At 38.5% G+C, this 58,857-nt stretch overlaps 2 protein-coding genes across 2 annotated transcripts; one reads left to right on the forward strand and one right to left on the reverse strand.

The window, feature by feature from the left end:
* Positions 1–428: 428 nt before the first annotated feature.
* Positions 429–9,673, forward strand: ctsba (cathepsin Ba). Its single transcript, XM_017708823.2, has 10 exons — positions 429–587; positions 2,147–2,270; positions 2,428–2,513; positions 2,998–3,112; positions 3,279–3,394; positions 4,490–4,575; positions 4,651–4,797; positions 5,111–5,227; positions 7,799–7,927; positions 9,456–9,673. The coding sequence occupies exons 2-10, from the start codon at positions 2,148–2,150 to the stop codon at positions 9,527–9,529; spliced, it is 993 nt and encodes a 330-aa protein (XP_017564312.1). The 5' UTR covers positions 429–587; position 2,147; the 3' UTR covers positions 9,530–9,673.
* Positions 9,674–11,568: 1,895 nt separating this feature from the next.
* Positions 11,569–44,639, reverse strand: smyd2a (SET and MYND domain containing 2a). The gene is made up of 12 exons (XM_017708822.2): positions 44,236–44,639; positions 44,032–44,095; positions 38,142–38,252; positions 34,099–34,159; positions 32,009–32,133; positions 23,011–23,078; positions 22,817–22,919; positions 22,390–22,500; positions 15,947–16,070; positions 15,121–15,295; positions 14,899–15,007; positions 11,569–14,182 (listed from the first exon to the last, which is right to left on the reverse strand). The coding sequence occupies exons 1-12, from the start codon at positions 44,406–44,408 to the stop codon at positions 14,099–14,101; spliced, it is 1,308 nt and encodes a 435-aa protein (XP_017564311.1). The 5' UTR covers positions 44,409–44,639; the 3' UTR covers positions 11,569–14,098.
* Between the last annotated feature and the right edge of the window lie 14,218 nt (positions 44,640–58,857).

A 58,857-nucleotide genomic window follows, 5' to 3' on the forward strand; every position in this document is an offset into this window, starting at 1 on the left:
CATGTTTTCCTTCTGTCCCAAAGATCTCCTTAAATTTTCATGTCCTGATTATGACTATTGGTAATAAAGGGACAGTGAAATATGTATTTTCCAGCAACACTAATCTGAGTATAAGATGTACACTACAAATGGGAGAAATCTGTTTCAGCTAAATATCACTTGTGCCAGTAGTCCAAATAAGTGTATTTTTCTTTGAAACGTTTCATTTAAAAGGAACACTTAGGCACTGAGCAAAATATAGAGTTGATCTTAAGCCGTAAAACTAAAAGGCACTACGTTGTTACTGTAAACTGTCCTATTAATACACACATGCAAGCGCAGATGTTCCAGCTATTTGCACTTTACATGCTGACTTTTATTTTGACGGAAAGGTCATATGACTTCAGCCCCCGTTTCGCAATTTCACCGTTCTTAGTCATCCGACAGGAACGCACATGACTGCTCACGTGATATCACTGAGAACAACAGTTGCATATAAAAGGGTATCAAATACTCAGTCTCGTCTTCTGTAGTTAGTTAGGTGTATCACAAAGGTTACGAGAAGGAGGGGTGAGAAGAAGATCACAGAGAGTATCAGCAAACGGCAGGTACAGTAACTTCATTTCATCAGGCTTTTATGTTTTGTTTTTGTGATTTAACTATGTGATCTTGATAAGTTGCTAAATCAGTGACTTTATTTCGCTTTGGATCGGCCATGGCCATGTGTTTTTCTGCCCCCCGCCACCACCCTTCCCAATTCTCGAAACGGAGGGTGGGTGCTTTCCTCACCGCAATCATTTATTTAACATCATTCTTCTCCTCAGTCTTTTGAGATGAGCTCTGATGTACTCCTAAAATTATTAATTGGTTAATTTAAATACTCTGGAATGATTGCTCACGTAGTTTCATTACTGTATTGTATAGTAGTCGTTCCTTTATTTCATCATTGTGATGACTCTTTTTGCCGTTGTTGTGTTGTTGTGGTGTTGTTTTGCTATCCGGTGTTGACCAGAAGCGGAGACGCTGGTTCCGCTGTTGCGTTCGATTCCCACTTGAGTTCACTTTCCCTTCACGAATCGAGTACTGAGTGCGCATATACTGAAGAAATCCGTTCCAAACCACACTGCAACTACGGAAAGCGAAAGGGCTCAAGGAGCGTGTAGATCTGCGCTTTGAGGCTGATTGGATTATTAAATCGAAGCTTAAGACTTTTTGACGGTTTTCGCTTTCCGTTGTTTCAGTGAGTTATGAGGAACGAACATTTGAGGAAGAAATGATTTGGGAACCATCTTGCCTTAAAACATCATTTATGCATCTCGCCACCATGAATGGGTTAAAATACATTTTAGGCCAAAACCTTATCATAAAACTACTGTAAAACAGTCTCATGCATCAGTATTCATAACCATTTTGTGTAATACTTTCTGTGAAGGAGCTTTTACAGGTGGGTGTCTGAGTTTCACACCAAACCACCCTGAATGACTCATGGATTTTGAAAAGTCTGTGGAGTTCCCCTTCAAACATTGGTTTTCAAAGGCTTAACACGCAGACAACAAACTCGTATAGTGAAGAGCAATAGATTTGTAAAAAGACAATTTTATAAATATGGAAAGAGGCTGGATGGCTGGAACCATGTAGTCTCACCTTCTTGACCTGGAGAATTTGTACATTTTGCAGTCCCTAGGTTTTTTCCATAGTCTGCACATTGTCTAATGAATACCAAGAGACTGAATTTTAATATTTATAAAAGATTTAAAAAATGTTGGAATTTAATTACTGTGTAGTCTCCAGGTACCACCCAAAACTTTAGACATAGGGGAGTCTTAGATGTTGATGAGAGGTTTTGATGGGAGGTGTCTGCTGAATTTCTGTTTTAATACATAAGCAAAATATTTAGGAGATGGTAGTTTTTGACCGTATTTGTTGAACTAAATTCCACAGCAATGGCTTGTTCCCCTTTGCTTGAACTCTTGTACGCTGCTGTGAAGTGATGTCCAGAGCCCTTTTATCTCCTTGATTGGTATCTAAGTGGATCACTGACATGTGTTGATTGGTCCTTTCTGGTGTGTTCTTACAACCAGACTATGTCTTGGGTAGTACCTTTGTGAGATGAAGCTATTTATATTCAAATTAATTATGAACTTGCATTGTTATTTTTTTGTTGTAGAATGAGGTGTGTGGCTTTCCTGTGTGTGCTGACAGCTCTGTCTATGAGCTCAGCTCGCCCTCGTCTCACTCCACTCTCTGATGAGATGGTCAACTACATCAACAAGGTTAACACTACTTGGAGAGTAAGTGCTGCTATTGGAATAATTTGTCTGACTTTGTAAAAGGGTGGTAGCTGTCCAGTACTTCCAGGATATCAAGCCAACCTTAACTCTGTCAGCTATATTGGATTGATGACAGTTTGATGATGCTTTATTAATCGTTTTTAAATCTGCTGTAAAGGCTGGACATAACTTCCACAATGTGGACTACAGCTATGTGAAGAAACTCTGTGGAGCCAAACTGAATGGATACAAACTCCCAGTCATGTGAGTTCATTGTTGCTGAAGGAAGCCTGCTGGGTATAGCAAAGGGGTTAAGAAAATATGCTGCAGTTTATTCTTTTGCAGCTTTTAATATGCTATGCATTTGTCTATATGTATATAATACACTTCAGACAAAGTAGTTATGATGAACATCACTTCAATAGATATATGAAGAGTTTGTGTCTTTTGAGTCACAGCTTCTCTGTATATATTACTGTGTGTTTGTGAGTGATGCACTTTGGACATAAAGATAGTTATCAAATGCATGGTGAGTTTGCATCACTTGCGTCTGATGTTAGCAACTCCAACACTAGCTAATTGAAAGATCCAAGTAGTTAATATTACTGCACCTTCAGGATGATTCACATCACATGCCTTTTCTGCTTTTTCAGTTAACTGGGCATCTTTTTTCTGCATTATGTTTATTGCACATACTGTTCTTATTTATTTATTTATAACTAAAAAACCTGTTTCTCCATGCATATAGGGATCAGTATGCTGGAGACATCAAACTTCCCAAAAGTTTTGATCCTAGGGAGCAATGGCCTAACTGTCCCACTTTGAAAGAGATCAGAGACCAGGGCTCATGTGGGTCATGCTGGGTAAGTAAGCGTTCTCTACTTTCAAAACTGAATGATTACCACGTTTTTATTAGTGTGTTTGGTGATGTAGCATTTAGCTTTTGTGTGCTTAATGTAGAAAAAGGCACAGAACACAAGTTTTAGCTGTTTGTCAGTTTAAGGAATGTCTGTTTGATTCCTTGTTCAGGCTTTTGGGGCAGCTGAAGCAATCTCTGACAGAATCTGTATTCATAACAATGGCAAAGTAAGTGTCGAGATCTCTTCTGAGGACCTGTTGACCTGCTGCGATTCCTGTGGGATGGGGTGAGTAGACTTGGAGAACAATTGATATTTGATATTTATAAATATTAAAACACTTATGAACCCTGCATTTTTAAAAATATGACCATATGCTGTAAAAAAAGGAATACATTAAGTTTGATAAGACTAGCTATATAGACAGCAAAACCTGTTTAAAACATGGTTATTTTAAGCATTTTGTGCTATTTGAATATCCAAATTTGTATTTAAATACCCAAATGTGTGGTTTTGTTCCACCCCGCCATCCTGTGTTTAAATTATTAAAATTCTACATTGCACAGGCCTATAGCGGCTCAGAGAGAAATTAATTGACATTTTTATTTCATTGTCCTTGTTTCCTCAAGCCAGATTTTGAGCTTTTAAAATGTATGAAAATGGCCTGTTTGTAATGTGGTTTAGTGCACTTTTTTATCTTTACATGTATTTGTACAATCATCCTATTTTACTATAAATACAGATGAACATCTTTTCTTTTTATAACACTACCAGAGCTCATATGTGTAGTGAAGAAAAAGCTGTATGTGGCAGTTTTTAAGAAATCCATGTCATTTGTACATTGTTCCGAAGTCTGCCAAATGTTAGCCAATATGACACCAATAAATAAAGATATAATCATAAAAAGATAATGCCATAAAATAAGTAATAAATATCCAGACTGAAGTTTGATAAGATTGTTAGCAAGTGATTGCATCATAACTTCTCTTCAGTTATACTGTGCAAGAAGGAACAGCAGGTGCAAACTTTTGGTGGTTACAAGCCATATTTGTCAGCTCATGAATGCCATTTATAAGTCTAAGATGGAACTAAATGGATTATTTGATAAAATGTAGCCTGATGTTTTTCTCATGTAGGACATAAATGATTCAGTAAAGGTTTAGAGCACTAAACTGGGAACGTATCTATCGCCTTGAGGTGAAAGTTAAGTTAATCATGGCAATAAACATTTTAAAATGGTAAAAATCTGTCCATTGACCAGTTTTGATGTTTAGTGTTGAATTTGTTGTTCGATAGCCGTTGCAAATTGCATTCAGAGCCTTGAAAAACAGTATGGCATGTTGTATTGATACACCCTACGTTTTTGGTCTGTTCACTCTTCAGATGTAATGGTGGATATCCTTCTGCTGCTTGGGACTTCTGGACAAATGAGGGCTTGGTGACAGGTGGACTTTACAACTCTCATATAGGTAAGTGGCCATTTTGCATTTTTGTGGATTTCTACATGGCCATTTGCTAAATGGAGGTTTCACTGTGTCTTTCAGGCTGTCGGCCATATTCCATTGAGCCTTGTGAGCATCACGTAAATGGAAGCCGTCCTCCTTGCACAGGGGAAGGTGGAGATACTCCTAGCTGTGAGCAAAAGTGTGAACCTGGCTATGGTGTCTCTTACAAGCAAGACAAACGTTTTGGTATATATTTTTATTTATAGACCTTTTGTGTATTGCTTATCTATGTTAAAGCAACTGCTGAACATTAAACAGCATTTATCAGAGGTTTTGTAGAGTATGTGTATGTAACTTTATATAAAGTATCTGAGTCTATTACACATTATGTCCCTTAAAACTAAGCCAGTCTGCAGTCCTTAAATTTACTGAGACATATGTCTTACAGTGTAATACTGGAATTTAAGTGTTAATACTTAACACTTGGATGAATGTATTTAAATGGAAGTTGAAGTAAAGTACTCTATTTTCTGCATATTAATAATAGTGTTTGTTGCAGGAAAAAAATCCTATGGTGTTCCCTCTGAAGAGAAGCAGATTATGCAAGAGCTCTACAAGAATGGCCCAGTAGAGGGAGCTTTTACTGTATATGAAGACTTTCTTCTGTACAAGTCCGGTGAGCAGTATGGTTTTTATGACCTAACATTTGCCGTATTTACTTTAGCTGGAGTTATTATACATTTGCACAACTTGGTAGAATCAAAGCTGAGCTCACCTGTCTCAGTAATACAGCAAACTCTTGTATGGTACAGCAGGTATGCAGGTAAGCAAAGACCAAGGAAAGTCTGACAATACACTAGCAGACATTTTGGTTAATTTTTAGAATATTTGAGCTAGATTATTGACATGGAGGTAAAATATTAGAATTTACCCCAGCATCCGTTATGAGACTGAAAGACCAGTTGTAATGGGCTCTAGAAAAGTCTGATAAATTGAGCATGTTTAATTCACTGTATTTTTGACCCAGATGAGCTTTCCAAACAAACTTGATCAGTAAAAATACCATGTATAACAGCAAAGATTAGCATGAAAAAAAAAAAAACATGCATTTTACATACATGAAATTGACTATGCTTTGGTTATACAAGAATGTGGCTAGATTTACCATGGTGTACTTAAACCTGTTAACCTCTTATGCTTGTGGGTATATTTGTTTTTCCTTCTGAATTTGCATGCACATTGTAAGACAAATTATTAAAGATATTAGATAACTTATTATTAGATAATAAATCTAAATTTTGGGGTTTTTATAAAAAACTCCCTCTAACAGAATGTTATGATCATAAACATAATGCGGAATGCTTACATTTTGCTGCTGAAAGCCAGAAATCTTGGATGCTCTTTGTATTTAAAAAAATAAAATAAAATAAAAAAATCACTGAAGAGACGCCATCTGAGATGGCTCAGATTTGTGAAAAAATGGGTTGACTTTCAGTAGACAAAAAATATTTCAGCTTTTATTGTAAAGTTTTAAAACTACATTACCCATTGATCTCATGACATCTACTTTCTGAATGAAGCTTATGTAATATGAAAGTTATGAAATGAAGAATATGACCAAGTGTGATTTTAGAACCACTGGTGGTTCCACAGAGTTAAAAAAGTTAAACATAAAATCTGTTGCATTTTACACTCCATCCGGTTGTATGCCATGCTCCCTTACAAAAAACTAACTATTACTTATTGGTAACTATTAAAAACAATAACTGCAACCGTAGACAACAGATGGCACTCAATCTCACAGTAAACTAATTACAAAACCTGGTAATGTACAACTCTTTTGGCAGCTGAGTGGCAAGGTACTTACTGCTTAAAAAAAAGACAAGTCAGTCAATAAAGGTTTCTCAGGCTGTTTCATCAACAGGCATAATCTTAGGTTATACACAAAGGCCATTTACTAGGGTTTTTTCTGATCCTTTCCAAAGGCACTGACCAAGGCATATTTTAATGAATTACGAACTGGCTATGTTAAACCTGAACCACTATCCTTTTGTTTCATGTTTTTGTTTATTTACACCACTGTCAGAGCCCCCCCTTTACCCTGGTCAGAACCCCCACAGGACCACCACCAATGAGCACTTTATAAGGGACCCCTGCTTTATCTACATTCATTTTATTTGCTCCACCTATGCGCAACAAGGAGGGCTCAGAACAAACATGGTGATTAGGACCAGTCACAGTCAGAGGGAGGAGTCAAAGAACAAAGTAGTAATTAGGATCAATCAGTCATTTAGGGGACTTCAAACATGATTTTGGAATTCTGTTCAGCAAGTGCCATTCACCACACCATACTAACTCAAGCCACTAAATCAGTTTGGCCAAAAACACATTGCTTTGCTTTGAAACATTTGCTTTGCTTTTTCTTTTATTGTATACTGCTAAATATAGTCGATCAATAACAATGCTTACAGTACTGACTAGGACAAGAGGAGCTGGTTCTGGTGCAAACAGGAGTTTTGCTATCAGGCTAACAAACCACAGGACGGTTAGATTCTTGCAGTTAGTAGGCTGTAAAAATGTAGTGTGATCTTTGATCCTTTTAAAGTCTTAAGGTCACTTTCAATGGCCGTGTTTGTTGCCTTTCTAGTTTAATTCAATAAGATAAGCTACAGAAGCATCTATGTCATATTTAAATTATACAACGTCTTGTAAACACAACTATGACCCACTTTTACTCCTCATCTGCTGCAGAGGCAGCAGCAATTACGGATAATGAGATCCAACATTATTTCTGTATAATATTAATTTTTATTTTTTATATACATAAATGATACCTAGTAAATTGCATGTATGCGATCATTAGAATTTCCACTGAGCACTTTGTCTAGCAGCATCTGTACAATATATTCTGTCTATCCTCATGCTAACCCTCTGAAAATAAACCCAAAATTATATGGGGTGCTGCGTTCAAGTTGCTTCCAATACAACTGGCTCTATAATCAGTTTTACAGGAAAAAAAAGTAGGACTGTTTTGTCAGTGCATATAGCAGTGTTTGGACTAGAACACTAGTGTACTACAGTGATGGTGTGTGATATGAGTCATGATGTACTAGTTAGTATGGGATTCCACAAGGAATAGGAATGACAGAGCATCGTAATTTTGCTTTGTAGCTGATTGGGGGACCTGTGGTTGTGCTTGATAAGCTATTCAGTATGTATGTACCTTCTATCTTTTTGCATATTCAAGGTGTCTATCAGCATGTCAGTGGCTCTGCAGTAGGAGGCCATGCAATTAAGATCCTGGGCTGGGGCGAGGAAAATGGCACTCCCTACTGGCTAGCTGCTAACTCATGGAACACTGACTGGGGTGACAATGGTAAGACAATTATTTCAGTTTTGGGTGAATCACTTAAGGGTATTGCACACTGTTTGAGAAGTGCTATGCAGCATGGCAGCTGTACCCCACAGGTGTCTAAATCAAGCTTAAACAAGGTTTTCATTTGACACTTCACTTTATTCATACACTATAAAGACAAAAGCACTGGGACAACATATGAAATGTTGATACTGAGAGATTTTTGAAAGATTTTGGCTCATTCTGAGTTTGATGCCAACAACACGTTTAAAGAAAAGATGGTGGAACATCACAACTACGTAGGTTAATTAGCAGTGGGTAACATGATGGGGTACAAACAGATCACCACTTTGTTATAAACAAGATCCAGAAACGTTGCTGCCTTCTCTCATCCTGAGCTCATAAAGATGGACTGAGGCAAAGTGGAAAACTGTCCTCAGGTCTGACAAATCAAAATTTTTATTCTTTGGATGCCATGTCCTCTGGGCTAACAAGGAGAGAGAGGCATCAAGCAAGAATGGCGAAACATTTCACTTTCAAAGCTACAGCAATTAGTCTCCTCAGTTCCCAGTCACTTGGTGATAAAAAGAAAAGATGATATAACACGGTGGTAAGCATGGCCCTGGTCCAACTTTTTTGAAATGTGTTCTTGGCATTAAATTCGAAGTGGACATATTAAATAAATAAATAAATAGGGTTTAAATGATTTTCAACTGATTTTTTGTTTTTATTTAAATTTGGCTCTGTCCCACCTTTTTAGGAAATGGGCGAGCTGTTTTATAAAAGCAAAAAACCACTTGAGGCCATGTGTTAGAATAATTTTACTTGGCTTTGCTTCATGTCTTAATGGAGAATCACCATAACATGGTCTCAAGTAAATCATTTTACATATGATGTTTACATTAAACAAAGACCAAAACGCCCCTTCTTACATTTTGTGGGTGAATCCTCTCACGACTGCAGATGCTATTTCACCTGTCACTTTGTTGGCTTCATTCATTCTCCACAATGTTGTATTGTACAACTGTAGAAATTGCCTTTTTGTACATTGATGGTGTACACAGCAAACAAAATCTGTACAGATTTTTGTTTTACTGTATACAAGTTATGCTCACTCCTTCCACTTGCTCCAATCTTACATCAGCATGTATTCTGGATAGTGATTGGATAGCAGTCTTTTTAAATCAGTAACTGTAGTTATAGCTGCTCCTTTACTACACTTAGTGTTAGAATTTTAGAATTCACCATCTGGCTGCATGACCATGTAATATTGAATGATTTGCATGAAATCCTGGGGCCTGTCTGTGCGCTCGGGTCTCTTGCCCTTTTTCAAAATTTGTTAGGAGTTTAGAAATTGACTAGTGTTCACGCTGCAATGGGGTATTTTGGTTGATATCCAATGATATTGCTACCACCTGACGCTTAGACAAGGATGTGGATATAACAAATTTTCACTTGACTTTTTAACACAAGTTTTTACATGTTAAACTAATTTTAAAGTACCAGCCATTGTGATGCATTATATTGCATTTTCTGTTGCTTCTTTTAGGCTTCTTCAAGATCCTGAGAGGTGTGGATCACTGTGGCATTGAGTCTGAGATTGTGGCTGGTATCCCTCAGTGAGTCCATAGACAAAAAATCAATATACACATTCAGGTTTTACAGCACTAGGGAAAGTTATTATTTTCCTTTTATGATGTAGATTTCAGAATGCCTGATGTTATAGGACTAATCAGTCATCTAGGGTTTTTTTTTTTTTTTTTTTTTTTACAAAATATCCTCCAGTCATTTTACTCCTTTTTTTTTCCTATTTTAAAAAGATGTTTTATTTGATTTTCTTTTTCTTCAATTACTTTCAATTGGTTTTAATTTTTCTTTTGTTTTTACAATGTGATGGGATTTTAAATTGTATGCAATACATTTTAATTATTCTCAGCAAGGTGTAATAAATGATTCTGTGGAAGCTTGAAATAAAAGTATTACCAAAATAAACACCATTATCATTCTTGCAGAGTCCCAGATATGCAAGTGCATGCGTCCTGTTTTCCAGGTCAAGTTAAGCTTTCATTTGTCATAACCAAGTGAGGAATGGGAAACATTGTTTATGAAAACAAGGTTTTCATAAGGTGACAACAAGGGGCTTTTTGAGCTATAGGGTTCTATCTGACCTTTTTGTTGAAATTGAATTATGTTCATAAAGTTAATGTTTCAGTCCTGAAAAAAAATTAAGCACTTAAAATGCTATGGCAACCCGTGCCACGAAACTACCTGCTCTGAAGCAAGCTTACTTGAACTAAACTGGAATTTCTAACCGGAACACTGGCCGATTTTGCAGGATTTGTATACCATTTCGTCCAGACAGCTACAAGCAGGGAGAAGTTTATTCGTTTATATATGAAGTTAATGGCGCAGTGTGACGTGACCAGTGACGTGTAATGTAACTTGTCATTCTTTATTTGATTCTTCATTTCTGGCTGATTTTACATGAAACTGAGTGCCATACAGCGCTATATTGAGGTGAGGGGACGATGTGTGTATGTCTAACCGACACGGAGCTCTTTAGCGCAGCAACACTGCGGTCATTCTGGACGAACTTTACGCGAATAAGCTGAGCGGCGACCAATCGTGTTCATTTGTGGCGCTGTAAACGAGTGTCTGGCGTGGAGACACAGGTTGAGCACTGAAACGCGCAAAGAGCCTGAGAATAAAGGACAAAAGCGTCATTCGTAGTAAATATTGACTTATTGGTGTTAAAAAAAAAAAAAAAAAAATCAGGCCGCCTTTAGTTTCAGACCTGGCCTTCATCTCTGCATCTTTCTCTTGGAACCTCAGCCTCCGCGTGCTTGAGCAAAGCGGCCAGCTGTTTTCAGCCCACTGTAATGAAAATACGCCATTCACGTAAACCGTGCACGACTACAGCTGACGTTTAAAACCAACTCGTGTCTAAAACAAGCACACGCGGCTCTTTGCTATACTCGGGTCATTCTGAACTTCAGAACGCTTTTATTATTTCACAGTTGGAATTCTGAAATCAGCATTCCATGCACTGCAACAAAAGTTTGTTTTTGTTCTTTCCATTCATTGTAACTTTAATACTAACATTTTGGTCAGTACGGGGAGCAATGCACTCACTGCACACCTCAAACTCTACCTGAGCGCAGCCATTCACAAGCTGCTAAATGCTGTCATTTTATTGGTTGTCTACTAAAACATCTGCATTACATAGTGCGTGCTTCATGTAACTGATATATAAATAAAACGCCTTTTCTTTGTAGTAACAGGTTCATGCATTAGATTTTATGCCCTCGGTATGGTCGGCTTCTACGTTTTAAGTGTGTACGGCGTGTTTGACATGGTAGAACATGATAGGATCTGAGAGAACTAATGAAAAGCAGAAGCTCATATTATTCCTTACTTAAACAATACTTTATGATCAATCGGTCACGCTCTGTACTTCATCTCAATGTTTTCCAGTAGTCTATAAACACTTCCGTAGAATATACAGAAACTTTACTGAAAGGTTGATTGGTTCATGATTTCTTGGTGTCATTGCATAGATTTCTAATCCTATACTTAGCCCGTCTATAGGTATAAGTACAGGATGGCAACTGTAAACACTAGAACTCCCCACTGAGATCTTTGTAAAGGACTGCAAACATGCATCATATCAATGTTTGGTTTATTTGTATTTATCATTTTTATGCTTATTGTAATGATGAACACATTACACATCTCATGGCCTAAAACTTTTTCACAGTACTGTAGGTGTTATGTCAACGATACATCGAAGTTGACATAAGCAGCCTTTGACAACTGCAGCTTGTTGGAATAAGTCTTTACCATGTTGGAAAAAGGAATTTGTTTCATGCTTATGATGAGGTGAACGAGAGGAGACACAAAACACAACATCTAGATCACTCATGTAAACACAAGTTAACAACCTTTAGCAGCAATGGCCTCAATCAAACGCTGGAGATGTCTATTACATTGCTGTGAAGGAATTGTGGCCCACTCTTCTTGACGTTCTTCAAGCATGAACTGCCCATTTAAGGTCTTGCTACAGGGGGCAGTGCTTGTTATGTCCACTGAATTAACTCAAATTCATACAAAATTTCACATCAATTAAACGTTACACCAAAACATTTTTTTTTCCAGTTTACTCACCTTTGGCAAGCAATTTGATATTTTTAATGACATTTTTATCTAAAATAAAACACAGCACTTCTTTTAGATGCTCCATAGTAATGTGACATCACAGAACAAGCCACTCTGCACATAGGTTGTGCTCATCTAAATCTCCGTCATGGATAAAGGCCTTTTTTGTGTGATGATTGACATGTGGCACAAGAACAAATACATACTGTCAACAAAATGATAGGGTAGGGTAATTTGTCTAGGCAGCTATAAAAACAATGTAAAAAGGAACAGTAGTAAATTATTAAAATTGATATAAATGTAAGCTGCTTTTAGCCTAGTTAAGAATGACATATTAAAGATATATGAAAAGGTTTTGGCCATAGTCAAACTGTTTTGTTGGCATTCTAAGTAAAAATAAATTTGAGCATTTTAGAATTTTGAACCATTTTTGCCAACTGTGTTTGCACACTGTGGAATTAGACCTCCACATTTAACCCATCCATGCAGTGAAACACCCACATTCGTGCACACTAGTGAACAAATACACATCCTCTACAAATAACACACAACTAAATATTTTAATGCACAATTAGTTTACTGAATGTAACATACTTAAACAAAACAAATAAGGTCTAAAAACTTTATATTGTTTCCAATATGTAAAACTCTGCAAATGAACAGAAATTGTGCACTAAAATTTTCAGAAAATAGGCATTTTTATCTTAGTTTTCTGTGGAGGATGCATTATTTATTAAGACAATCAACAAAAATGTTTTGTATACAATATATGCTGTCCATGTTAATATTTTCAGATGTGCTGCTGACATTAAATTTGGAATATGTGCCATCATTCAAGACAGATCCGTTTTTTTAAAACACTGCTTTTAGTTTTTATAACATTTTCATAATCTTTTTTAAAATATTTTTTTGAGATTTTTGATAACATGATTCTGCTGTTCCCACAATCCGGTATTAGCAGCAAAGGGCTAAACTTTGAACAGCGGTTCATAGATAGCTATGTTCCAATAATTATTGCCCAGCAGTTATATAAAGTAAATAATGTACAGTTGTATAATATTAATAGTCTATATTTAAATTCCAGCCTACCCCCACTAGTACCTTTCCCCATTTTCTCCTGTGTGTCACATTATGGCCTTTTGTCTACAAAACTCAAATCCTGAGTCCTTACTATTTTATTTATTTCTCTTGTGTGCTTGTTCATGCAAAATAAACTTTAGAAGACAGGTTGCCATTAATGGCTGCTTTTCAAGTGGTGCAGTACAGCAAAAACAGTGAAAATCTGAAAACCCTGTGATAATTTCCAGATTCTATATTCAATTAAATTCAATTTTATTCCTACAGAACATTTTGCAGCATCTTCTATATTGTAGTATAGAGCAGGGCTCATCAATTCCAGTCTTGGAGCACCTGCACAGTTTGGTGATTTCCTTGCTCAAACACTGGTAATTAACAGATGAGCCACAACAGGTGTGTTCCAGCAGAGAAATCATCAAATTAAGCTGGATTCTGGCCTTCCAGCAAGGCTAGAACCCATGACATCTGGTATACAGTTTCAGCCTCAAACACAGTACACTATTTCTTGCAAAACATTCATGCAACACCACACAGTAATTTAATATGGAGAATGATGTGTACAAAAAGCATATTACATGGTTTACATTTCGAGAAAGTGAGCTAGTTCAAACTATTTTTGCATTTTAATTTTGGTTTTCCAGAGTCTCAACTTCTGGTTGCTACATGGGAAAGCAAAAATGTCATTTATAAATACTTTTAAGAATTTATCATTTGTAGAATTATATTTGGTTTTTAAATATTAGCCCTTGCTCACACAAAACATTGTTTCCAACCGAAGACAGACAATACCAGCACCTCAAAATCGAGCATTCAGGTCATCAATGACAAGTAAAACAAAACATATCTAAACAACACCAGAAAGAAACATAATTATGACATCACTTTGTATTCAGGCAGAGGTATAAGATCCATGCCATGCAGCCTTTGTTGCATTTACAAAGGTTCTCTACTTTGTCTTTTTCACTTCTGTTCCTCCATCTCCTTCTTAATCTCAGCAATGTAATGGTGGTCCTTACCAAACACCACATTCATGATGGACACAGCCTGAAACGAAATTGATTACCATATAAGTGAAGTCCAGAAAGATTTTTTTGTTAGTAAAAATTTTAGAAAATGAAACTTTTTCAGAACCATGAAGCAGAAAAAAAAAAAACAACGGAAGAGTTTAAGTGTGGGCACAATATAGGAAAACATGAAGATGACAATCGTGTACATCCAATATTATAAAGTCAGTTAATTTGTAGTCTTATGTAGCCAAATTGCTTGGAAAGAGGTTTAATGGCACTTCTACACAAAACCCTTACATACAGTATTACACAGAAGTCTGTCAGTAAATCGGCAATGTGTTGAATTGGACATATTGTGGTTGTATGTGTATCACTTCTAATTTTACGTTCATTCACTGCCAGAATCTCCATGATGTCATGCAACTGCACACTAGCAGAAAAAATGGCTTTTTAAACATCATTCTCTGTTTTTATTGTTGATGCTTGTCTGTTTTGTAAGAAGAGAAAACCAGATCACCAACCCACTGTGTACCTTCCCCACACGATTTGTTTCAAGTCTAACAGCACACTCACCACATCTTGAGCAGACCTTGTTTAGCTGTATCAAGTGTGTTATAATTAGCTTGGAACTGAATTTTGCGGGAAAGTGTATCTCTGAATGTAGACTGGTGACTTCTCATATGGAGTATGCTTAATATTTTCCTGCTTTAATTACAGTTGGAAACAAACAAACAAACAAACAAAAAACAATACCTTCTTTAGAGCTTTAACTCCTTCTGCTTTCTTTTCAAGTCCTAAGTAAAGTCTTCCAAGTTTCAGGTACATAGAGGCCACATTGAGAGAATATGGAGGGTAGTGTACACTGGCAAAGAAACACAAAACTCAAAAGATCAAACACAAACACGTCTTAACATTTAGCAGCATTAAATAAAATAAGACTGGAGAACCATTATTTAAACAATCAGTCAGTCATACCTATATGGTTGCACTATTTTCTCGCCATACTTCATGGCTCCATCCCAATCTTGCATATAGAGACATACACCCATAGCCTGGTACATCATGTGCAACATGTACACATTTGTGTCCTCAAAAATGGATCCCATCTTCTCCAGACTCAACTCGCAAATCTCCAGCAGTTCACTGGGAGGTGCTGTGCGGTCAAGGACCCACAAATTCAAGTTTGGGTCTACAGCTACATTAAAGCTTCAGTCACAAACTACCAAAATGAACAGAAATGTTTCCAGCACTTTAGTGTCTTCCTGTTTTTCACTATTATTCTCTAAAGATGAGCAACAAGAGTTTGCTAAAGCAATAGTTCACTGCAAAACCTAGCAAACAATTTTCCTCTTAAGGAAACCTAAACCGGGTGACTGGCCAAGATGTTTGATGTTTGCTTTTTTAGTTTTGCTATGGAGCTATGAGGCTAAGAGCAAAAAGTAATGGAAAATCTTTTTGAGTGACAGACTTCTATTAGCATCATAGCTTAGTGCAAAACTAAACCAAACTTTTGACACCAAACTAGTTTTGGCAAATCAACTAACTTTTCATTGATCTATTATCCTTTAATATCACAGCAACAAAAACTAATTGAGGAGAACTGTCAATGTTTAGTGATTAAATAGATAAGAGCACAGATGTGAAATTAAAACCAGTTAACTGAATCAAAGAATATCAAAAAAAAAACAAAAAAAAAACTCATTCACAATTGTGACTAAAAGACCAGATACAGCTAGGCCTATGTACAGCCACTTAGACACCAAGGCACAAATGCAGAGGGAAAAAAAATAGGAAAGGATATTCTTGTAGTGCTTGGCTCTCCTGAACTCCTCAATGATATTCTTTCCATATCTCACCATTTCTCGAATTTCCTCTGGCTCTGGTGGTGTGCTCAGCTTTCGGCAGATCTCCATTTTGGCTTTGTCCTGCAAGCATGTCAGTTTCACAAGAGATGCAAAATACTGTTTGACCAAAATGGAAATGTGTAATTGTACATATGTACAGGCTGTGATCACAAAAAGAAAATCTTGGAAGTAAATTTCTATCTGATGCTGAGTGAAAATTTGTTAATTCTTTAGTAACATACAAATACAAATATACCGCTGCTGTCAGAAGAAAACCTTGTATCTCCATTTTTGCCTTTTTTCAGTTTATTAAATAATTTAGAAGTACCAGTTGTCCTTCACATTGTGCGTACATTTCATGATGAATGGACCAAAAGAAACAGCCCAAAATGATGTGGGAAAAAAATCTGGTTCCATTGACTTACATTGAAAGTAAAGTAGGTTTTTTTCCTTCTCCTGTAAAGTTACCATTTTGGAGATATGAGGATTTCTTCCGACAACAGCAATATTATATTTTTTTTATATACACTGCTCAAAAAATAAAGGGAACACTCAAATAACATCCTAGATCTGAATGAATGAAATATTCTCATTGAATACTTTGTTCTGTACAAAGTTGAATGTGCTGACAACAAAATCACACAAAAATCATCAATGGAAATCAAATTTATTAACAAATGGAGGCCTGGAATTGGAGTCACACACAAAATTAAAGTGGAAAAACACACTACAGGCTGATCCAACTTTGATGTAATGTCCTTAAAACAAGTAAAAATGAGGCTCAGTATTGTGTGTGGCCTCCACGTGCCTGTATGACCTCCCTACAATGCCTGGGCATGCTCCTGATGAGGTGGCGGATGGTCTCCTGAGGGATCTGCTGACACACTCCAGCCACATGAGGTCTAGCACTGTCCTGCATTAGGAGGAACCCAGGGCCAACCGTACCAGCATATTGTCTCACAAGGGGTCTGAGGATCTCATCTCGGTACCTAATGGCAGTCAGGCTACCTCTGGCGAGCACATGGAGAGCTGTGCAACCCTCCAAAGAAATGCCACCCCACCCACTGCCAAACCGGTCATGCCGAAGGATGTTGCAGGCAGCAGATCGCTCTCCACGGCATCTCCAGACTCTGTCATGTCTATCACATGTGCTCAGTGTGAACCTGCTTTCATCTGTGAAGAGCACAGGGCACCAGTGGCGAATTTGCCGATCCTGGTGTACACACAACCCCCATCTGTGGACATCGGGCCCTCTTACCATCCTCATGGAGTCGGTTTCTAACCGTTTGTGCAGCCACATGCACATTTGTGGCCTGCTGGAGGTCATTTTGCAGGGCTCTGGCAGTGCTCCTCCTGTTTCGCCTTGCACAAAGGCGGAGGTAGCGGTCCTGCTGCTGGGTTGTTGCCCTCCTACGGCCTCCTCCACGTCTCCTGGTGTACTGGCCTGTCTCCTGGTATTGCCTCCAGCCTCTGGACACTACGCTGACAAAACAAACCTTCTTGCCACAGCTCGCATTGATGTGCCATCCTGGATGAGCTGCACTACCTGAGCCACTTGTGTGGGTTGTAGAGTCCGTCTCATGCTACCACGAGTGTGAAAGCTCCACCAACATTCAAAAGTGACCAAAACATCAGCCAGAAAGCATCAGTACTGAGAAGTGGTCTGTGGTCTCCACCTGCAGAACCACTCCTTTATTGAGTGTGTCTTGCTAATCGCCAATAATTTCCACCTGTTGTCTATTCCATTTGCACAACAGCATGTGAAATTGATTGTCAATCAGTGTTGCTTCCTAAGTAGACAGTTTGATTTCACAGAAGTTTGATTAACTTGGAGTTATATTGTGTTGTTTAAGTGTTCCCTTTATTTTTTTGAGCAGTATATATACACAATATATATATTGTGGATGCAGTGACAAACTGTTTATTGACAATGGTTTGTCAAAGTATTCCCAAGTTGTGATATCCATCACAGCAGCATGCTGGTTTTTAGTGCAGTGTTTGAGGTGTTGAAGGTCACAGGCATCCAGTTCAGTCACTCACAGGCATTCAGCTGTGGCATTTATACACAAAGATTTCTCTGGATTCCCTGAATCTTTTGATGTTATTATGCACTGTGCATGGTAAAATAAAGCAATCGCTCATTTAAAAAGTATATACAGTACTGTGCGATATTCTTAAGTCACCCAAGACACATTTTCAAAATCTAATAAAAAAATCTATTTGTTCAGTATGTGTTTATTTGCTGAGAAAAGTGTTAATATTTGAATAAACTAAATTTATATAATATTAATTGTGATTATATATATATATATATATATATATATATATATATATATATATATATATATATATATATATATATGTATAATAAAAAAAATAAAAAGCAACTCCTGGTTTGACCAATCAGTGCTTCATTAAATTGAGCTCATGATGTAACTGATGATATTAACAAGTCTCTGTGGTGGCTGTGAAGGTGTCAAGGAAAAATATGGACCCAAGAAATTAATTACTTTTTATTGTTTTTATGTTTATTTGAATTATGAATATGACTTTATTGTAATGTATACTGTGATAAACTCACTGCTGAGGTCAATTGTTAAAAATTTTCCTTAGATTCCTAAAAAATATGAACAGTACTGTGCGAAAGTTTTAAACAGTTGAGTTTTTTGCTGATGTATTTTTTTGGCAAAGCGGCAAGCCTTTCAAGAACTACTTATTACTTATAATTCAAAATAGCACTTTTTGGACAATTTAACAATTTCAACAGTCCAATCTGTAACTCTGTCCATTTAAAGGATTATTTGCATTTAAATAATCTGTGTTTTCAGCAACATGCTTATATCTAAAATTTGAAATAATGTTAAATTCATGCCTCTCCATGGATCACCACCTTATCGTGGTGGAGAGGTTTGTGTGCTTGAATGATCCTAGGAGCTATGTTGTCTGGAGCAAAAGCTCCTGGTAGGGACTCCCATGGCAAACCTAGGTGACAGGCCAGACAAAGTGTGATACACAATCACCCCTATGAAACCAAAAAGGAAGGACTTGTGTACCCTGCCCGGATCAGGGTTACCGGGGCCCCACCCTGGAGCCAGGCCTGGGGGAGGGGAGCGTCTGGTGGCCAGGCATTCACTCATGGTGCCCGGCCGGGCCCAGCCCGAAGGAGCTACATGAGTCCCCCCCTCCCATCGACCCACCACCGATGGGAGGGGCAGTAGTAGGGGTGTGGTGCATTGTGGATCAGGCAGTGTCCGAAGGCGTGGGCCTTGGCGTTCTGATCCTTGGTTGCTGAAACTGGCTTTTGGAACTTGGAACGTTACCTCACTGGCGGGGAAGGAGCCTGAGTTGGTGCGCGAGGTTGAGAGATACCGGCTAGATATAGTCGGGCTCACCTCAACACACAGCTTGGGCTCTGGGTCCAATCTCCTTGAGAGGGGCTGGACTTTTTTCTTTTCTGGAGTTGCCCATGGTGAGAGGCAGCGGGCAGGTGTGGGATTTCTCATAGCCCCTCGACTCGGCGCCTGTATGTTGGGGTTTTCCCCGGTGGACGAGAGGGTAGCTTCCCTACGCCTTCGGGTTGGGGAACGGGTCCTGACAGTTGTGCTTATGCACCGAACTGCAGTTCAGAATACCCAGCCTTCATAGAGTCCTTGGGAGGGGTACTTGAAGTGCTCCTCCTGGAGACTCGATTGTCCTACTGGGGGACTTCAATGCTCACGTGGGCAACGACAGTAAGACCTGGAGGGGTGTGATTGGGAGGAATGGCCTCTCTGATCTGAACCCGAGTGGTGTTCAGTTTTTGGACTTCTGTGCAAACCACAGTTTGTCCATAACGAACACCATGTTTGAACACAAGGATGTCCATAAGTGCACATGGCACCAGGACACCCTAGGCCGCAGTTCAATGATTGACTTTGTAGTCGTGTCAGCGGACTTGCGGCCATGTGTATTGGACACTCGGGTAAAGAGAGGAGCTGAGCTGTCAACTGATCACCACCTGGTGGTGAGTTGGATCAGGTGGTGGGGGAAGATGCCGGTCAGACCAGGCAAACCCAAACGTATAGTGACGGTTTGCTGGGAACGTCTGGCAGAAGAACCTGTCAGGTTGATCTTCAACTCACACCTCTGTCAGAACTTTGACCAGATATCGGGGGAGCTGGGGGACATTGACTCAGAATGGGCCATGTTCCGCTCCTCCATTGTTGAAGCGGCTGACTGTAGCTGTGGTCGCAAGGTAGTTGGTGCCTGTCGGGGCGGTAATCCTCGAACCCGGTGGTGGACACCCCAGGTGAGAGATGCCGTCAAGCTGAAGAAGGAGTCCTACCGGACATGGTTGGCCTGTAGGACACCAGAGGCAGCTGGCAGGTATTGACAGGCCAAGCGATCTGCGGCTTCAGTCGTTGCCAAGGCAAAAACCCGGGTGTGGGAAGAGTTCGGTGAGGCCTTGGAAAGTGACTTTAAGTTGGCTCCGAAAAGATTCTGGCAAACCGTCAGGCGACTCAGAAGGGGAAAGCAGTGTGCCAGTAGCACTGTATATAGTGGAGATGGTGTGCTGCTGACTTCGACTGAAGACGTCATTGGGCGGTGGAAGGAATACTTTGAGGACCTTCTCAATCCCAAAAACACGTTCTCCTGTGAGGAGGCAGAGTCTGGGGACACGGAAATAGGCTTGTCCATTACTGAGGCCGAATTCGCTAAGGTAGTTAAAAAGCTCCTTGGCGGCAGGGCTCCAGGGGTGGATGAGATCCGTCCGGAGTTCCTCAAGGCTCTGGATGTTGTGGGGCTGTCTTGGCTGACACGCCTTTTCAACATTGCGTGGACATCGGGGGTGGTGCCACTGGATTGGCAGACTGGGGTGGTGGTGCCTCTTTTTAAAAAGGGGGACCGGAGGGTGTGTTCCAACTATAGGGGAAACACACTCCTCAGCCTCCCTGGCAAGGTCTATGCAGGGGTACTGGAGAAGAGAGTCCGGCTCATAGTCGAACCTCGGATTCAGGAGGAGCAGTGTGGGTTCCGCCCTGGTCGTGGAACACTGGACCAACTCTTTACCCTCTCCAGGATTCTGGAGGGTTCATGGGAGTTTGCCCAACCAGTCCACATGTGCTTTGTGGATTTGGAGAAGGCATTCGACTGTGTTCCCCGGGGTATTCTGTGGGAGGTGCTTCGGGAGTACGGGGTACATGGCTCTTTGCTACGAGCCATTCAGGCCCTGTACAAACAAAGCAGGAGTTTGGTTCGCATGGCCGGCAGTAAGTCAGATTTGTTCCCAGTGAGAGTTGGACTCCGTCAGGGCTGCCTTTTGTCACCGATTCTATTCATAATTTTTATGGATAGAATTTCTAGGCGCAGTCAGGGGATGGAGGGTGTCCGGTTTGGTGACCTCAGGGTCACATCGCTGCTGTTTGCAGATGATGTGGTCCTATTGGGGACATCAGGCCGTGACCTTCAGCTTTCACTGGATCGGTTTGCAGCTGAGTGTGAAGCGGCCGGGATGAGGATCAGTACCTCCAAATCCGTGGCCATGGTTCTCACGCGGGAAAGGGTGGAGAGCCCTCTCTGGGTCGGGGATGAGCTCTTGCCTCAAGTGGAGGAGTTCATGTATCTCGGGGTCTTGTTCACGAGTGATGGTACAAGGCAGCGGGAGATTGACAGGCGGATTGGTGCTGGGTCAGCAGTGATGCGGGCTCTTTACCGGTCTGTTGTGGTAAAGAAAGAGCTGAGCCATAAGGCAAGGCTCTCAATTTACTGGTCGATCTACGTTCCCACCCTCACCTATGGTCATGAGCCTTGGTTAATGACCGAAAGAACGAGATCGCGAATACAAGCGGCCGAAATGAGTTTCCTCCGCAGGGTGGCTGGACTCTCCCTTAGAGATAGGGTGAGAAGTTCGGTCATCCGGGAGGGACTCAAAGTAGAGCCGCTGCTTCTCCACGTCGAGAGGAGCCAGTTGAGGTGGTTCGGGCATTTTGTTAGGATGCCTCCTGGACGCCTCCCTTGGGAGGTGTCACAGGCAAGTCCACCGGGGAGGAGACCCCGGGGAAGACCCAGGACACGCTGGCGTGACTATATCGCCCAGCTGGCCTGGGAGCGCCTCGGAATCCCTCCCAGGGAGCTAGTGGAAGTGGCTGAAGAAAGGGAGGTCTGGGCCTCATTGCTCAGGATGCTGCCCCCGCGACCCGAACCCCGGAGAAGCGGAAGATGATGGATGGATGGATGGATGGTTAAATTCATGATTTCTAACACTCCTACACTGAATTTAATGCTAATGACCAGTGCAATCTTAACATGCTTCTCACTGCATGCTAGTTTTCAATCACAATGTTTTATGCTTATGTATTTTGCCTAATTTATCTGAAAACAACAACAGCAATAACCAAAACAAACTAAATATCAGAATTACCTTAGATTTCGTGGTGCATTCTTTGCAATCGCAGGTAAAGAAGTATGAATCCCTCAGCCTTTCATTCCTGTCCTCTGTTGGATACAGGAGATCGATGTAACTATTGAAAATCTAGTAGAGAAAAGTGAAAGCCATAATTATTCACTGACATTTAACACACAGTTAACTTTGTTATAATACTTTTACTGTAGCTGAAATATATCAGTTGTGATTCTCAGGTACAATAAAGTGCTAAATGTGCTTAAATTTTACAAATGTAACAACAGGCTGACAGAGCCAAATGATTTAATAGAGATAATTCCGTTGTGGTGGTGTGCCTGCATTTCTGATTGGAGATTTCACAGATGTTTGGCCAATCAACTCTTGAAATCTCAGCACTCTCTACTAGACGAAATGGAAGAATTTGAAAAGCAGATCTCAGTCACACCTCTTCTCCAGGGCTGATCTCCTGAACAGCTCGAACCTCAGCCAGTGTGCCTTTATAAGTCACAATCACATTTGGACTACAGCTGTGGTTCATCAAAGCAACGCTGTAAGCGACATCACAGAAGTACAGTCAGCATGAATCAATATTCAAATAACTTCACCTGATTGTGAGGGAAAGCATAATGTCTTGCTTACTCAGGAAAGACTGCAGAGCCCAAATGAGACAACTCCTCATCTTCAATAGTAAAACCATTACAGTTCACCTGTGATGAAGAAGAAAAGTTACTTTGTACATGTTTCTTGAGCCCACTCCTTGTCCCAAACTGCTACACATCTGGACATTTTACGACTATCATCACAAATATGGTCAAATTATAGAGTACTCACACAGCAAAAACACAAAATGTACCTGTGCATACAATGTTTGGCAAAGACACATTTGGCAACAGTAAGCAATAATGTAATCAGCATATCAGCAATACTACACTACAAACAAGAAGTTATTCATGGTGTTTAATTGTTTTGTTTAGGCTAATAAACAACTCTCAGGAAGATCTTATCTATTAATCAGAGGCTTTTACACAAACCTGTGGAGTCCATGCCAGCTCAAGTGCACATTGTCATTAAAGCAAAAGAAGGACCTACCTAATACTAAGAAATTCTAAACTTCAGGTTAAATTAAAAAAACTACTTTTCATTCAAATGATTATGCTGATAATATAATTTGTAATGATTGCATTAAGTTAGAAAAGAATGCAAAAAAGAAGCATTTTTAGGAGTGGTCTCAGACTTTTGGACTCCACCATATATATATTAGTACAGTACATATAGCATAGCATATAGTCTTAACTGCGCAGCAGTGAAGGGTGCTTGGTGACAATAGTTTATTAAAGTATTCCTGAGCCCACGTGGTTATCTTCATCACAAAAGCATTCAGTTTTTACTTCAGTGCCATCTGTGGGACTGAAGGTCACGGCCATTCAGTCTGCGCTTTATGCAGAGATTCCTCTAGACTCACTAAATCTACTGATAATATGCAAAATAAAGGGTGAAATAGATGAAATCCTCTGAATTGCTCATTGAGGAACATGTTCTTACAGCTGGATTATTCACTGACGTTTTTTTGCAAATTGGCGAGTTTTGACCCATCCTTGACCCCATAAAAGACTTTCATGGACTCTTTCATGGAGTCTTACTGATTCACCACATAAGAAACAAAATAATTGTTATTTGCATTGATAATTTCACTATTTAACCTTTTTTCTGAAGTGTTATTGCCATGTCTAAGATTTAGCCATAACATTATACCATTTAAGTCCATCTTGTAAATAACTCAATCTGAGAACATAGTTATATGTCTGAGGATTTGAAATGTTTGATATATGTGTTGGTCTGCTTGTAACAGTCCCCTTCACAATTATTGGCACCTCAGGTAAAAACTGAGTAAAAAGGGCTATAAGAAATTCACCTTTTGTCAAATGGTCTTATTCTCACACAAAAAACATGAGAAAAATCCTATTTTTAATTGAAGTAAATTTATTTTGGGATACACAAAAATCCCACAAAACCTCATGTTTATTATTGGCATTAGAATTAGAAACAAAAAGGAACTAATGCATTTTATCCATTTATATTTTACTTTAGGTTGATCAGAACGTCTAGGAACTTTCAAGCAGTAATCTGTGACAACCTCTTGTTTTACTAAGGTGTGTGTATATATATCACACAGTTGAAATAACGGGCATGTATGCTCATCTCTGTCCATCCATCCATCCATCCATCCATCCATCCATCCATCCATCCATCCATCCATCCATCCATCCATCCATCCATCATCTTCCGCTTCTCCGGGGTTCGGGTCGTGGGGGCAGCATCCTGAGCAATGAGGCCCAGACCTCCCTTTCCCCAGCCACTTCCACTAGCTCCCTGGGAGGGATTCCGAGGCGCTCCCAGGCCAGCTGGGCGATATAGTCACGCCAGCGTGTCCTGGGTCTTCCCCGGGGTCTCCTCCCCGGTGGACTTGCCTGTGACACCTCCCAAGGGAGGTGTCCAGGAGGCATCCTAACAAAATGCCCGAACCACCTCAACTGGCTCCTCTCGACGTGGAGAAGCAGCGGCTCTACTTTGAGTCCCTCCCGGATGACCGAACTTCTCACTCTATCTCTAAGGGAGAGTCCAGACACCCTGCGGAGGAAACTCATTTCGGCCGCTTGTATTCGCGATCTCGTTCTTTCGGTCATTAACCAAAGCTCATGACCATAGGTGAGGGTGGGAACGTAGATCGACCAGTAAATCGAGAGCCTTGCCTTATGGCTCAGCTCTTTCTTTACCACAACAGACCGGTAAAGAGCCCGCATCACTGCTGACCCAGCACCAATCCGCCTGTCAATCTCCCGCTCCCTTGTACCATCACTCATGAACAAGACCCCGAGATACATGAACTCCTCCACTTGAGGCAAGAGCTCATCCACGACCCAGAGCTCCACCCTTTCCCGCGTGAGAACCATGGCCTCAGATTTGGAGGTACTGATCCTCATCCCGGCCGCTTCACACTCAGCTGCAAACCGATCCAGTGAGCTCATCTCTGTAAATCAGGTAACAGCTATTAAAAATTAGCTACCTGCATGAAAATGCCCATATCTACAGGGCATCATGGACATTTTAAATCAAAATCTGCCTCTGCAAAGAAACTAAAAATGGGTCCTCATTGGATCTTTCAGCAGGACAATGATCCAAAACACATGTCCAGATCAACACAAAAATTAAAAGGAAAAGTTCACTAAACATAAAATCAAGCTCCTGCCATATCAAGCTCAGTCCCCAGATCTAAACCTCAAAGAAAACCTGTGGGGTGAGCTAAAGAGGAGAGTGCACAAGAGAGAACCTAGAACCTTGAAAGATCTGGAGACAGGAATGTTTTCAAATTCTTTGCTCTGTATTCTCCAATCTTTATAGCCAAACGGAGGTTGTACAAAAGTATTGAATGCTGAGCACCAACATCTGTGCCACATGTGGTTTTATTGATCTCTCTTTTTTTTTTAACTGTGAGATTAAGGTAATTCAACAAAAGGTGAATTTCTTATAACCCTTTTTACTCATTATGACCACAAGTGCCAATAACTGTGGAAGAGAGTGTATATTGTTTGGAATAAGTGAAGTAAATTACAGAATCTTGTACATTCTTTTTTTATTTTTAACCATAATCAGCATCATATTGGTAGAAATTGTTCTACTGAACTGCAGCCATTATCCAATGGTTTGAAAAAAAAGCATAATTAAATATAATGAATAAGCAAATAAGAAAGGGTTAAAGTACAAGTCATGTATTATACGATTCAACAATTCACCAAGCCGATTTTGATAAAAGGCCGTCTACTCGTGTTGCTATATCTGAGATACGCACAGAGCAGTCTAACTGCTTATAACTGCATATAACTAATATTACTAGAACAGCTTTCCTGCATCTTCGCAATATCGCTAAATTAAGAAATGCATTATCTCTACAGGACGCAGAAAAACTAGTTCATGCATTAATTACTTCAAGACTGGATCACTGTAATGCCCTGCTGTCCTAACAAGCTTCAGCTAGGTCACAACGCTGCAGCCAGTGTCCCCACAAGAACCAGAAAGTTTGACCATATTAGCCCAGTTTTATCAACCCTGCACTGGTTACCAGTTAAATTTCGCATTGATTATAAAATTCTATTACTGACTTATAAAGCTCTAAATGGACTCGCCCCTCAGTACCTGAGTGAACTTCTCTCCTACTATGAACCATCATGCCTACTTAGATCACAAGGTGCTGGTACCTAGAATTAAGAAAGTTACATCAGGGGGAAGAGCTTTCTCATACAAAGCCCCCCAGCTCTAGAATAATCTTCCTGTTAATGTTCGGGAATCAGATACAGCCTCAGTTTTTTAAGTCTAGGCTAAAAAACTTACTTGTATAGTCAAGCCTTTGGTGATTAGTCTTCCCTGTCAGATCTAGACCTGCTGGAGTCTCTGCTGCTCTGTTAACACTGTAATCTGTGGTCAGCCACTCTTTACAGAACTGACTGTGTTTTTCTTTCCTTTCTTTGCAGAGCTGAATAGCTGCCCATCTTGTGCATCTGATGCTGTTGCCTCTTCTGCCTTGTTCGAGTGCCACTGCTTACCAGCCTTCTGGACCGGCTTGACCACCACTGAGCTTCTTGCTTTACAACGCTGTGCAATCCTCACCCTCAGATGCTGCTGCTGCTGCATAATCATAAATTAATCAAGTTAAGTGATACTTTTTTAATCCCACAACTGGGGAAATTCCACCTCCACATTTAACCCATCCGTGAAGTGAAACACCACATACACACTAAGTGAATACACACACACACACATACACACTAGGGGGCAGTGAGCACACTTGCCGAGAGTGGTGGGCAGCCCTATCCACGGCGCCCGGGGAACAATTGGGGGTTAGGTGTCTTGCTCAAGGACACCTCAGTCATGGACTGTCGGTGCTGGGGATCGAACCGGCAACCTTCCGGTCACAAGGCCAGTTCCCTAACCTCCAGCCCACGACTGCAAGTTAATCACTGCTTTTCTTTTCCCCACTTTTACTATAATACTTTATACTTATAATGTTTGCTATCCGGTGTCGACTGTAGGAGGATGGGTTCCCCTTCTGAGTATTGCCACCGTCGCCGCTGGCTTGCTCATGGGGGCTTGGACCTGGATTTTCTTTTCTTTTCTTTCTGTTTATTTTATTTATTTATTTATGGCATTTGGCTGACGCTCTTGTCCAGAGCGACTTACATTTTTTTACACAGGTAGGCCAAGGCAGTGTTAGGAGTCTTGCCCAAGGACTCTTATTGGTATAGTGTAGGGTGTTCGCCTAGGTGGGGATTGAACCCCAGTCTACAGTGTAGAAGGCAGAGGTGTTAACCACTACACTACACCAACCACCACTGTAATACTGATTGTTCTGTAAACCTGCTTTGTGACAACATCTGTTGTAAAAAGTGCTATATAAATAAATTTAGCTTGCTTGCTTGCTTTACTGAACACATGGTCAAGTTAACATGAGTGAAAAAAATTCACATGCAACTTCTCCAATTAGGACTATTGAGCACAGTTACAATGGCAGCATTTCCACAGACATCTCTTTAGAGTTGTTATGGATGTAAGTAAGCTCTTCATGTGTGCAGGCAAACTCACTGGTTAAACTGGTGGCCTGTCGTTTATAGAGTTTATGCAACAGAATGTTCTGTTGCACAGTAATGAGCAAACCCGTATGTTGTAGTGTTCAAAATCCTTTATTACCATCATGAATGCTCAGCTTCCTCCCACTGCGAGTCATTCAGCAGCCACAACTAGACCCCAAAAAATAATTCCCTTTGTGTATACACTGGTTCTCTTCTTACTAGTTCATATCTCTTACTTCACCACCAGCACCTGCCCTCGTCTCTTAGGCATGGCGACACGTGAAAAGTGGGCGGGTCGAGAACAGGTTAGGACTAGAACAGGTTGAGAATCACTGATTTAATAAGTCATAGAACAGACAGAAATGTAATTTAATTAATAAACCAACAAGTGTGGTAAGCATCCAATTACAGAATGTGAAATAATGACACTGTAACAACCTTTTGTACAGGCCTCTGTATTTTTTGTTAAATATGTTTTGAACTTGAAAAAGGAACATCTTGTATTTCCAACATGAAATTACACAAATGAATGGTCTCTTACTTTTGCACAGTACTGTAGATGCTAATTTAAAGAGCATTGTAGAGGTAATTAAGGCTGGCCCGAATAACTGGAACACTCAAGTATTCATTTGTTACGTCAGTGTTCTTTTCCTTATATAGTTTTCAGAAGTGTCATTTGTTAACATTATAGACAGAATTCCAGAAGACCTGTTAATTCCAAAATTTTGAAAATTTTTACGTTTGGAGGCTTTATAAAACCAGAACTACATGGTTATTACTTAACGACAGACATGATATTAGACTCCAAAAAACTGGGACACATCCACGTAACGTTAGCCATGTTAGCTAATTTAGTGTTTGCCAATTCCACCCATTAAGTCTCCCTGAGTTATGTGACGCTGGGATGCCAAGCAGGGAGGGAAAAGTCTAGCACATGCTTCCTCCGAGACATGTGAGGCCAGACACTGCATATTTCAGAATGGCTGCTAACATGTACTTGGATAGCTCAATGTGTTTAGCTGAGAACGTTAACTGCCAATTCTGTCACTTTAGCCAACAGACGCCCATGTTGGCTAGCATCGCACTGAATGATGATGGGGAGAGGGAAGACGAAGAAGGAGTTAGGCCAATTATGCTCTCTTGGACTCCCAGCCATGGATGGTTTGAGGCTTCACTGGAGATTGAACTCTGCATCACCTAATGATGCGGCCAGCACTTAAAGAAGCAAGATAAGTTAGTGAAAGGTATTTCACTGGCAAACAACATTTAAGCTGGGTCATGGGGTGAGTTGGAGCCAATCCCAGCAGTCATCAGCCGGAAGGCAGGATACACCCTGGACAGGATGCCAGTCCATCACAGGGCAGACAGACATATACATTCTCTCTCTCTCTCTCTCTCTCTCTCTCTCTCTCTCTCTCACACACACACTTATGCTTTTTTTCACTTTTTTGAAACAGATACACATCTTCCTGAAAGTAAAAGAACAAAGAAGCAGATTTTCATCCCCTGCAATGTTTAGTGCTCTCGAAGGGTTGTGGTTAATGTAGGCATTATACGTGAGGAAACGTCGCCACCATCATCCTCTGTGCTGCAAAAACTCTCTCTAGCTCTTTCAGTTCAGAACAACTGGTCTGAATATTCTAGCTCCCTACTATAGCAAAAACTGTAGTCATATCTACCAGTGGCCAAATTACTATTACTGCATGGTATATTGTCATACCATCCAACTCCAACTCTAAAGGCTGTGTGCGCATGTGTATCCATAGGATCATACAAAATAGAAAGGAAAGAGACTTTAATAGATGAGTGTAAAAGGTGATTTAAAATAGGTAGGCTTGGTGTCTAAACCTTATTTTTTTCTGACAGTGGCTTTAAGAAAATCTTTAGGCCAAGACAGATCAAGGCAAGAAAATGTACATAAAATGAATAATCATTGCTTTTATTATGTTAGAAGACCATCAGAGCTTCCATGTGTCTCTTTATTCATAACAATTTTACACATTAACAGTACTGGAAATAAGACACTCAACTGCTGTTCTTTTACAAATTTGGATATTCTAATAGCATTAAAATACGCTTTCACTGCCACTGAAAATTACTACTCAAAATTTCTTGTGTTCACTCTCTAAGTGTGCTGCTTGCTCACTTTGTTCTCATTTCTCTTCTGAAACTGAAGTTTGCACTTTTCTTCTATTTTTTGGTTTCATTTGGCCAAAAATAAAATATACCTCAAAATCCAGGTGTTACCAAAGCAGCACATGTTCACACTAACATAATTTACTGAAATTACAAAAAAAAGAAAGCAACACTTATAAGCTATTGTTACTGACTGCAAAAAAGAGATGAACAAACAGAAAGAATGAATGAACTAGAACACAAATTAAGTAAAACCACATTCTTCATAAGAAGAAATTCATAAGAAGAATGTCAGAGCTTGTCAAAGCTGCTAGGTAATCTGTTAGTTATTCACCTACTTTTGCACAGGTACACAAACAGAAACACAAAAAGAAATAATCACCCTTCACTTTTGGCGTAACGGATTTTACAATGGTGCAAAATCTGCATGGTTATTGGGCACATTTTTTAAATCAGACTTTTGACCATCTGCAGCAAAGGCATGTATCAAAATCAGGAATGCAGCAGGAGTATGCATATTAAATAGGACAGCTGTCCAAAGGGGTGTGGGGGTAGTAATGGAGTGAAGGGTGCTTGCAGCACAACACACTTAGTGGGACACAAAGAAACCAGAGTTGCCTAGATTTGGAAATTGTGGTCTGACGTCACCATCCTATTTTTCATATATATTTCAGCTGACACATAAAAATATATAAAGTGCAGAAATTTGGAATAAATTCATTTGAATTAACACTACAGACAAATATATCATGCACTTCTATAGGATTAAAATGCATGAATAAAACATTTTAAACCAGCAGCCCAGTGTTGCCTAAAGATGTTGCTCTTCCAAAGTAAAAAACACACCTTCAAATTTTGGTTTGACACCAATAACATTCATTAAACAATTAAACATGAAAGCAAAAATGGTTGTAGCCATTCTGGCTAGAATAGCATATTCCAGATTTATTAACCTAAAGTAACAGGAAAAATCTTTTAATTTTAGCTTTTAGCTACCAGTTAGCATGTTCTTTCCATGGTTAAATTAGAACTCTAAACAGCAAAACAAAGCTCCCAGTTGTTTGCAGGGTTCTAAAGCTGTAGTTAAACATAGAAAAGGTGAATTATTAAAAATGCATATAACACTATTATAGTATATGGTAGACAACTTTAAAGCAGCTCATTTGAAATTATTCTTAATTCAAATCTTATTAACTGACAAATTCAAATGTTATCCCTTGTTTCTGTGTAAAAATTCTAATATATTAAAAATATAAAATCTCTCATTATTTAACATTATATAACATTATTTTATAAAGAAAATAAGTGCATTACTTAACCACAGTAAATGGCAGATTCCTAAGTCAATGCTATGTCTCTGAAATCCACAAGGGTTGGCACAGCATAAATTATTAAGCCTCCCCAAAATTAGATCATTTTTAAACCTGTGATTGTCTACCTCATGAGGTAGGCATGGTTGTCAAAAAGGTACACAGGCAAAAAAAAGCCACACGGGGGCGCTCAGCATAAACTATCAAGCATCCTCGAAATCGTCCTGTTTTAAAGCCAGCGATTCTCTACCTGAGTGTCACGACCCTTGAGACAGCTGACCAAAAGGAATTATCCGACATATGTGAGACTTATCCATAAAAACCTCACTCCAGTGACACCAGTGCAGATAAATAAGCAACTTACCTCACTACCTATTATGTGATTATTAACTGCAAAGCATGCATTACTATTCTAATTAAAGGCATAATGTATAATTTTGTTTTGTTTATTTAGAATGTGCATTTGAGAACTGTTCTGAAAACATGAACTCAAGCAATTCCCCTGAAGTAGCTGAAAAATACTGTAAAAGTAGTGGGATAAAACCACTCCATGAGAAGTGGACACCTTACCTGGGCAAAGAGTTCCGTGAGAGCAGCATTATCAGGGAAATCCAGATGCCGTGAGTAAAAATGACGGAGTGCAGCAATATCAGTTTGGTTCATCTCATTTTTCTCATTGTCCATCTTGTCCAGATCTGATAAAATATTAGGGAAACTGCAATTAAAATGCATACAAAAACACAAGTCACACTTTATCATTCAGTATGGATGACAGTAGCAAGGACCTCTTGTAAAAAAAGTTTACGCATATCACAATTATATAAATAGTGGAACCAGTATTCTCTTTTAATGGTCTCCTTTAACACAGATTGAGTTTGTTATGCAAGACAGACTATGTAGTCCTATCACTACCCTGCCCTCCAACAGGTTCATGTTTAACAGATAGAGCAAATTTCTCCACACAGGCCTTCATCTGCTTCCATCAGCTAGAATCTAGGTGAGAGACAACAGTGCGCTGAAAAGCAATACTTGAGCCAACTGTGAGATGGGATAAGATGTTTATCTCTTTTAGCTGAAAAGACAACATGGAATCTAGTTCCTGAAGATTTTTAAGATCACAAAAAATACATTTTGCAGCAGGTGTAAGAAAACCTTGTATCTCCATTTTTTTTGTCATTTTTCAGTTTTTGACATAATTTGAAACTTCCTGTTGCCCCTTACATTGTGTGTAAATTTCATGAACAACAGACCAAAAGAAACGGTCCAAAGTGAGTTAAAAAAGTCCGGTTCCACTGACTTCCATAAAAATTTAAGTATGTTTTTTTTTCCTTTTCCTGGAAGGCAGGATACACCCGGGATAGGTCGCCAGTCAACAGTGATATGCAACTTTACTTTATATCTCATTTGCTCATAACTATTTGGTACAACCCAGAGAATGCTGCATTTTTTTTTTTTATCTTGGCTCTTCTCAAAGTTTCTCTCTCATGAAAAACAAATCTCCAGAACTCCACTGGCCAATAGCATCTGAAAACAAACTACATAGTTAAAATATTCTAAGAGCAGCTGTTGCTGGGAAAACGCAACCTTACAACAACTTAAGTTTTTGCTTTTAGTATAAAAGTAGTTTGTTAGTGCTTTACTGACATATGATTGTCAGTTCTTAATTAGTCTTAGCCTTAGACTAAGCATCTGATCTTTTATCATTGAGAGTTTCGTTTTTTCTGAATTCTAGTGAGCAGTAACAAATAGCTGCCTGCAGTAAACACTGTGCACTCACAACTCAATGTAAAAAATTGCACTCACAATTCAATGTAAAAAATATTAACAGGTAACCTACACTTGGAAAAGTGAAACACAGACAGCTTTATCATGTCATTCAACAGCTGAACCTCTTAAGTTCTTCCACATGTTGTCACCATACCAACCACGTGAGTCAGTTAGCTTTAGTTAGCCACAATCGAACACCAAATGTTCACCGGCTCCTCTTACCTACTCTGCAGTGTTGTTTAACATTTATTCATTGTTAGACAGATTTGACATTTACTGTAAGATGGCTTCAGGACTGTGCAGTGTTTACTTGTGGTGTGCCATGTAATCAAACTCATTTATTTATTTATTTATTTTTCTTCGTTGATCTGGACATATCTCGTCCTGCATTAATGTCACTCACAAAACCTGCCCGCACCCTGCTAATATCTGGAGACGGTTTGAAGGCATTAGAAAGAGGGGTGCCACCCAACCCTTTACACCTCCACCACAAAGTCAGCCCTGAACTGGTCCAAGAGCTTTTTATGATCCATAATCCTAAATATGAACAGGAGCAGGTATAGAATAAGATGCCAAGGTGATGTAGCTTGGTTCAAAGTGATTGACCATCATAAAACAAAACAAAAAAAAATCAGATTTAGATTGAACTAAGCTATCTAAACGATAAATCCTGCTTCAAGACACATGCCCCTGGACATGCCCTTTAACAAAATCCAAATAAAGATGTTTTACAGTTGGGTATCCCCATGTATGCAATACGTTGAAATCACTGAATTTCAGACTAATGATCTTTCAATGCACTGCTTTATGAAATGCACTGCCTCATGAAATTTACATTGCATTTTCCCAAAAAAAGCACATTTGATTTTTTTCGTAAGGAAAGACATACTTACGTGCTTCAAACTCTTTCAGTGCGAGCAACCTTTCTGACTGAGTCCGCTCTGCCTGGAATTTCTAAAATAAATAAATAAATAATAAACATCCTCTACAAAGAACACACATTTGCACATTTTAACGCATGGTTTATTTTTAACTTAACGTATTGGAAAAAGAACACAACATAAAATGTGGCCTTGCATAAATATGGCATATATCATATTTTGCTTTATTTTTCCAGTATGTTAAACTTATTAAATAACGGAAACTGCGCAAAAATGTTTGAAAAAGTTTGTTACCTACGGGGGATATGTTGACTTATTTTCAGTTAGAAAGTCAACAAAACATGTCAGTTAACTGGTGGCTTTCAAACATTTTTATATGACTGTTTACTTATCTCTACTAGTACAAGTCAAAATAGTAGACATTGTCCATGACGTTATGTTTTGAAATAATCAGATATCAGTAAATTGCAATAACACATCTCCTTCCACAAAGGTAATTTTGGTTACCAAGATTATATTTGTGGTGGGGAAACTGATTTGTAGCCTACTTATATCTTTATAACATGTTTTATATATTTATAATATTTCAGTGCATGCAATGTTTTTAGGCTCAGAATTATTTATTTTCTAAAGCAGTTTTAAAAAAGTGTGCAACTAACCAATCCAATGTGAAACACTACAGCACCTGGTAGATTTGCCCTTTAGTATTACATTTACATATACAGCATTTAGCAAACGCTCTTATCCAGAGTGACTTATAAAAAGTGCTTTGTGGTCTACCCAGAGGAAGTATCTTTGCTAGATACAAATGTATTAGAGAGAAAGCTAGTCCTGAGCTTAAATATTGCTAGAAACAAATGCACATGTTGATACCTAGAGAAAAAGGATTAAACACAGTGCATGACAATACATTTCAAAACATTTCAGTAGTACTTAGCATGAATATACTAATAACTGTGTAATACAGGCATAGAGCTAGTAATTACACTGTTATTCCTTCTACATTGGAGGACACTGTGAGTGTTAAGTATTCTAATGTTCTTTTCAGTGCCACCAATGGATGTGTAGGTGTTTTCATCAAGACCACTTGTTTAGTACCAGTATGCAATATGCTCTAATTCTGCAAATAATTAAGGGGTTTGTCAGAAACAATGACAGTCTCTCAATCTAACTCTGAGTTGAGCCACTACATCATAACATGATGGAACTTGCTTCCAGGAAAACAAGTTATTCTCAAACTAAAAACCGTCACCACAGATACATAATGATGAGCAAAACATGTCTGATCTTAGAAAATCTCGTCAAATACAAAAGTTATGCAGTATACGGGTTCCTGGCCAATCTTTTCACTAAATATTAATCAGACCATCATTCGATGAGCAAGAGAGCCTCAGACATATGGTTATTAAGTTATATGATTAATAAAATCTTTAACTGAATCAATAGACCAAAATATTAAGGGCACATTTTTTTCTCACAATGTGACTGAAGAAATTCCAAGTGTGAAATAGAGAGTTTACCAACAGAACTAAATATATTTATGATATTATTGATCACTCATATCTGTGCAGTGTTTCCAACACATGGGTGGTACTTTGGTGGTGTGCCCAGGTATATGGACAGATCTGTGGGACACATGCCATTTTTAAATAGCCTTTATTAACTGAGTTTTTATGCTGGGGAACAAGAGCAAAGCAGAAAAAAAAACTTAATAGTGAATATGAACATTTTATTTGCTCATTTTGATTGATTTAGCAATATAACTAAACATATTAAAACCCGCTACATTTTTGAACAAAGGCAACAAGTACTTACCTGTGAATAGCCTGGAGGAAAGTCCACAAAACAAGTTGAGTTGTTATAGTGAACACCCTAAATATATATATATATTTATATATTTATAAATACTGTATATATTTGTAAATACTTTCTTTTTTGGCACTGGATAAATTGCATTTTTTTTTTTTTTGGTTTCTTCACTGAGATTCAATAAACACCGACCTGATTGTACCCCAACCTGGAACGTACCCACATGTCTTTTCCATCAGACTATCACAAGCTCCCCAAGTATCTTATCCCATTCAAAAAGTATTTAGTATTTATTTTTTTAGTGGTTTTGAAAAAACACCACACTTTGACTTGAATTTGACTGCAACACAAAAGCACCTTGGACTGGGAGAGGGGAGTTCACAAGAGATGGAGAGTGAATGAGACAGCAGGCGTGAGTCAACAGCCCTAGCATAATGTTGGCACGCTACTACATACAAATTGTCTTTATTAAAACTAATCAAGATTCATCTAATATTTACTTAACAGATGAGTATTAAGAAATCCTTTAAGAAAAGGCCACATGAGAACAAACACGCAAAAATAAAGTGTTTCATTTCACAGTCAAATGGCTATGCATTAGGGAAGTGTCCCTCGATTTTTGCTTTAGAGTTGTTACCCCCTACCAACTAGGCCTTACCAAATATACAAAACTATATTTAAATTCTGTGAGAAATACTGGTTGTTGTCCACAACATAACACATTGTACAGCCCTTATGGTAAAAAGAGAAACTGTGAGACAAACTATAATACCACCCTGTGTCACTAGGGAACCAATTGTGCATGGGTACTGATGTAGTCGCTTAACTGCTCTAAGTGCCAGTATTTGCTAATGAAGTCAGTTTGGTTCTTAGTTAATTCATAGAAGGTCAGTGAGAAAATATCCTCAAACTCTGTGAAATGCAGTTTTTTGTGAGACAGTTTTGCTTTTATTTGCAAGTAAGTACATTATATTACACTCTGCTATAAAACAGGAGTGCCTTAATTAGTGTGTTGCCAAAAACTGAATTTTTTTTTCTTTTCATAGCAAGGAACATAAAATTCTAATTCAGAGGAACTGGCTGCTGAGACTCTCTTAACGTATATGTGAGGAGCAGTACAGGAGAGTAGAACACATTTTTAACCAGTGACTTCATAAACAACTATTTCATTGAAATATATATGCAATTTAGAGGATGCTACCTAGAGAGCAATCCAGAACTTCTAAAATTCAGATCCCGTCCCCTTGAAAATAAATAAAAAAAACTAAAGAATCATGACTTGAGTCTCCCTCCATTTAACTATAGCCAGAGAACCTGGTCGCTTGGTCAAGAGCTCCTGTATAAGAGCAGCCAATTGTCAAACAGTGCTATAGCAAAAAGCAGAGCTGCCATGGGTCAGCTTTCACCAGGATATCAAGTGCCAATAACAGCAAAGAAAGTGCAACTATATTTTGTTGATTATTGTCATGGTGTGTAATTGGTTGCTTCTGATGACTAGTTAGCATTAAGGTTCATACATAAAATTGTGTTTCTCATTGACCTAATAAAAACACTGCTCGTAAGGGTGATATTTCAAATATTTTAAAATTGATCCAAGATTATAGCATTATTGTTGCATCTCTAATCTTAATCATCTACTGCTACACCAGGAATGTTTAACATTAGCTTATGAGATCATCAGGCAGTCTCAGTCACTACAGTCTTATCCCAAAAGACTTCCTATGGCTATTTTTGAATAATAAAATGTTATCAAGAGAACACCTCTGTTTGCTGCCTACATTTATTTTGTGATTTTTTTTAACCTGCCAGCCTGATTCTGTATTATTAATAGAGCTATGATGTGTGCATATCAGCCAATGTCATTGTTATTAATAGTTGTTTATTAAAATGGGTGTGCCAAAATCAAAATGAGTCAGAACTCACATACACAGTAAACATAAGCATAAAGGCCATGACATGTCCTGTTCATTAGCTTGACTGTTGCTGAAAATGTGAAAAATCTAACCTTTAAGAAATTAGTAAAAAATAAATGTTAAAAAATACATTTTTGTCAGAAACATGCCACATTTATAAGCACTTCTGAATTCAGTACTTTTTTTCTTGTCAAAATGTCTCCAGATGACTTGGAGCCACAGAGAGCAAATTAGTGTTAACAACCACTACCTGTGAGAAAAGTACATAAATCGCACAACTTAGATTTTTCAACAAAATATTTCACTATTCATATCACTTAAAACTCTGCTTACCTGTTTCAGAATGATTCGAGCCACAAGTCGCACAGTTTCTGAAGGACACCAGTTTTCACCATATGAACACATAGCAGAGCACTCAAGCTTGTGCATGGGCCAATCTCCTTTCTACGAAAAGAGCAGGATGCATAATTTATCACACACAAGACACACACACACACAAAACAATTGTACTGAAAACCACAAAAAAAACCCCAAAAAAACAAACAACAAAGACTTACACCTCCGCAAGCTGCTTTCTCACTCTTTTAAAATAATAATAAAAAAAAAAAACCCTTAAAAAAAAAAACCAAAAAAAAACTGGTCTTTGCCTTTTGGTCTTTCTGTGTGTGCAACATTTTTGCCAACTAATGCTCCTGATACAAACGAAGCAGGTTTACTTTAAATGAAAGAGGCCTTTCAATCTACCTGCAAAAAAAAAAAAAAGAAAAGAAAAAAGTATCAATTAATTCTGAACTGCCTCACAAGGTTCTGGGGCCAAAAAAATGAAAAACTCCTGTGCTCTGGTCAGCAGAAGAGATGTATTAGACTGGATTGTCACAGTAACAGCAAAAATAATGTGAGGACCAGTTCCATCTCAGGAATTCTCACATCAAATGCCAAATCCTCTAATGAGGCCAACAAAGTGATAATGACTCAAATTTTGTTCAATAGAATTAGATGAGCAACTAGTGACTTGTCTTGACAGTTTCTCAAATTATGATGGAGATTAGCTAAAATTTGATTTACAGATTATACTTATGGTATAACAGGGGTGTCCAATCTTATCTGCAAAAGACCGGTGTGGCTGCAAGTTTCCATTACAAGCGAGCAAGAGCACACCCAATTCCACTTGTTCCATCAATTGCTCAGCCTTTAAACATGATCATGTGCAGTCCTGCTTGTTGGAATGAAAACCAGCAGCCAAACTGGCCCTTTGCGGATAAGATCAAACACCCCTGTGTTAAGTTTTCTTAAACTGGAGAAGCCATTCATCTGAGATATCCTGCTACCTAGAATTGTTACATATTAGAGATTAACACTTTAATCTCTTAACACTTTAATTAGTCATCAGCATTAACCAAGCAGTGAATATCTTTCCTATTCTCAGTTACACTGGTTACATAGGTCACTGAACATTAAATACATTTTTTTCTTATTGCTTACAAGGAGTCACCCACTCCCATTTAGCAGGGCTTCTTCAGTATTTCATCTGTGACACAGCATGGCACCTACACTCTTAAACATAATGCATTTATAAATGCAGTACCCAACTTAAATCTATTGATGAATTATTTAGCTGAAAAACAACAACAATCTTTTTTCCGCATGATTGCTGCAGCACATGTCCTGTCCAGAATACAGATAGTATAGAACAGAGGTCACCAAGCCCAAACGGCCACACCTGCTACTTCTTCAGCTTTTGACGGGCTGCATGACATGCTTTAGTGTTAGGGGGGTGCGCCATGTTAGAGGCAGCTTGTAGCTAAACTTTGCAGAGAAGTCTGCGGAAATCTGCAGGAGGAGGGCTGATCACTGCTAACTGCTATAGAGGCTTTTAGGCGCCGGCAAAATTGAGTGCATACACACGTATTTCTGCGGTTATCCGATTATTAAAATGGTTAGGTAAACACCACACTCTGATCTAGAAATCCAATTATGAAATCTGATAAAGAGAGCTGGATTTTAGCTCAGTAAACAGATTTGTCAGTGCATGTATACTCATGTATACTCCGATTTCTATCGGATTTCTCAGTCTTCACATGCGCGAGAATAGATGGTAGATGTTGAGATGGCAGCAACACACTTTAGGAGGCACTGAAACCAAACAAAGATAATGGATTTAAATATTCATAATCTTCTACATGATGTATGTTTATATTTTCAGAAAAAAAAAATGCAACATGAAGTTTCAGTTTTACATTAGTCTACACAAGTCTGATTACTGCTTGATTCATGTAGACCTGGAGTGTCCCATTATCTGATTACTCAAGTGAATGTAAACGCGCTGATTGGATTATTGACAAAATCTGATTTTCTGCTGTTATTAGATTATTCCCAGTAAATAATGAACGCCCATGGACGCCCCAAATGTGTTACAAATAGTCAGTTAGTCTGGGTTATGTTATGAGCGTCAACAGATGTCCAAAATCCATTTCAAAAAGTCAGTTCATTGGTGACCTGTTAATAACATCAATAGAAGTTTCAATACAACGCATTAATAATGATCATGATAATAACAGCACCGGTACCACTGCTTCTAGTCTATTGCTACTACTACTACTACTACTACGAACTGTTTACAACCGCATTTCCAGCAAGGCAGTCTTGTCATTTCAATAACAAGTATCATTGTATATTGTGTATTTAGCACTTCATGTAACGTCTATGTCGGTGTTCAGCTTGAATTTTTGCGTGGTCTCATTTGTAAAACTCAGCCATTAGCTTTTTTTAAATTATTATTTACCTAAGCTTGTAGTCACATGCATGAATAGTTCGAGGGTCATTTTAAAACTACCAGGAGCATATTTTTACTTTGAAACCAAGTACCACAATTAATGATTGTTTTACAATATTTGAAAGTAACTAGCTTATACACCTAGAGTAGCTAACACTAGCTAGCTAGCTTATTTTTTTATACAGCTGCAGAAGCTACAGCTGTGTTTCTAGATGATCGGCTACACAAGTTGAAATCATTAGTGAGTTTTTATTAGACAATGAAATATACTATGAAATAAGTTACTGAATTAACTGTAGCTGTCTGCCGTTGCAAACAAATATTTGTTTCAGAAGCTGACTGAATTCATCTATATGCCACAACAACATACTGGCAGTGTTCAAACAATGCACACAAGTTAAGAAAGTAAGTATTATGAAAAACACAACAGAACATGTGTTAACAATTTATGTACAGTTTTCCTGGTTATCAGTTACCATACTCATTTTATGACTAAGAACCTATTTGAAGGTATGGTTGAGCAAAATATAAAATTTCAAATGAAGTTCTACTAGTCTTTTAGCCAAGACATAATTGTTTTCCAAATTTTGTGTCTTTAGTTCAGCAATGGTGCTGTGAAGCTACCACTTCTAAGAAACACTAGAAGTCAATATTCACCAAAATAATTTCTGTAAATACTTCCTGAAAACACCTTTTAACCCTCTCGAACCACATCTATGTCTTCATTAAGGTGGCACAGACTTCTCAATGTGGTTTAGAACACAGTATCACATACCGTGGACTACAAAAGTGAACAAAATATCACAGAGTAAATGCTGCACATGACCTCTCTGTCTCAGGAGTAGGATTGCTGAACGAGAATAATTTTTTATGAAAATGACAGTCATAATTATTGATCCAAGGTCAGTCCTGTGCAGTCCCTGTGTTGCCTGAAATGTCCGTAGTGGTGAAATTTTGTCAATTTCTATAGCTCAAAGTAAGTCATTCTGTGTCCTACGTTACACTGACAAGTCTGAAAATATTCCTAACTTTAATGGAGACCTAGATGCAGTTCGAGAGGGTTGAGAGAAGTTTTAGGGATGTATTTATGGAAAAGCATCCGAGTTAATATTTTCTTCTAGTGTTTGAGAAATTTTACACATAACGCTACACATATCATACTAATCTAAAGAAGCAGAATCATTAACTGTAGTCATTTCAGTCAAATTTGTTATTGGAATTTGTAAAGCATTGAAAAAAAAAGTCAGATAATAGTACTGAGCTTTTCTGTGATGCTTCCTATGTTATATAGCTGCATTCTATAGTATTTACTACCCAGTTCCTTCTTCGGGCTGTGCTTTATTCCTTTAAAAAATACACACTGACCAAAATAAGAGAGGGTTTTCAGTTCCCAGCAGTCGAGTATAGAGTTTAGAAATATCATGGGTCTTAGGAGAATATATAAAACTAGAGACAAGCTCAAGACCTTTGCATTTAAAAGAACATGTCACGACAGCACTACTTCACAGTTGTTTAGTCCTGGTGCCCACTGAAATAAACATTTAAAAATAACTAATAGATTTGTAATTATAAGTTGACTCCTTATTGGCTACATTTCAGACAGGAAAATATTATTTATATTACATGGGAACATATTTCAGATTTGAAAGGTTTAAATATATGTAAATTAAAAGCCATCAAAGGCCTTGTGGCATTGTGATTGATAAGTAAGACGGAATAAGTAAGAATATGTAATCAGTATGATGATAGAATGGCTTTCCCCTTCCACAGATCTCTCTGTTTTTGTGTGTGTGCATTAATTGTAAGTCTTATGTGTATTTTTTTATTAGCTGCAGTTCTGAAGTGGAACAGCAAAGCCATGCTGCCATGGCCAATCACCTCAGGCATGGCCCCGAAGAGCTTTTAACTTTGTTTTTTTTTCTTTTCTTTTCTCATTTGACTTCTCAGACACCAAAATAAACACGATTTTGTCTTGTTAAATAGTTACCTTGCTTTCCTTTACATCAAAATGCTGAAAATCATATACAATACTGACACAGCTTATAGTTCAAATTCTTTCTGAATTGATGCACAGGATCTTTGTCACAGTCCTGATGAAGTTCATGCTCCAGTTTTATGTTCCACAAATGAAATTAATAATAACTACACATATTCAATAAAGTTTCCATTTAACAAAATTTGTTTTATGTTTACACTGGAATCAAAATTGTTAGTTAACTATAGAAAGATTCTTTGCATGGTGAAAGGGTTCTTCACATTGAAAGATAATGTGCTGTATGTGGTTCTATATAGAAAAATTAATTCTACATAGCACCAAAATAGTTCCTCTATTGTACAGTGTATTAAGCATGAAACGGCTCCGTATAGGATTCATGGTAAAGCGCTATCTTTTTTGAGAGTGTATTAGTGGAAATTAATTTTGGATGACTTTTCAATGCCTTTTAACCCAGAAACTATGTCTGCTAGGTGACTCTGGTAGTATATTTCATTTTATTTTATTTATTTATTTATATTTTTTTCCAAGGCCTTCCAACACCTTAAAATGACGTCTTTAATGTGACCATTTTGTTGTTTTTTCAACGGCTATATTTAGAAGTCTTTTCAACTTTCATTTTTCAGATAGTTACATGATTTCAACGTTGTTTCCAGGACCAGATATTAAATGTGTGTAAATGCACTCGTTTTGTTTCTGCACCCTCCCTCTGCTTCTCTCACTCTCTTTCATACCCAGTCAAATAAAATTAAGTGAATAATGACAAATCACTTGGAGTTATGCTGTCACTTTACTACAGTCATTTGGCAATTACTTAACACCTAAAAGTCTATAGCAAACGCAATTAGGTTGTTAAAACTTTGTGACAACCTATTATTTTAATGGCCACAACGTCGTCACAACGTTGAAATGTAATATCTCAAAAAGCTGTAACTAGTTTCTCTCACAACATTGTGACAATCTAGTGGCAACGCTGGCAGTCACAACTTTCTGGAATCCTCATAAGTTCCATTACGTTGTGCATGGAGCTCTATGGGATTTTGCTAAGTGGCTAACAGGCAGTCATAATACCCTATGACAACATTGCTTCATAATGAGGTCGTGAAAACGTGACAACCTCGCTAAGACAACGTATTTGAAAACGCACTATTTGACAACTTTGTAAGACAGTACAAGGACATTGCCACGGTTGTGACAATGTTGTGTATTAACTGTGTGTTTCTTTGTAGAAGTCACAAATAATCCGCATTTTTACATGCACTACAAGGCTTTTAAGAATATCTCTAGCAGCACTGACGTCAGGATATTAGCCATCGGATCGAAAGGAAAGACAGCACTGCCCATCGCTACATTAAAACCGAAGCCACATATCGACTTGTCACTATTTAACAGAGCAACAGCCACACCAAAACCAAGCGGATCCAAATGGTAAATGGCAAAGAGGTCGTTTTTTTTACCTGGCACTCCACATTGCAGTAGTAGGCTTGCTTACATTTTCCACACTTGGATAAAGCTTCTCTCCTGTTAAAAAGAATATGAAAGAAAAGTCTTGCAATTTTTAATTAGCTACAATTTCAAGGGTTGCACCGGGTGTACTGCCACACTCTTAGCCTGACCCTTATACAAAGTATCAGGTGGACACTGCGGACACTGAAACCTACCTCGTAAAGCAGCATTCACAGTGGCCACCCCTCTCGTTCACTGTCAAAACGTAGGAATACGCCGGGCATACGAAAATGAGATCGCCAACTTTGAAGTGTTTCGTTGCTCTCATGCCTCGGCCTTTACCAGGACTCAGAAATCTCTCACAGCCTTCAATTCCCTCAGACTTCATTTTGTGGTCGCTGGCCTCCCTCACTTCCTTGAACTCTCTCACAGATTGTTGCAGGCGCAGTCGTCCGCGGTCGGTCGTCAGCTATTTTCAGACGAAAGGTAATATTTTGTTCTTTGGGTTTCAGGATAGTGGCTACGGCTACGGCAAGTCTGGTGACGCTAATAAGGCACACCACATGGTAAAGAGACAAATGGCTAGTCCTGCGCCTTACGACACTAGCAAGCTGCAGAATTCTGCACAGTCCTAAAGCCCGTCGGGTTGTACGACATTTGGCCAAGTCTTCGTTTAATGTTATTTGAAAACATTACCTTACACTGTTTATAATAAATAGTTCAATTTAAGTTCAATAAAAATCCAACAGGTGGCTCAACGAGAAAAAAAAAAAATCCATGCAGTGACTGCAAGTTGTTTTTGTCTGTCCAGCACCGCTGTCGTGTGGTTGCTTAGAGGAACTTCCAGTCTTGGATTATAAGACCTTTTTTAGGCACTGCATATAATGCCTTTCCCTGTATCTCTTGTATCCTTTCTCTAGTATCTTTATTATTTTACTTTATCATGTGAATATTAGCATGGTGAGTTGTTCTGAATATACTGCATTTGTGTTTTCCAAACCTACGTTCTATCACACATACTGTCACCTACACATGCAAACATGCATGACTGTGTACATTCACAGATCCATACAGTACCTTTGTAGCAGACAGATAGGAGATAGCAATACTGAATGAAACAAAATAATGAATTTACAAACCCAATTTAAAAAAATGGGACAATACAAAGAAAGTGAAAAACAAAGAAAAAAACAGAAAGGAGTGACATATAAATCTGCTTCGACTGTATTTGTAAACGTTCATCAACCTTGTCTTTGTTAATAAGGTAAAAAATGCATATATGCTTATACTGAGGCTGATGCCTGCAGCACCAGAAAAGTTTGGACAGGGGTAATTAAAGAAGCATTGTGAAATGTTCAAAAACATTGTAAAAGGGTAATGCAATTAAGCTTAGATATACAAGCAACATCCAGAAAAGGCCTAGTCCTCATATATATGAGCATATATATGAGTCCTTATTTATGGTTGAAGCTCAACACATTGCCATGTCAACAGTGTCCAGAAAGGCTACTGACTTTTCTGGGCTGGAGCTCATCTGAAATAGACCAATGCACAGTGGACATGAGTACTGTGGGTGAAAACTGTGCACGAAACTTTTCAGATTATTTATGTAAATAAAGAACAATGTGTTTTCAGAGCTAAATCAGAAAAGGACTATACAATCCAGCTTAGTTCATAAGATGGGGTCTGCTGCCCCCTTTAATAGTGTTAATTAATAGTGAGTAAATTGCACACCTGTGAAAGCACCATCAACACAGCACATTTTGGAGCTACATCTATGTAATAGATGTGTAATGAAGCCCACGATTATCACAGCTCTACAATGCCATCTTGTGACTGAAACACACCATAACATTGCACCTATCAAAATTCCACCCTCTGCTTCCACCTGCTGGCTAACGAGGGTTATTGAGATATAAGAGGAAGACATTTTTTTCTGGCTTTGCTCTTGATGTTCCTTAAAAGTGTGGAAAGTTATTTCTAACAGTGCAGTACTTTGCCAGTGCTATTCTTTATGCTGAAACTTTGTCATAAACAGATTTATAATGTACCAAAGTACAACTGCATCACCACATTAAATAGATTGCATGTACTGCAAAGAAAAAAATCCAAAGTTCTTTTCCCCGTACTCTTAAAACAAAGGCTTAAAGTGGTGGAAGGCAGCACTGTCATCAATCAGAGGCTTGAGTATTTGTCATTTGGGATTGACTTAAGTTTTTGTGTGGGAAAAAGCCATGAAATCGGAGGTGCACAGTAAATTGTCTGGTTATTTAAAATCAGATTTTCATAATGACAGAATAACCCGAATACCCTACTACTGTACTAATATCTGTGCTACTCATTATCTCATCCTTATCTTATAAAATACTTGTCTACAGTTTTCCTTTGCCTTGCCTTTCTTTGCCTTTGTTAGTTGTACCTTTTGTGACCCTGTTCAAGACTGGGCTGCAGACCACTCTGTAACTGCAAAGGAGCAGTAAAATGACACATTATTCCATATTTACAAGAGTTTGTCTCATCTGAGCTATTGCACCTACTGAAATATGTTATGTTCATGTTTTGTATGAGAGCTTGCTTAGGCCTTTCAATCCATCTTCTAGTCACTCTAGTTTCCTTTTTAACCCACCCCTGCAAACCCCCAATGTCTACTCATCTGTATATTTACCTAAAAATCATTCTGAATATTTGAATATTCATGGCAATACAATAGAAAACAAATCACTTGGATAGGTCCTCAGCTGAAATGGGAAAAAAATGATCCACAGTTTATTCCACAGACTGCTGTTCCTCTAACTGTATGATGAGTTTTGAAAAAGTGACCTCAGTATTGAAAATTGTGTGTAACCAACTGAAAAAAACAATATATATTTTTTTTGGATGGCATTATTATTACAGAGAAAATGAGCCAAACATGCAATGCATTTATTTGTCTTTGTATGGTGGGTGGGTGGCATGGGGGGGGGGGGTAAGATACTCAGGCCTCTTAGGGTCCAGGATGGTTCTGTCTGTTCCCCTATGAAAGGATTGGAAATGTAGGAGCAGTATTCAAATGCAAATCATCAATTAAGCTAATTGGCAAAGTTACAAAATGGCTTCCTGCGTGAAGTTACCATTATGATAGAGCAAAACAGTTGAATTATTCATAACAATTACCATTTTTTCTCATAAAAGCAGTAGGTTCTGCTTATTCATATTTCAATGTATTATTACATGATCTTGATATGGCACCATCACAGATGGGGTGTTCCATAGACTTGGAACATGTGGGACCATTACTCCCCAGCCATTTTCTTTGCTTCACAGATGCTGTGCAAAAAATAGAATACAACGATATGCAAATCATGTAAACCATATTTTTAAAGGACAATACTACAAAGACAACATATCAATTGTTGAAAATAAGGAATTGTATTGTTTTTTGAAAAATATTTGCCCATTTTGAATTTGATGCCAACAACACATTCCAAAAAAGTTGGGACGGGGCATGTTTACCACTGTGTTCCATCACCTCTTCTTTTAAGAACACTCTGTGTTTGGAACGTAAGGAGACCAATTGCTATAATTTTTTTATGTGAAATATTTTCTTGTTCTTGTTTTACATAGGACATTGGCTTCTCAACAGTTTGGGATTTTTCATTTCAAAACTTTCCAAATGTTTTCAGTGATGACAGGTCTGGACTGCCGGCAAGCCCGTTAGCACCCAGACTCGCATCAGTGCTGTTGTAATACATGTAAAATGTGGTTTGGCACTGTCTTCCCTGAAAAAGACATTGTCCTGATGGCAGCATGTGCATGTCATCCATGCCATGTGCACTAATGCACCCCTATACCATCACATATGCTGGCTTTTGAACTGTGCACTGATAACAAGCTGAGTGGTCTTTAGCCCAGAGGACACAGTGTCCATGATTTACAAAAAGTATTTCAAATGTTGATTCGTCAGACAACAGGACACTTTTTCACTTCACCTTGGTCCAGAGAAGGTGGCAGCATTTTTGGATTCTGTTTATATGTTGTTCCTTCTTTGCATTTTAGAGTTTTAATTTGCATTTGTGGATGCAGCGACAAACTGTTTTCACAGACAGTGGTTTTCACAAGTGTTTCTGAGGCCATGCAGTGATTTCCATGTCTTCATGTCTGTTTTTAATGCAGTGCCGCATTGTTGATATGTTGTCTTTATACTGTTTTCAATGAAACAAAGGGTGTAAATGATTTACACATTAAAGTTTTGATGTTCAAAAGAATTAAATCATTTATTCAATGGATGACATGGTTAGACTGTGATCAGTTGATGTTTTGCTGCCTCCTTAGTGCCTAATGCAAATGTACACTTGAAAGGGACAGTTCATGAACAAAACTGTAAGTTTGCTTGAGCCACCTAATAACATTGAAACGTTAAAACAGTTGTAGACCGTTGTTGGTGATAGCTAGGCTCTTGCATGCCAACTTGTTGCTAAGATGTTTCTAGGCTGTTGCTGTGGTATGCCAGGTGGTTGCTAAGGTGTTGATAGGCCATTGCTCTGAGGTCCCAGGTGGGTGCTAAGGTGTCACAATGCTGTTGCTTTGCCATTGCTATGGTGTCCAGTTTCTAAGTTGTTGCTGGGTGGTTATAGTTGCTATAGTGTCCCAGGTGGTCGCTGGGGCATTTGTTAGGCCGTTAGTATAATATCTCAGGAGTTTGCTAAGGTATTGCTAGGTCATTGCTATGGTATCTCAGGCGGTTGCTAAAGAAGAGTGTGAAGAGTGCATCAAGTGTGTGATGTGTGTGGTATATGTGGAGGGTATGGACAGTGTGATGTGTGTAGATTGTGTGTGGTGTGTTTGATGTATGTGGTAAGTGGCATGCATAAAGTGTTTATAGCATAGTGTGTATTGTGTTTGTTTGGTGTATGATGGTAAAATAAAACTTTTGGCTACAGGTTGTAGACTGACTTTGGTAGAGTATAAGGTAAATGTGTAAGGTATATATAGTATATGAAGGAATAGGCATGTAACTGAGTTTCACTATGTTGTATGGTCCCCATTCATTCCTAGGAAAAAAAATGTGTTTAAAAGAATACATACAAATCAAATTTATTGAAAAAGCACAAGCCAAATTCTATGTTAGAGATTCTATGACTGTGCAAAGTTTGGTAGTTCTAGTACAAAAACTGCAGATCGTGAAACGCTTAGCAAATCCTGAAAAACAACCCCACACCATAACCACCTCCTGCCCCAAACTTTACACCTGGCACAATGCAATCAGACAAGTATCGTTCTCCTGGCAACCATCAAACCCAGACTCGTCCATCAGGGTGCCAGACGGTGAAGCGTGATACACCACTGCATTCGATGCTTTGCATTGCGCTTGGTCATGTAAGGCTTTTATGCAGCTGATCGGCCATGGAAACCCAATCAGTGAAGCTCTCTACGCTGTTCTTGAACTAATCTGAAGGCCACATGAAGTTTGGAGGTCTGTAGCAAGAAAGTTGGTGACCTCTGCGCACTATGCGTCTCAGCATCCACCGACCCCGCTCTGTCATTTTACGTGGCCTACCACTTCGTGGCTGAGTTGCTGTCGTTCCCAATCACTTTCACTTCATTATAATACCACTCACAGTTGACTGTGGAATATTTAGTAGCGAGGAAAATTCACGACTGTACTTGTTGTACAGGTGGCATCCTATCATGGTACCATGCTGGAATTCACTGAGCTCCCTAGAGCGACCCATTCTTTCACAAATGTTTGTAGAAGCAGTCTGCAGGCCTAGGTGCTTGGTTGTATACACCTGTGGCCATGGAAGTGATTGGAACACCTGAATTTAATGAGTTGGTGAGTGAATACTGTTGGCAATATAGTGTATTTCAGATAGAACCAAAGACAATAAATGTGGCTTGTGACTCTAACAAAGATGCAGGCAGACCAACCTTTGAGAACACCTGCGTGTTTCTATGCTTTCCATGTTTCTATAAGCTTTAAGAATTGTTTGGGGCTCTAAGATCTAAAAGATTAGAATTCAAGACACGGCATCTTTCCCATGTGAATAGAAAAGATTATCTGAAGGTTTTACATACCTGTTTTTTTTATATAGTTATGATGTAATTCTCACCGCTAATGGCATCAAAGCAGTTGATGAAAACACATCCATTTGGGAATATTACTATTCCTAAATATGAGTTCCATTCATTTTGAGCATTGATAGGTGACTCAGAGCTCCTTGGAACATCAACCATTGCTACTTCTCTTGGCACCAAAAAAATAATCAGTTTTGAGGTTTCCAAGGGCAGCACATATGGCAATACAGTATTTCTAATAAAAGTAAGATGGATTATATAGTCCAGATTGTCATTTTGAATTAAAGACAATGATAAGGAAAGGGAAAAAAATGCTAAGTAGATTTAGCTTTCAAGGAGATGCAGTTATAATCTGGTTAAAACATCTGGACAGATGACAGAGAGCAGTTAGTGCTCTTAAATTCCCCATGCCCAACATGCAGAGCTTAACTCTACTTAAAGCTTATTCAATTTTAACCTCTCTGTACACTGTCTTGTTGAGTTTTTTTCCCTTTAAACCACTGTCTGTGCGTACATCATATCATAGATATTAGATACTGCGTATAGTAGGGTACAAAGTCTGAGACCACATTGGGAACATGGGATTTGTTTCATTTAAACTTAGAAACAAACAGAATTTTTTTACTTTGAAAAAATAAAGCAAAGGTGTTTTTTGTGTATGCTTGAACACAGTCAAACAAGTGTGCAGCGTGCATATATATATATATATATATATATATATATATATATGTACACACACACACACACACACACACACACACACACACACACATATATATATATATATGTGTGTGTGTGTGTGTGTGTGTGTGTGTGTGTGTGTGTGTGTGTGTACATATATACAACCCCAATTCCAATGAAGTTGGGACATTGTCTAAAACATAAATAAAAACAATACGATGATTTGCAAATCCTTTTCAACCTATAGTCAATTGAATACACTACAAAGACAAGATATTTAATGTTCAAATGGATAAACTTCATTGTTTTTTGCAAATATTCACTCATTTTGAATTTGATGCCTGCAACACGTTTCAAAGAAGTTGGGACAGGGGCAACAAAAGACTGGGAAAGTTGAGGAATGCTCAAAAAAACCTGTTTGGAACATTCCACAGGTGAACAGGTTAACTGGAAACAGGTGAGTGTCATGATTGGGTATAAAGGGAGCATCCCTGAAAGGCTCAGTTGTTCACAAGCAAGGATGGGGCAAGCTTCCCCACTTTGTGAACAACTGTGTGAGCAAGTAGTCCAACAGTTTAAGAACAACATTTCTCAATGTGCAGTTGCAAGGAATTTAGGGATTTCATCATCTACAGTCCATAATATCATCAAAAGATTCAGAGAATCTGGAGAAATCTCTGCAAGTAAGCGGCAAGGCAGAAAACCAACATTGAATGCCTGTGACCTTCGATCCCTCAGGCAGCACTGCATTGAAAACCGACACCATTCTGTAACGGATATTACCACATGGGCTCAGGAACACTTCAGAAAACCACTGTCAGTGAACACAGTTCGTCGCTCCATCTACAAGTGCAAGTTAAAACTCTGCCATGCAAAACGAAAGCCATATATCAACAACACCCAGAAACACCGCCGGCTTCTCTGAGCCTGAGCTCATCTGAGATGGACTGACACAAAGTGGAAAAGTGTCCTGTGGTCTGACGAGTCCACATTTCAAATTTTTTTTGGAAATCATGGACGTCGTGTCCTCCCGGCCAAAGAGGAAAAGGACTGTCCGGATTGTTATCAGCACAAAGTTCAAAAGCCAGCATCTCTGATGGTCTGGGGGTTTGTTAGTGCCCATGGCATGGGTAACTTGCACATCTGTGAAGGCACCATTAATGCTGAAAGGTACATACAGGTTTTGGAGCAACATATGCTGCCATCCAAGCAACGTCTCTTTCAGGGACATCCCTGCTTATTTCAGCAAGACAATGCCAAGCCACATTCTGCATGTGTTACAACAGCATGGCTTGCCTGCAGTCCAGACCTGTCTCCCATTGAAAATGTGCGGCGCATTACAAAGCCCAAAATAAGACAATGGAGACCCCGGACTGTTGAACAACTGAAGTTGTACATCAAGCAAGAATGGGAATAAACCTACAGAGCTTTAACAATTAGTGTCCTCAGTTCCCAAACGCTTATTGAGTGTTGTTAAAAGGAAAGGTGATGTAACACAGTGGTAAACATATCCCCTGTACCAAATTCTTTGGAACGTGTTGCAGGCATCAAATTCAAAATGAGTGAATATTTGCAAAAAACAATAAACTTTATCTGTTTGAACATTAAATATCTTGTCTTTGTAGTGTATTAAATTGAATATAGGTTGAAAAGGATTTGCATGTCAACGTATTCTGTTTTTATTTATGTTTTACACAACATCCCAACTTCATTGGAATTGGGGTTGTATATATGTTTTTACCTCACATTATCTAGTGAACTCCTGACATATTGTGATCTGCCATGACATTATAAAGTGCAGTACCTAGAATTATCAAAATGGTTTACTTGAAACTTGCAAGTAGATTAACTTAATGATTATTTGATTATTATACTATGTAAAAACTATGGCATCTTCAGGAAAAAGATGCCTGGTATTTTTGATGCCATTTTTCTGCTGCCCTAAGCATTTGTTTGTACATTTGGTTTTGAATGCACATTTACATATTCTGTATATTTCCTTGTCCAGATGCACACTTTCCAGAAGCAAAAATTAATTTAATTTAATAACAAATTTAGTTTATTGATAGTAGTTAAAACAGTGGAAGTATTGTGATATTATACTCTACATTAAATGACCTCCGTGACATATTAAGCCTAGGTCAAAAGACTCAAAAGTTTGACTTCTGCTTCATACTGACATTCTAAGATCACATTTTACAGAGTTGATTAGAGCAGTTTTGCTTTATTCCACTGTCATAATTATTTTATTAATTTGGACAAAATGGAACATCTGGACATTTAAATGTGAGTCATTATGTGTGCTAAACAGATGCTGTTTTATGGCTATTTACAGATGTCTCTCTGACCTGTTTCATATGGATGAGGACATTTCTTGCTTAACAAGATCAACATTTTGACATACATTTAAAAAAAAAAGTCATGTTTCTCTTTTAAATGACTTACTTTGGTCTGCTGACAGGTCTTGCAATAAACAGAAAGAGAAACAACATGCAAAACTGTCCAAGGTATAGTATGTTTGCTTTCAGGAAAGCATTTGACTTCATTTAAAATGACTAATGATAACTCATATACTTTTATGTCCAGGATGTTGTAATGGCAAAAAGGAACTTACACTCCTTGTCGTCTTTATATAATCTAGCTCATTGGGGTGAAAGATGCTGTAGTGTTTCCAGTTCAGTAACATGAGAGCCACTTGAGAAAAGCAGAGGAAGCTAGATACTTGTATTTATTGCATAACTATTAACTATAACTAAAAATATTAAGAACATGGCATAAATGATGTAGGGAGAAAGGGCTTTTATTTTTCAGTGCTGCTATATGCTGATTGTTATGTGTTATATCATACTGTTACATTGACTCCTGGATATAGACAGATAGTGAGCTAAGCTACAGTGCCACTTGGCATGCCTTTGTATTGTTTCCATGTTGCTTGTGCCCAGCTAACAAGAGTTCTTTGTCAGATGGCCTTTTTACTGACCAGTCATTCAAACATGAAAGTGACCGTTTTAATGTCTTATTTACAGGGTTCACAATTACAGACGTAGAATGTCCTTTATGACTTTCTTAGGACCTTTCTTCAGCTTAATGTTCTTAGTGCAATTTTGCATTTTTGCTGCAGAACTGGGGTAGCAAGCACTATGGAGGATGGCAGCTGATATGCTTTTCACCCCTTAGATCTACCCCCTGCAAGCTTATTTACTGTGTGTGTGTGGCCACAACTGCAGTGGCCATAATTAAGTGCTATAGACTGGAACTTCTTCAATGACTGCCTGTTGTCTTTCATTTATGTCACCTGCCAGTTGTTGGGTACCTTGGCTTCACTGGAGCTCATACTAAGTATGCTATGCTATATCTCTTTCTGCAAATAATATTTTATTTTAGACCAACTGATTAAACAACTAGAATCAGGTGTGCTCCAGCTTGTTTGGAGCGAAAACCTGCAGCCACACCAGCCCGTTGCAAATACGATTGGACACCCCTGGGTTAAACAGTTAAACATTGGCAAACAAGTTTAATCAACAATACTCATTTCAAGTTCAAGCTGCATCAGAATAGTTAAAGGAAATCATTTCTGGTCTGTGTTCCTTTATTTTGGTTGATCTGGTAGTCATGTGGACCCACATGCTATCTGCACTGCACCTATATTTAGTGAGGCAGTGAGATACAGATCAGGCAAAATCAAGGAAAGTTTCATTAAGCTATCAGATGCTGCCATACTTACAGACTTTTACAGTGTCAACTTTTACACTGTCATTTGGTAATGATATGTATAACAAAGTAGTGATGCTTGTGATCTTGAGAACTTTAATTTCTTTCTTTCTTTCTTTCTTTCTTTCTTTCTTTCTTTTTCTTTCTTTCTTTCTTTCTTTCTTTCTTTCTTTCTTTCTTTCTTTCTTTCTTTCTGTGCAATAGTATGTCTCTGATGCATCCCCTAGTTCTATTGCAGGAGAGTTATTTATAGTGAGGTACTGAGGAGGAGAGTTCTTGGAGTCGTGTTCATTTCGTGATAAATGAAATTCCTTGGCCCGGCCTGCAACAAGTAGTCAGCTTAAAAAGGGGAGTTAGTGAGTTGCAGCTGTCCAGCCTGTCATCTCTTGTCTTGTGGTTCTCCAGCCTTCTCACACTTCTTCTAAACAAAGATTACATAGAACAGAGGCACTGATACATCTGATATCAGCACTCGCAAATGGCTATTTCACATTGTGTTGTAAAACGTCATGAAAATGACATTTTCTAGGCAAAGCAGTGTAAATTAGGAACACTGCTAACCAGGTACTAAGCAGGTAATATTATAATGACTTACTGTCGTTATACATGTGGTGTCTTGAATGAACATTTTAAGAGGAAATTACAAAAATCACTACTTCATGCAATTTTGCATTTTGTAAAACAACATAGATTGTTTCAAACATAAGAAGGAATAAATTGCATTCATATGAGCAATAAAATCTCAGTATGTGTATAGAATTTATACAGGCAGTGTAGGGTAAAGGTGTGTGTATTTTTAGTGGTTTACAAAAAACATTTTGTTTCTAAGATTAACAGTGACCTCAGCATTGCCCTGTCACAACACTGTCAAAAAGTAGTTATACAGTCCTTCCAAGTCTTTGTTTAGGCAACAGGGTGAAAAGCTGAAAGTAAATGTTTCTCTTTTTCCTCTACATGTGATTCTAATCCCGATACATTATCACCATTTAATGATTTGTAAAAGAATCATATTGGTTTATGAATTGTAACATGCATAATCTGGACACACATATAAATGAAAAACATCAGTGCCGCATACTGTAGCTGCACAACTGATATATAAACTATAAGAGTAACATGCGTACATTTCCATACATGCTGGAGTATTAGGACAATAATTAAGGAATTAAATATGAATGGAATACATGTTTATTTTGCCCCAGTGAGGTTGGATTATTTAGGCATAAAAAATCTAATTGTCTGTTAAGAGTTCAGTCTTCAAGAGTGATAAAATAAACTGTCAAATCACAGACATAACACCATAAGTTTACAAGTCACTATTGGAACACTTTAATGCGGACAATAGAACTTTTTGGTTATGAGCACATTTTGATTACGCTTAAGTTTTAGAAGATCACCCTTTTTGTTATGTAAGAAACTCATGCTGGTGTTTGTTTTTTTTTTCTGCACTTTAACAAAGCATTTGTGGAGAAATCATATTTTGCTGAAGATGCACATCCAGGACAAACTTAAGTCTCAGACCCAGAAATTGGGATCCAGATGATAAATGATTTGCTTTGATGCATTAGAATGCCTCATTGTCCATTTGGAAAAAAAAAAAAAAAACAGAATAAAAATAATAATACTAGTGAGCAAATGAAAAGAAACTGCTTGTGGTAATTCTCACTATCTGGTTGTAAAGGGCTGTGTGAATGTATAGTATACTTAAACCCTCAGAGACTTTAAGGTGCATTGACTTTTTCATGATCTTATAGAGATCAGAGAGATCATAGTGATAAATCTGCCACTAGGTGTCACCAAGTCATCTGCTACACTGCTGGATCTACTCTATTGACTTGAAGGGAAAAAAGAACAAATTGTAGAAAATCTACATAATCTACAAAAGTGTAGATTAATGAGATGTCAAATTTAAAACCAAGGATCTGTACATAATTGTTAACATCACATATTAGATTATTTGTCTTTGCTTTTTCTGACACACTGTGTCTTTTCTCCTTGTCATAATTTGGTACAAAAGTATCATATTGAGGAGATGGAGTAAGGTTTTATACAATAAATCAACTAATTTATTTTTTAAAATATTTATCCCACAATGACTACAAACTTATTTTTGTATGTGTGGTCCTGCTTCTGCCTGGGCCAGCCCACTACCATGGGACTGAGGCCTTGTCTGATGCTGTGGTAGCCCTACTGTGGTCCTGCTGTGTTTCCTTTTTTTGGACCTATTTAATTTAATGAACTGCTGTCGATTCCCTGAAGAAAAACACATAGTAAGTTGTAATCTGCTAACCTGCCATGTGTTCATTATTATAACATCCTGCATTCAGTGCTGCACACTCAAAATCTCTTCCTTAGACCTTTACCAAACTTTTAATATTGGTCACTGGCTCGTCTTAAAGATCATTCTACCCCATCATCCTAATGCGTTTTTATTTTGGAGAAGAGGATGGGTTCTACCTTTGGCTCTTCTCAAGGTTGCACTCTCTGCGCTATTTCAGGTTTTTCTTTGTGTCATTGGCCTTGAGCTGTTTTTGAAAGCTACTTTGTGCCAAAGTCAAATCATATAACAATTGCTTTGTGTATCTTTAAAGACTATTTGAATTAAAATCACACATTTCCCTTCTATATCATGGAGTATATACCAGTGAAACACAGAATCATGTAGGCCTGAGTTAGCAGAGTGTTTTTCTCAAGGATAGGTAGGAGTGATAAAAGAAATATTGAACATGATATTATTAGTTAATATAATTTTTCTTACCTTCTGAAGCATGGTGTTTATTTATCAAAAATCAGAAGGCATTTCAATCAAAGATTTCATTTCAATCAAAGATTTTGGAAAAGCAAAATTAATATGATATGCTTAATATGATGTAACAAGGAAAATGGTAGGTAGGTTGACTTTAATACAGTAATCATATGGACTTTTTTTTTGGCCCCTTGTCCTATTTGGCTCCTCTGGTCCCCGTATAAAATGCAACATCATGTATTTTGAGGCTGAGCCACTGACATCTGCCTATGAATAGGCTTGAAGTTGAGGCAGAACACACTTGCCAGAGTCCTTGCCATTTGTGAGGTAGCTGCCGAATCCATCCTTTGAGAGACCTTTCACATCCCCATTCTCCCACAATGCATTTCAGCTTCACCACCACCATTCTACTGATTCTCCCCCTGGTTGCCATTCAGTCTGCAATGTCATTTTCAGTAATAGGACTTCAAGCATGATCAACTTCGAGACTCCTCATCGGAGGCAGAATGGACAAAACTGTTTTTTGCCAAAAAGTGTTCACTCGCTTTGAACATTTCTCCCATTTGCTCTCTCTCTCTCTCTCTCTCTCTCTCTCTCTCTCTCTCTCTCTCTCCCTCTCCCTCTCCCTCTCTCTCTCTCTCTCTCTCTCTCTCTCTCTCTCATGCCCTCCTCTGTGCCACAGTGTGCAGTGGCGCTCTGCACTTGGCTACTCATGGCAGGACAATCGGTACTTGAGCAAGGCAATATCATCCCACCAGCAGCTCCCCTAACAACCTCTTAGTCACGAGAGAGCAGGGCATCTCGTAAAAGTAGCAGAAAGATGTATTAAAGGCAGTAAATATACACATCTAGCCCAGTGAACTGTGAAAGTTGTGAATTGGTTTTTAAAGCTTTGTTAAGACCAGAAAGCACAGATGTTAAAAACAGGTTCAGATGTAGCGACAGATGGTATTTGATTATGAAGCAGACTGTTCATGTAATGCAAAGATGCTGCTTCAGCCCAACTGCAAGGATCCTGTCTGCTTAAAGCTCAGGGGGAGGGAGTAGGGGGACTCAGGTGGCCCCAGAGGTTCTTTCTTCATTCCAAAGAGGAGGTAAAAATAACAGGTGACAGGAAACAACCACCAAGAAACAATTCGGCACATTTAGCCATGCCTGTGCAATGCTTTTTCCTCTAGGATTTGGTGGTGGTGCTTTATATCCTCTGTCTGCAGCAGTGGCATTTAAATCTAAACAGCTGTAGGAGCATCTGTAATAGACTATGATGCCAAGAGGAACGATGAGGTCATTGTCTTCTCACAAAGTCACTGTCACACATGCTTGAGTTGAGCCTTAAATAATTATCAAAAGAAAGGGCTCAGATCTGCCCTGAGTAGTGACAGGCTGCCTTCTGTGTACTGCAAAGCAATTTAAGGTGATTTCATTTTGGACAAATCAGTTTCTCACAATATAACAATCTGAAAATGTGTTCAGTTTAGAACAACAGCACAGCATCATTGTCAAATTTATTCATTCAACTTATTGAAAGACATCTAATATTTTATTGCAAAGGCATACATGTTTCACGCAACCTTTGCCTTTATTCCCACATCTTCAAGTGCAATTAATAACAATGATTTTTCTCTCCTTTTTTTAACGGTAAGAA

The sequence above is a fragment of the Pygocentrus nattereri genome, chromosome 10, assembly GCF_015220715.1.
Source record: "Pygocentrus nattereri isolate fPygNat1 chromosome 10, fPygNat1.pri, whole genome shotgun sequence".
Lineage (NCBI taxonomy): Eukaryota > Metazoa > Chordata > Actinopteri > Characiformes > Serrasalmidae > Pygocentrus > Pygocentrus nattereri.

Coding starts and splice junctions, on each gene's coding strand:
- ctsba (XM_017708823.2), top strand. CDS start 2,148: ATGAGGTGTGTGGCTTTCCTGTGTGTGCTGACAGCTCTGTCTATGAGC. Junction 3,395..4,489: donor TGCGATTCCTGTGGGATGGG/GTGAGTAGACTT, acceptor TTCACTCTTCAG/ATGTAATGGTGGATATCCTT. Junction 5,228..7,798: donor CTTTCTTCTGTACAAGTCCG/GTGAGCAGTATG, acceptor TGCATATTCAAG/GTGTCTATCAGCATGTCAGT.
- smyd2a (XM_017708822.2), bottom strand. CDS start 44,408: ATGAAGTCTGAGGGAATTGAAGGCTGTGAGAGATTTCTGAGTCCTGGT. Junction 34,160..38,141: donor CTCGAATCATTCTGAAACAG/GTAAGCAGAGTT, acceptor TATTTATTTTAG/AAATTCCAGGCAGAGCGGAC. Junction 23,079..32,008: donor TCACGGAACTCTTTGCCCAG/GTAAGGTGTCCA, acceptor TCTTCATCACAG/GTGAACTGTAATGGTTTTAC.